This window comes from Vulpes vulpes, chromosome X (genome assembly GCF_048418805.1).
Source record: "Vulpes vulpes isolate BD-2025 chromosome X, VulVul3, whole genome shotgun sequence".
Lineage (NCBI taxonomy): Eukaryota > Metazoa > Chordata > Mammalia > Carnivora > Canidae > Vulpes > Vulpes vulpes.
The window spans coordinates 66,645,273-66,717,361 of NC_132796.1; positions in this window are offsets into that span (position 1 = coordinate 66,645,273).

A 72,089-nucleotide genomic window follows, 5' to 3' on the forward strand; every position below is an offset into this window, starting at 1 on the left:
CCTATGTGGGTTACACATGCCCTACTATTGTGGTTGAACCATGTTTGCATTCAGTCCAGTGGGCTGTAGTGGCCCACTTTTCTGTGGGCAAAGCTTGTTCCTTGTGCCATTAAGGGGCCCTTCTGGGTCACCTGTGAGCTTGTAGTTTGGAGGTGTCAGCAGTCAGACCAGATACCTGACCTCAGTTTGTCAGCTGGGGCTGTGGTTGCATGGAACTACATGGTGCTCTCCCTGTGTTGTTCCTGAAAAAGCTTTTATTGGTGGGTGGGGTATGCAGTCAAACCAGATGCTTGCCCCCAGTCTCTTAGCTGAGACATTAATCAAACTGGTATGTGTGTTTATCTTTCTCTCTCTTCAGAGCTGGAGTCACTGTGGAGTGGTCCTGTCCTTGCTGGGGCTGCTTGCAGGATATGTCACTGCAGCAGCTACTTAGGAGGGATACCTGATGAGTGGGACTGGTTGGACAGGGTGAATCTCCATGGGGGTGGGGTGCAAGGCTTTAGCAAAATATGTAGAGAGTGTTCATACTGGATCATGCAAGTGTCTGGCTATCTAGGGTATGGGGGTTAGGGGAGAAATGGCCTCCACCAGCAATTTCATTCTTCCAGAAGTCTCCTAAAGATCTATGGCCCTCCAGCACACATCCTGAGATTAGTCCATAAATCTTCATATATACCCCAGGCTTTTTTCAAACTGTTGCTTCTGTGCTCTATTTCAGTGGAGTTGTTTGTTATGCTGTCTCTTTAAGGGCAGAAACTCAATTTCTTATTGCCTTCAGGCTCTTCCAGGTCTAAACCAAATGATTTTTAAAGTAGTAGGAGTTTACCCCCAAAACACAAAAATACTAAGTCAAAGGGATACATGCACCCCTGTGTTTATAGGAGCATTATCTATAATAGCCAAACTGTGGAAACAGCCCAAATGTCCATTGACTGATGAATGATAAAGGAGATGTGGTATACATATACAATGGAATATTACTCAGCCATCAGAAAGGATGAAATCTTGCCATTTGCAGCTACATGGATGGAGCTAGAGATTATTATGCTAAGCAAAATAAGTCAGAAAGAGAAATACCACATGATTTCACTTATATGCAGAATTTAAGAAATCAAACAAGCAAAGTTGTAAGAGAGGGAGAGGCACAAACTAAGAAACAGGTTCTTAACTATACAGAACAGATATTTACCAAAGAGGAGAGGGGTCGGGGGATGGATGAAATAGGTGATGGGGATTAAGGAGTGCACTTGTGATGAGCACAGAGTGATGAATGAAAGTGTTTTATCACTATATTGTATATCTGAAACTAAAATATAACAGTGTATGTTAACTAACTGGAAATAAAATAACTAAAAAACAAAAAATACCTTTTATGTATCGTGAACACCCTGAAGAGAGTGAAAGGGCTATCCACATAATGGGAAGAAACATTTGCAAATCATATATCTGACAAGGGATTAATATCCAGAATATAGAAAGGACTCCTGAAACTCAACAACAAAAATAAAGAGCTCAAAAAAAAAAAATAAAGAGCTCAGTTCAAAAATGGGCAATGGACTGGAACACACATTTCTCTGAAAAAGAAACAAATGGCCAATGAGCCTATGAAAAAGATGTCCAACATCACTAATCTTTAAGAGAAATGCAAATAAAAAACAGAATTAAGTACTATTTCATACCTATTAGCATGGCTATTATTAAAAGAAACAGGAGGGAGGTGCGCGGGGGATGGGCCAAATGGGTGATGGGTCATAAGTAGTGCACTTATTGTGATGAGCACTGGATGTTATATGTAAGTGATGAATCACTAAATACTAACCTGAAACCAATTTTACCATATATGTTAAGTAACTTTAATTTAAATAAAAATTTGAAATAAAAAAAGAAACAGAAAATAAAAAGTGTTAGTAAGGATGTGGAGATACTGGTACCCTTATGTCTTGCTGATAAGAATGAATAATGATGCAGATGCTGTGAAACACAGTATAGCCACATCTCAAAAATATAAACAGAATTATTAGATGATCTAGCAATTCTATTTCTGGATATATTTCCAAGAGAATTGAAAGCAGAGGCTCCAAAAGATATCTGTACATTAATATTCATAGCAGCATTATTCACAATAGCCAAAAGGTTAAAACAATTCAAATGTTAATTGATGGATGAAAGAATGAGCAAAATGTAACATATTCAGACAATGGAATATTAGTCAACCTTAAAAATGAATACATTTTAATATATGCTATAACCTGAATGAACCTTGAAAACATTATGCTAAGTGGAATAAGCCAGATATAATGAACAAATATGTATTATTCTACGTATATAAGATACTTAAAGTATAACATTCATAGGGATAGAAAGCAGAATAGTGGTTACCAGTTACTGAAGGAAAATAGGTACACAGAGTTATTTAACAGAAGTTACTCTATAATGATTGGAAATTATTTTGTATATCTTTTTTATTAGAGGTGGATATGCCAACATATAGCATAACACCCATTGCTCATCCCGTCAAGTGCCTCCCACAGTGCCTGTCACCCAGTCACCCCAACCCTGTGCCCACCTCCCTTTCAAAGAATTGTGGTGTGAAAATATTCAGGGGACATTCCCAATCTTTTGGTATTGGTTGAGTCCTGATTTGTGTCCCAATATATTTTCTATTCTCAAGAAAGTTCCATGTGTTTTTGAGAAGAATGTGTATTCATTTTTGTTTTGATCAAATGTTCTGTATATACCTGTGAAATCTATTTGGTCCAGGGTAACATTCTTTCTTGGGTGATGTTCTACTTATGTATCTGTCATTTTCGAAAGTGCTGTGTTGAAGTCTCCTAATATTAGTGTACTATTATCTAATTATCTCCTTACTTTGGTTATTAATTGATTGCTGTACTTGGCAGCTCACAATTGTTAGGTCTTCTTGTTGGGTAGACCCTTTAAGTATGATATAGTGTCCCTCTTCATCTCTTACTACAGTCTTCGGGATAAATTTTACTTTATCTGATATGAGGATTGCTCTTCAGCTTTCTTTTGAAGACCATTTGAATGGTAAATGGTTCTCCACCCTTTCATTTTCAGGCTGGAGGTGTCCTTAAATGTAAAGTGAGTCTCTTGTAGACAACATACAGATGGGTCTTGCTTTTTTATGCAGTATGCCCTGCGTCTTTTGATGGGATCTTTTAGCTCATTCGTGGTCACAGTAACTACTGAAAGGTACGCATTTAGTGTCATCATATTACATATTCAGTCCCTGTTTTTTTGTAGATTGTTTCTTTGGGCTCTCTCTTTCTTTTACAGGGTCTCCCTTAATATTTCTTGTAGAGCCTGTTTTGTGGTCACACATTCTTTCAGTTTTTGCCTATCCTGGAAGCTCTTTATCTCTTTCTATTCTGAATGACAGCCTTGTTGTGTATAGTATTCTTGGCTGCATGTTTTTCTCCTTTAGTACCCTGAATTTATCCTGTCAGCCCTTTCTGGTTTGCCAGGTCTCTGTGGAGAGGTCTGCTGTTAATCTCATATTTTTCCCCATATAACTTATGTATCTCTTGTCTCCTGCAGCTTTAATAATTTTATCTTTATCTTTAAATTTGCAAGTTTCACTATTAAATGTCGAGGTGTTGAATGGTTTCTATTTACTTTTGGGGGATCCTCTCTGTCTCTTGGATCTGAATGCATGTTTCCTCCCCAGATTTTGGAAGTTATTAGCTATGATTTATTCAACTATACTTTTTGGTTCTCTCTCTCTCTCTCAGCCTCTTCTAGAGTCCCAATTGGACATACATTCTTCCTTCTCAAGCTATCATTTATTTCCCTAAGCCTTTCTTTATGACATCTTAATTGTTTTACTCTTTTTTCCTCAGCATCCTTCCTTGCCATCAACTTCTAGCATAGAGAACAAAATAAATTCAGAACCGAGAGAATCACCCTCTAGGACTCATCAGGTAGACTACATTATCTCTCCACTACCACTTCACCACCACCATCACCCCCCCTTTTTTTTTCTTTTTCTCACTTTTTCTTTATTTTTTTCTTTTTTCCTTTTTTCTTCTTCTTTGTTTTTAGTTTTTAGCTTTTTATTTTTACTACTTCGTTTTTGAATTTGTTTTTCCCTTTAGTGGTCCTTTTATTTTACTTTGTTTTGTTCTTTTCCTTTGATTTTCTGGTCTCTGTCCTCTTCAGAATCATCTAGGGTGAATTTTACTTAGGTCGTGGTTGATATTTTTGACTCACCCCACTCATACACCTGCTCTGCACTGGACAAAATGACTAGAAGGAAGAATTCACCACAAAAGAAAAAACTGGAAACTGTAGATTCTGCCAAAGAGTTACAGAATATGGATTTCAATACGATGTCAGAAATTCAATTCAGAAGTACAATTAAAAAGCTACTTGTGGCTCAGGAAAAAAAGCATAAAAGACTCTAGAGATTTTGTCACTGCATAATTGATACCCAATCAGGCCAAAATTAAAAATAGATTAAATGAAATGCAATCCAAACAGGATATTCTAACTGCTAGGGTTAATGAGGTGGAAGAGAGAGTGACATGACAGGATCTACAGTTTCCAGTTTTTTCTTTTGTGGTGAATTCTTCCTTCTAGTCATTTTGTCCAGTGCAGAGCAGGTGTATGAGTGGGGTGAGTCAAAAATATCAACCATGACCTAAGTAAAATTCACCCTAGATGATTCTGAAGAGGACAGAGACCAGAAAATCAAAGGAAAAGAACAAAACAAAGTAAAATAAAAGGACCACTAAAGGGAAAAACAAATTCAAAAACGAAGTAGTAAAAATAAAAAGCTAAAAACTAAAAACAAAGAAGAAGAAAAAAGGAAAAAAGAAAAAAATAAAGAAAAAGTGAGAAAAAGAAAAAAAAAGGGGGGGTGATGGTGGTGGTGAAGTGGTAGTGGAGAGATAATGTAGTCTACCTGATGAGTCCTAAAGGGTGATTCTCTCGGTTCTGAATTTATTTTGTTCTCTATGCTAGAAGATGCTGAATCCTAAATTTATATAACCCAACAATACTTAAAGAAAGCCCCCAAATTGACCACCAAACAGAAACAAGATAAAAGAGGGGGGCAGAATGGCAAGGTAAAGAGAATATAATTTCACAAAATGAACCAATAGGGTGTTCCACTTGGTTCTGGGTGTATGTTGGTCATTTTTTAGAAGGTACTAACTTCCACCACTGTAAAGTAGAATGAGGGAGAAAAAACAAAAACAAACAAAAAACCCCCCATATCTCATATATCTACCAAAATTAAGTTGAATATGTTGACGGGACTCCAGAAGTGAAAAATATATCTAAGACTTGTAATTGTAGATATATGAAAATCAAAAAGTTAAAAACTTAAAAATGAAAATTTTGTAAAATATTGTATTTACAGTGGGGAAAAGGAAAATATATTGGAAATTTTTAGTCTGATATAAAACAAGTCATAATGGAAAAAGAAAAAAATGAAAAGAAGGGAAAAAAAAGACTCTCTAGTTCTATATACTATTTTCTCTCACTCCTGGAGCTTTCCAGTGATGCTTCGTCCATAAACTTGCTCTTCCCTTGTTTTTCCATTTGGTCTTCTCAGGGAGGGGTCTTATGTGCTCATGCTCAGCTCTCCATGCCTGGGTGGAGATGCTCCACCCCTTCCCATGTGCTGGGCTCAGTGTGAGCTGTTTATCCTGTGAGGCCTTTGTTCCCATTGAGGCCCCACTTTTCCCAGATGTAATGTGAAACAAGGAGGAAAAATAACAATAACTTTGGCCAGATTTCCAGCTCTGGAGTGGAGCTCCCTGTGAGTAACTTCAATCTTCTAGGTCGCACTGGCCTATATGCTCCTGGGGGCTGGGGCGGATGCACTGATCTGCATAGCTTGCAGGGCGCCCAGTGGCAGAAGAATTCTTGATCTTCTGTGTTCTCCCCTTTTTTTCCTGTCCCAGGGGGGAGCAAAAGGCTTTGTCACTCTTGGGAGCCCTGGGTTCCATGTCTCTGTGCCACTGGACCTGCCCTCCCAGGGCACACCTCTCCTGAAGGGAATGGGGCTCAGCCACCTCTGTCCAAAGCCAGACCGCCTAACCGACTGGCTTCTCTCAAATGTCTTGGAGGGCTGTGCACTTCAGCCTTTTACTGATATTGGACCACGGTTTACGGTGAGCTTTCTCCTGGGTTCCCCTCCTCTTATAGTGACTACGGGAATCTTGAGGCTTCACTGGCCCTCCTGCGATTCTGCCTGACTTCCCTGCTAAGCATTTTTCCATCAGGGGAAACTCTGGTGTGGATTTTTAAAGTTCCCACTTCTCCAGGGCTGGGCTTTCCTGCCCTGGAGACTTTTGCTGCTCTGCTTTACCCAGGCTACTCACAGGTCCCCTCCCCCACTTTATTCTTTTTTATTTTTTTTCACCTTCCCATCTTGTTAGATGTGAAAACTTTTCTCTCTGTAGCATTATAGCTGCTCTCTCTTTAACTCTCAGGTCCGATTCCTCAGTGTTCAGGATGTTTTGAAAGTTATCTAGGTAAGTTTGTGGGGCCAGGTGAGTTGAGGACCCCTACTCTTCTGCCATCTTGCCTCTCGGGCCAGTATTATTTTGATACCAAAAGCTGATAAAGTCGCTCGTAAAAATAGAACTACAGGCAATTACCCTGATGAACACAGATGCAGAATTCCTCAAATATTAGTCAACCAAATTTAACAACATATTTAAAAAATCATTCACCATGATCAAGTAGAATTTATTCCTGTGATAAGAGGGTGGTTCAATATTTGCAAAACATTCAGTGTGACAATGAATTCATTCATCAGTAGGATGAAGGATAGTAACCATGTTATTATTTCAGATACGGAAAAAGCATTTGACAATGTATATGTCAACTAATGATTAAAACCGTCAGAAATGTAGATTTAGAGGGAATATACCTCAACATTATAGAGGCCATATATGAAAACCCCACAGCTAACATCATCCTCAATAGTGAAAAACTGAAAGCTTTTCCCCTAAGCTCAGGAATAAGACAAGGGTGCCCACTCTCACCACTTCTTTTCAACATAGTACTGGAAGTCCTAGCCACAGCAATCAGACAACAAAAAGGAATAAAAGGCATCCATGTTGGTAAAGAAGAAGTGAAACTTTCATTATTTAGCAAATGATACTCTATATAGAAAACCTGAAACACTTCACCAAAAGCTGCTAGAACTGATACAGAAAAACAGTAAAGTTGTAGTATGCAAAAGCTTCTAGAACTGATATAGAAAATCAGTAAAGTTGCAGGATGCAAAGTCAATGTATGCATTTCTATACACCAACAATTAAACCACAGAAAGAGAAATTAAATAAATAATCCCTTTTACAATTGCACCACAAATAACAAGATATGTGGAATTAAACCTAACCAAATAAGTGAAAGATCTTTACTCTGGAAACTAAAACAGAAATTGAAGATGACACAAAGAAAGGGAAAGATATCATGCTCATGGATTGGAAGAACCAATATTACTTTTTTAAAAAATATTTTATTAATTTTTTCATTTGATACACAGAGAGACAGAAGCAGAAACATAGGCAGGGTTAGAAGCAGGCTACTTGCAGGGAGCCCTATGTGGGAGTCAGTCCCCGTACCCTGAGATCACGCCCTGAGCTAAAGGCAGATGCTCAACTCCTGAGCCACCCAGGTGCACAGAAGAACCAATATTGTTGAAATGTATATACTACTCAAAGAAATCTACACATTTAATTCAATCCCTATGAAATACAACCACATTTTTGACAGAGCTAGAACAAACAATCTATGGAACCACAAGACTTTGAATAGCCAAAGCAATCTTGAAAGTGAACAGCAAAGCTGGAAGTATCACTCTTTTGGACTTCAAGTTATATTACAAATTTGTAGTAATTTAAACAATATGGTAATGGCATAAAAATAGACACATAAATCAATAGAGCAAAATAGAAAACCCAGATATGTTCAATTAATCCTCAACAAACCAGGAAAGAATAACCAATGGGACAAAGACACTCTCTTCAATAATGGCATTGGGAAAACTGACAGAAAAGGAAATACACTGGACTTCTTTCTTATACCATACACAAAATTAAATAAAAAATGAATTAAGGACTGAAACACGAAACCTGAAACCATAAAAATCCTGGAAGAAAATATATGCAGTAACATCTTCAACATCATCTGTCATCACTTTTTTCTAGATATATCTCCTAGGCAAGGGAAATAAAAATGAAAATAAACTATTGGGACTTCATCAAAATAACCAGCTTCTGGGATCCCTGGGTGGCGCAGCAGTTTAGTGCCTGCCTTTGGCCCAGGGCGCGATCCTGGAGACCCGGGATCAAATCCCACGTCGGGCTCCCGGTGCATGGAGCCTGCTTCTCCCTCTGCCTATGTCTTTGCCTCTCTCTGTGTGTGTGTGTGTGTGACTATCATAAATAAAAACAAAACAAATCAAAACAAAAAAACCCAGCTTCTGCACAGAAAGGAAACAATCAACAAAACTAAAAGACAACCTACTGAATGGGAGAACATATTTGCAAATGAAATATCCAATAAAGATTTGCTGTGTATAATATATAAAGAACTTATAAAACTCAAAACTCCAAAAACAATCCAATTAAACAGTTGGTAGAAGACATGAATAGACATTTCTCCAAGAAATACATCCAGATGGCCAACAGACTGATGAAAAAATTCTCATCATCAATTATAATCAAGGAAGCACAAATCAAAGTACAATGAGATATACCCTCACAGGTGTCAGAATGGCTAAAATTGAAAAGAAAATAAACAGGTGTTGGCACCTTTTCTTGCACCGTTGGTAGGAATGTAAACTATTGCAGCCACTCTGGAAGACCATATGTAGTTTCCTCAAAAAGTTAAAATAAAACTACCCTGTGATCTGGTAATTGCACTACTGGATATTTACACAAAAAATACAAGAACACTACAAATGGATACATGAACCCTTATGTTTATTGCAGCACTTATTTACAATAGCCAAATTATGAAGCAGTTCAAGTGTCCATTGATAGATTAATGGATACAAAAGAGGTAGTACATATATAAATGTACAACCATAAAAAAAGAATGAAATCTTGGCATTTTCACTGACATGGATGGAGCTAGATAATATAATAATATAATGCTAGGCAAAATAAATCTGTCAGAGGAAGACAAACGCCATATGATTTCACACATATGTGGAAGCACCATATGATTTCACCTATATGTGGAATTGAAGAAACAAAAGAAATGAAGAAAGGAAAAAAAGGGAGAGAGACAAACTTAAAAAAATAGACTCTTAATTATAGAGAACAAACTGATGGCTACCAGAGAGGAAGTGGATGGGAAATGGGTGAAATAAGTGATGGGAATTAAAGAGTACACTTATCATGAGGAGCACTGGGTAATGTATAGAATTGTTGAATCACTCTATTTTACCTGAAACTAATATAACACTGTATGTTAACTATATTGGAATTAAAATTTAAACGACTTAAAAAGGACATTTAGCAAAATTAACAATCATCAAAAACCATCTAAAAATCCCAATATGACAAATGAGTACTTGGGCAATACTATTAAAATCAACCCAAGTAAAAGAAAACCTGATTATAATTGAGACTTGTCATAGAAAACACCTTGTAGATAGCCATCTGACAAGACAGTTGCCTTGAAAGTTATTTCAAACACCCAAGTAACAAATTATAAAGAAAGAAAGAATGAAAACTTCTCAGAGCATTTTACAAAGCTAGTATAAATCTCTTGTTAAAATTTGACGGTAAAAAATATTAAAAAAAACAACAACAACTGTTCAACCCTAACTGGACATATTGGTGCAAAAATCCTAAATGTCAAACAATTAAACACAGTAATATATTCAAAGGATAAAACTTGATGATTAAATAAATATTATACCATTACTGCATAGATGGCTCCACATTAAAAAAACTAATAATAAGTCATAATAACAGGTCAAAGGAGAAAAATATTTGAACAGATGCTTAAATATCTTTGTGGAGGCCGAGAAAATTAAGGCCATTCCACCTCAAGTTTAGCGTTAGCGCAAGTATAGCCATCTCAGGCCCCTGTGAATAAGAGCTGAACTTTACAGGAAAAACCACAGAGCACCCTTGACAGAGAGACCCATAAGAGAATTAGAACAGAACTTAATGCCCTTGACAGAAAATCCCATATCAGAATAAAAACAGAGCTCAGAACGCCCTTGACAGAGACAGAAAGTCCCATATTGGAATGAAAACATAGCTTAAGAAATTCCTCCACCCCTTCTGAAAATTCCCTAGACCAGCCCATAAAAACCCAGCTGAAACCCCCCTCGGGGTCCAAGTCCCTGCTCTGCTATGTTGGGTATACTTGGACCCAAGCTGGGGCTTGCTAATAAGACCCACCTGTAACTCACTTCGGGGACCAAGTCTCTGCTCCGCTATGTCAGGTATACGTGGACCCAAGCTCGAGCTTGTTAATAAACCCTCATGTACTTGCTTCAGGGTCGGCTCCTTGGTGGTTTTCTCGGATTCGCAATCTTGGGCACAACAATCTTCTGGTGGGGGTTGGAAATCAACAGACATTTCTAAAGAAAATTCCTGATAAAATTGAAATAATTTCTTCACTAGATAAATAATACAAGTTCAAAGCCAGCATCAAGCTTAATGAAGAAATACCAGAAACATTCCGATTAAAATTCAGAAAAAACAGAATTGTTTACTATTATCTCTATTATTCAACATAATATGGAGATGTTTGTGAAAGAGTTAACAAAATTTTAATCTACAAATCAAATATAAATAAAAATAAGAAAATTTCATTGTAGATGGTGTTATTCTCTGTAATACCTTAGAGAATCAAGTCTCAAAACATAATATATTAAAATCAGTATTTTTTATATTTCAGCAGTTCAATTTGATAATAAAATGAAAAATCTTAACAATACTAAAACATATAATTATAAAATTAACAGAACTATATGCATGACCAAATTAAGATAACTACAAAACTTGATTAAAGACAAAAGAAGACTTCGATAAATAGAACATACTATAGGAAGTGCATCTTTAGGAAGAGATCTATCTATACATGCAACATACTTTCAATCAAAAACCATATCACAGTATCTTTTTTTAAAAAAGATTTTACTTATTTATTCATGAGGGACACAGAGAGAGAGAGGCAGAGACACAGGCAGAGAGAGAAGCAGGCTCCATGCAGGGAGCCTGACATAGGACTCGATCCCAGGACTCCAGGATCATGCCCTGGGCTGACAGCAGGTCCCCAACCGCTGAGCCACCCAGGCATCCCCATATAGCAGTATCTATCTATTATAATATCTATGTGTATGAGGAGAGAGAGATAAGGTGATCAGAACATTTTAAAGTTCATCTAAAAGAATAAACATGAGAAGATATCCAATTAAATTCTGATAAAAAAAGAGTAAAAGAATGGGGGAGATGACATGTCTATCAGATATAAAAAACATTATAGAGCTGCAGGATTGAAATAGGGTAATGCTGGTGCCAAAACTGAAGTATGAATGGAACGGATATATAAGGAATTTCAAACCAGTGGAGAAGGCGTGACTATTCAATAAACGACTCTAAACACCTGGATGACCATTTACACAAGAATAAATTCTAGATAAATTGAAGAATAAAATGCACCAAGTAATAAATCCCAGCATATGAGAAGTTAATATGTAACAAAGATGGCATTTCAAATTCAGTGGGAAAAGAAGAAATATGTCATACATGGCGCTGGGACAACTGAGTATTCATATGGAAAAATATTAAATTGATGCCTATCATACATCATATTTTTAAAACAGACACCAGATAAACAGATGGGTTAAATACAAACTATAAACACATAAAAATAAAAGTTCTGGAAAAAAAAATAAATCGACTACCTTTCCAGCTTAGGAACAGAGACATTGGTAAGGCTGGAGAACCTGAAGTTATAAAAAAATGTAAACTTATTTGACTATATAAAAATGATAATATTTGTCATGGGAAAATATCCAATGAGTGAATGCACAAATTATAGGTTTGGGAAAATTCTGAAGATGATAGAGTTAATATATATTATATATATATGAGAATTATTACAAAATGGCAAGTAAATGAAAATGCCTAAAAAGAAAAATGACAAAGGATGTATAAAAGTGAATCAAAGAAGAATAAATCTTCACCCCAAAATGTAGCTATGCTAAGTTTACTGGTAGTGAAGGATTTTAAAAAAAAATCAAAATAATGAGTCACCCTATTCTATTAGTTCAAAAACACATCCTTTCCGCTTTCCATTTTTAAAATTGGAATGTGCCTTAGTATTGATGACATTCTATAGACACTATAGGGCTAAGTAACAGTCGTGCTTTAGTTACCCCTGCTGCACATATCTGAATATGATTCTTGCCCCTGAAGTCATGGTTGGACAACTACAATCCCTGTGTTTCACTCAACGCAATCATTGCAGAAAAGGATGAGTCTTGGCTTTTTAAAAACTCTCTCTATATATCTCTCATGAATAAATAAATAAAAATATTTAAAACAAACACAAAACGCCTCACTACTGATGTTCTTGATGACACAGAAAATAATATTGTGTGCAAAAAACATGGAAAATGATGAGTCTGACTTGAAGATGTACTGAGTTGGACTCAATGTGAGAAAGCTTTTTTTTAGGATTACTGTAACCAATTTAGTTCTGTTATAGTTTTTTAAACAATATATGCACTAGAATAATACACCATGAAATTCTCTGTGTAAATATCTCTTCAAAGTTTTGTTAACTGTTCACGTAGGGCTCCCGGTGCATGGAGCCTGCTTCTCCCTCTGCCTCTGTCTCTGCCTCTCTCTCTCTCTGTGTGACTATCATAAATAAATAAAAAAATAAAAAATAAAAATAAATAAAAAGAAAAGAGAAAAGACTCAAATTAATAAAATCATGGATGAAAGATGAGGCATCACAACCAATACAAAGGAAATATAAAAGATTTTAAAATGTATTATGAGCAACTAAACGCTAACAAATTGGGCAATCTAGAAGAAATGAATACATTTCTGGAAACACACAAATCATGAAAACTGGAACAGGAAGAACTAGAAAATGTGAACAGGCCAATAACCTGAGAAGAAATTGAAGCAGTCATCAAAAACATCACAAGATACAGAAGTCCAGGGCCAGATGGATTCCCAGGGGAATTCTATCAAACATTTAAAGAAGAAACAATACCTATTCTACTAAAGCTGTTCAGAAAGATAGAAAGGGATGGAATACTTCCAAACTTGTTTCTGATGCCAGCATAACCAGACAAAGACCCCACGAAATGGAGCATTATAGACCAATATCCCTGATGAAAACAGATAAAAAAATTCTCAAAAACATAATAGCCAATACGATCCAACAGTACATTAAGAAGATTATTCACCTTGATCAAATGGGATTTACCCCGGGATGCAAAGCTGGTTTAACACTTGTAAAGCAAACAACATGATAGATCATATCAACAAGAGAAAAAACAAGAACCATATGATCCTCTCAATAGATGCAGAGAAATCATTTGGCAAAATATAGCATCCATTCCTGATCAAAACTCTCCAGCCTGTAGGGATAGAGGGAACATTCCTCAGCATCTAAAAAGCCATCTGTGAAAAGCCCACAACAAATATCATTCTCAATGGGGAAACACTGGGAGCCTTTCCCCTAAGATTAGGAACAAGACAGGGATGTCCACTCTCACCACTGCTATTCAACAGAGTACTAGAAGTCTAGCCTCAGCAAGCTGGCAACAAAAAGAAGTAAAAGGCATTCAAATGAGCAATAAAGAATTCAAACATTGCCTCTTCACAGATGACATGATACTGCACATAGAAAACCCAAAAACTCCACCCCAAGATTGCTAGAACTCATATAGCAATTTGGCGATGTGGCAGGAGACAAAACCAATGCCCAGAAATCAGTGGCATTTCTATCCCCAATGATACTGAAGAAAGAGAAATTAAGGAGTCAATCCCATTTCCAGTTGCACCCAAAAGCATAAAATATCTAGGAATAAACCTATCACAAGAGGTAAAAGGATCTATACCCTAAAAACTACAGAACCCTTCTAAAAGAAATGGAGGTAGACACAAAGAGACGGAAAAATATTCTATGCTCATGGATTAGAAGAATTAATAATGTGAAAATGTTAATACTACCCAGGGCAATTCACACTTTCAGTGCAATCCCTATCAAAATACCATGGACTTTCATCAGAGAGTTGGAACAAAGCATCCTAAGATTTGTGTGGAATCAGAAAAGACCCGGAACAGCAAGGGGAATACTGAAAAAGAAAATGAAAGCCTGAGGCATCACAAGGCCAGATTTCAAGTTACACTAGAAAGCTGTGATAATCAAGACAGTGTGGTACTGGCACAAAAAACAGACATATAAATCAATGGAACAGAATAGAAATCCCAGAAATGGGCTGTCAACTCTATGGTCAACAAATAATTGACAAAGAAGGAAAGACTATCCACTGGAAAAAGGATAGTCTCTTCAAAAAACGGTGCTGGGATAATTGGACAGCCACGTGCAGAAGAATGAAACTAGACCATTTTCTTACACCATACACCAAGATAAACTCAAAATGTATGAATGATCTAAATGTGAGACAAGATTCCATCAAAATCCTAGAGAAGAATACAGGCAACACCCTTTTTGAACGTGGCCACAGCAACTTCTTGCAAGATACATCTATGAAGTCGAGGGAAACAAAAGCAAAAATGAACTATTGGCACTTAATCAACATTAGAAGCTTCTGCACAGCAAAGGAAACAGTCAACAAAACTTTGAAGAACCTCCCCACAGTTTTCCAGACTGGCTGTACCAGTTCACATTCCCACCAAAACTGCAAGAGAGTTCCCGTTTCTCCATACGCTCTTCAACATTTGTTTTTTCCTGTCTTGTTAATACATATTTTACATTAATTTATAATTCTTATACAATTTTATTTTCCTACTTATCTAACATTCCTTTTTTAAATATTTATTTATTTATGAAGGTCACACAGAGAGAGAGAGAGAGAGAGGCAGAGACACAGGCAGAGGGAGAGGGGGAAGCAGGCTCCATGCACCGGGAGCCTGATGTGGGATTCCATCCTGGGTCTCCAGGATCGTGCCCTGGGCCAAAGCCAGGCGCCAAACCGCTGCACCACCCAGGGATCCCCTCTTTTCTTTTAAATAAAGGTGGCTAATCATTTGTCGATCTTATTAATTCTTTCAAAGAAGCAACTCCTGGGTTTGTTGATCTGTTCTATATTTCTTTTAGTCTGTATTTCATTGAGTTCTGCTCACATCTTGAATATATCTCTTCTTCTGCTTGGTGTAGGGTTTAGTTGCTCTTCTTTCTCAAGTTCCTTTAGGTGCGAGGGTAGCCTGTGTGGTTGAGTTTTTTTCCAATTTTTGAGGGATGGTTGTATTGCAATGTATTTCCCTCTTAGGACTGGTTTTGGTGTATACCAAAGATTTTGAATGGGTGTATCTTCATTTTCATTGGTTTCCATGAATCTTTTTAATTCTTCTCTAATTTCCTGGTTGACCCATTCATCTTTTAGCAGGATGCTCTTTTACCTCCATGTGTTTTAGTTCTTTCCAAATTTCTTCTTTTATTGAGTTCTAGTTTCAAAGCACTGTGGTCCGAAAATATGCAGGAGACAATCCCAATCTTTGCTATTGGTGGATTCCTGATTTATGACACAGTATGTCCTGTATTCTGCAGAAAGTTCCAGGTACACTTGAGAAGAATGCGTATTCATTTGCATTTAGATGGAATGCTCTGTATATATATCTGTGAAATCCATCTGGTCCAGTATATCATTTAAGGACCGTTTTCTTTGTTAATGTTGTGCTTAGAATATCTCTCATTTGCAGTAAGTGCCGTGTTGAAATCTTCTAGTATTAGGGTATTATTATCTAAGTATCTCTGTACTTCAATTATATTTTTTTTTTTTTGGTGACATGTATTTTATTTTATTTATTTTTTTAATGAATTAATTTTTATTGGTGTTCAATTTACCAACATACAGAAAAACACCCAGTGCTCATCCCGTCAAGTGTCTCCCTCAGTGCCCATCACCCATTCCCCCCCACCCCCTACCCTCCTCCCCTTCCACCACCCCTAGTTCGTTTCCCCGAGTTAGGAGTCTTTATGTTCTGTCCCCCTTCCTGATATTTCCCACACATTTCTTCTCCCTTCCCTTATATTCCCTTTCACACTTATTGATATTCCCCAAATGAATGAGAACATACACGGTTTGTCCTTCTCCGATTGATTTATTTCACTCAGCATAATACCCTCCAGTTCCATCAACGTCGAAGCAAATGGTGGTTATTTGTAGTTTCTAATGGCTGAGTACTATTCCATTGTATACATAAACCACATCTTCTTTATCCAATCATCTTTCGATGGACACTGAGGCTCCTTCCACAGTTTGGCTATTGTGGACATTGCTGCTATGAACATCGGGGTGCAGGTGTCCCGGCATTTCATTGCATCTGAATCTTTGGGGTAAATCCCCAACAGTGCAATTGCTGGGTCGTAGGGCAGGTCTATTTTTAACTCTTTGAGAAACCTCCAGACAATTTGCCAGTGTGGCTGCACCAGTTCACATTCCCACCAACAGTGTAAGAGGGTTCCCTTTCCTCCGCATCCTCTCCAACATTTGTGGTTTCCTGCCATGTTAATTTTCCCCATTCTCACTGGTGTGAGATGGTATCTCATTGTGGTTTTGATTTGTATTTCCCTGATGGCAAGTGATGCAGAGCATTTTCTCATGTGCATGTTGGCCATGTCCAAGTCTTCCTTTGTGAGATTTCTCTTCATGTCTTTTGCCCATTTCATGATTGGATTGTTTGTTTCTTTGGTGTTGATGTAATAAGTTCTTTATAGATCTTGGAAACTAGCCCTTTATCTGATATGTCATTTGCAAATATCTTCTCCCATTCTGTAGGTTGTCCTTTAGTTTTGTTGACTGTATCCTTTGCTGTGCAAAAGCTTCTTATCTTGATGAAGTCCCAATAGTTCATTTTTCCTTTTGTTTCTTTTGCCTTTGTGGATGTATCTTGCAAGAAGTTACTGTGGCCAAGTTCAAAAAGGGTGTTGCCTGTGTTCTCCTCTAGGATTTTGATGGAATCTTGTCTCACATTAAGATCTCTCATCCATTTTGAGTTTATCTTTGTGTATGGTGAAAGAGAGTGGTCTAGTTTCATTCTTCTGCATGTGGATGTCCAATTTTCCCAACACCATTTATTGAAGAAACTGTCTTTCTTCCAATGGATAGTCTTTCCTCCTTTATCGAATATTAGTCGACCATAAAGTTCAGGGTCCACTTCTGGGTTCTCTAATCTGTTCCATTGATCTATGTGTCTGTTTTTGTGCCAGTACCACACTGTCTTGATGACCACAGCTTTGTAGTACAACCTGAAATTTGGCATTATGATGCCCCCAGCTATAGTTTTCTTTTTTAAAATTCCCCTGGCTATTCGGGGTCATTTCTGATTCCACACAAATCTTTTTTTTTTTTTAAAGAATTTTTTTTTAATTTTTTTATTATTATTATTATTTATTTATGATAGTCACAGAGAGAGAGGGAGGCAGAGACATAGGCAGAGGGAGAAGCAGGCTCCATGCGCCGGGAGTCCGATGTGGGATTCGATCCCAGGTCTCCAGGATCGCGCCCTGGGCCAAAGGCAGGCGCCAAACTGCTGTGCCACCCAGGGATCCCCTGATTCCACACAACTCTTAAAATAATTTGTTCTAATTCTCTGAAGAAAGTCCATGGTATTTTAATAGGGATTGGATTAAACCTGTAAATTGCCCTGGGTAACATTGACATTTACACAATATTAATTCTGCCAATCCATGAGCATGGAATATTTTTCCATCTCTTTGTGTCTTCCTCAATTTCTTTCAGGAGTGTTCTATACTTTTTAGGGTATAGATCCTTTACCTCTTTGGTTAGGTTTATTCCTAGGTATCTTCTGCTTTTGGGTGCATTTGTAATTGGATTGACTCCTTAATTTCTCTTTCTACAGGCTCATTGTTAGTGTATAGAAATGCCATTGATTTCTGGGCATTGATTTTGTATCCTGCCATGCTACCAAATTGCTGTATGAGTTCTAGCAATCTGGGGGTGGACGCTTTTGGGTTTTCTATGTAGAGTATCATGTCATCGGTGAAGAGGGAGAGTTTGACTTCTTCTTTGCCAATTTGAATGCCTTTAATGTCTTTTTGTTGTCTGATTGCTGAGGCGAGGACTTCCAATACTATGTTGAATAGCAGTGGTGAGAGTGGACATCCCTGTCTTGTTCCTGATCTTAGGGGAAAGGCTCCCAGTGCTTCCCCATTGAGAATGATATTTGCTGTAGGCTTTTCGTAGATGGCTTTTAAGATGTCGAGGAAAGTTCCCTCTATCCCAACACTCTGAAGGGTTTTGATCAGGAATGGATGCTCTATTTTGTCAAATGCTTTCTCTGCATCTAATGAGAGGATCATATGGTTCTTGGTTTCTCTCTTGCTGATATGATGAATCACATTGATTGTTTTACGAGTGTTGAACCAGCCTTGTGTCCCGGGGATAAATCCTACTTGGTCATGGTGAATAATTTTCTTAATGTACTCTTGGATCCTATTGGCTAGTATCTTGTTGAGAATTTTTGCATCCCTGTTCAGCAGGGATATTGGTCTGTAATTTTCCTTTTTGGTGGGGTCTTTGTCTGGTTTCGGAATTAAGGTAATGTTGATGCTGGCCTCATAGAACGAATTTGGAAGTACTCCATCTCTTTCTATCTTTCCAAACAGCTTTAGTAGAATAGGTATGATTTCTTCTTTAAACGTTTGATAGAATTCCCCTGGGAAGCCATCTGGCCCTGGACTCTTGTGTCTTGGGAGGTTTTTGATGACTGCTTCAATTTCCTCTCTGGTTACTGGCCTGTTCAGGTTTTCTATTTCTTCCTGCTCCAGTTTTGGTAGTTTGTGGCTTTCAAGGAATGCGTCCATTTCTTCTAGATTTCCTAATTTATTGGTGTATGGCTGTTCATAATATGTTTATAAGATCATTTGTATTTCCTTAGTGTTGGTAGTGATCTCTCCTTTCTCATTCATGATTTTATTAATTTGAGTCTTCTCTTCTTTTTAATAAGGTTGGCTAATGGTTTATCTATCTTATTAATTCTTTCAAAGAACCAACTCCTGGTTCTGTTGATCTGTTCCACAGTTCTTTTGGGCTCGATTTCATTTAGTTCTGCTCTAATTTTAATTAACTCTCTTCTTCTGCTGGTGGTGGGGTCCATTTGCTGCCTTTTCTCTAGTTCCTTTATGTGCAAGGTGAGCTTTTGTATTTGAGTTCTTTCCAGTTTTTGAATGGATGCTTGTATTGGGATGTATTTCTCCCTCAGTACTGCTTTTGCTGCATCCCAAAGATTTTGAACGGTTGTATCTTCATTCTCATTAGTTTCCATGAATCTTTTTAATTCTTCCTTAATTTCCTGGTTGACCCTTTCACCCATTAGCAGGATGGTCCTTAACCTCCACGTGTTTGTGGTCCTTCCAAACTTCTTGTTGTGATTAAGTTCTAATTTCAAGGCATTATGGTCTGAGAATATACAGGGGACTATCCCGATCTTTTGGTATCGGTTCAGACCCAATTTGCGACCCAGTATGTGGTCTATTCTGGAGAAAGTTCCATGTGCACTAGAGAAGTATGTGTATTCAGTTGAGTTTGGATGTAAAGTTCTGTCCATATCTGTGAAATCCATCTGGTCCAGTGTATCATTTAAAGCTCTCGTTTCTTTGGAGATGTTGTGCTTAGAAGACCTATCTAGTATAGAAAGAGCTAGATTGAAGTCACCAAGTATAAGTGTATTATTATCAAAGTATTTCTTGAGTTTGGTTATTAATTGGTTTAAATATTTGGCAGCTCCCACATTCGGGGCATATATATTGAGGATTGTTAAGTCCTCTTGTTGGATAGATCCTTTGAGTATGAGATAGTGTCCCTCTTCATCTCTCACTATAGTCTTCGGGGTAAATTTTAATTTATCTGATATGAGGATGGCTACCCCTGCTTTCTTTTGAGGACCATTTGAATGGAAAATGGTTCTCCAATCTTTTATTTTCAGGTTGTAGGTGTCCTTCTGTCTAAAATGAGTCTCTTGTAGACAGCAAATAGATGGGTCCTGCTTTTTTATCCAGTCTGAAACCCTGCGCCTTTTGATGAGGTCATTAAGCCTGTTCACGTTCAGATTTACTATTGACAGATATGAGTTTAGTGTCATCATGATATCTATTCTTCCTTGTTTTTGTGGATTGTTCCACTGAAGTTCTTCTTAAAGGGGGAATTTTAAGAGTCCCCCTTAAAATTTCTTGCAGAGCTGGTTTGGAGTTCACATATTCTTTCAGTTCCTGCCTGTCTTGGAAGCTCTTTATCTCTCCTTCCATTTTGAATGAGAGCCTTGCTGGATAAGGTATTCTTGGTTGCATGTTCTTCTCATTTAGGACCCTGAATATATCCTGCCCGCCCTTTCTGGCCTGCCAGGTCTCTGTGGAGAGGTCTGCTGTTACCCTAATATTCCTCCCCATAAAAGTCAGGGACTCCTTGTCTCTTGATGCTTTAAGGATCTTCTCCTTATCTTTGGAATTTGCAAGCTTCACTATTAAATGTCGAGGTGTTGAACGGTTTTTGTTGATTTTAGGGGGGGATCTATTTCCTGGATCTGAATTCCTGTTTCCCTTCCCAGATTAGGAAAGTTTTCAGCTAGGATTTGTTCAAATACATATTCTGGCCCTCTGTCCCTTTCGGCGCCCTCGGGAACCCCAATTAAACGTAGGTTTTTCTTCCTCAGGCTGTCATTTATTTCCCTTAATCTATCCTCATGGTATGTTAATTGCCTGTCTCTTTTTTCCTCACTTTCCCTCTCTGCCATCAACTTGTCTTCTATGTCACTCACTCGTTCTTCCACCTCGTTAAGCCTCGTCCTTAGGACTTCTAGCTTGGATTGCATCTCATTTAATTGATTTTTAATTTCTGCCTGATTGGATCTAAATTCTGCAGTCATGAAGTCTCTTGAGTCCTTTATGGTTTTTTCTAGAGCCACCAGTAGCTGTATAATAGTGCTTCTGAATTGGCTTTCTGACATTGAATTGTAATCCAGATTTTGTAACTCTGTGGGAGAGAGGACTGTTTCTGATTCGTTTTTTTGAGGTGAGGTTTTCCTTCTATTCATTTTGCTCAGTGCAGAGTGGCCAAAAACAAGTTGTATTGGGAAAAGGAGAAACAGAGAGAGAAGGAAAGAAAAGAGAAAAAGAAAAATGAGAAAGAAGAAAAAAAAGGGAAAAGAGAGAAGAAAAAGAGAAAGAAAAAGAAAGGAGAAAAAAAAGGGGGTGGGGTGGGGGAAGCAATCAGAAATCAAAAGCAAGAAAGAAAAAAAACACAAAACAAAACAAACAAAAAAACAAAACAAAAAAACACTGGGGAGTATCTACTGATTCTGCGTACTTTGATTCCCTTGACTTCCTCTGGAACTGGTCTGTCTAGTTGGTCTTCTGGGGGAGGGGCCTGCTGTGCTGATTTTCAGGTGTTAGCACTTGGGGGAGCTGCTCTGCCCCCGCCTGGTGCAGGGCTCAGTGGGGGTTGTTTACCCCGTGAGGCCCCGGGAGGAAACCACAGTGGCGGGGGCAGCTCTGGAGCCCTGGAGTCAGCTCCCGCAGTAACTCGGGGCTCTCTGTCTGCAGGGCCTGGGGGCTCTGGAGCGGGGCCGCTGATCTGCTCAGCTCGGGCAGGAGCGTCCTTGCTGTCCTGGGCCCTCCTGGTCTCTGCCTGTCCCGGGGGGAGGCCGGATCCTGGGCTGTGTCCCAGCGCCCTGTGCTTTGGCGCCTGTACTGTTGGATTCGCGCTCCCACCCTGCAGCCCCCTCCGCGGAGCCACTGCCCGAGCCCCTCCAAGCTGCTCCGGGTCCCGCTGTGCGCGCTGCAGCCCTTAGGGAGCTCGGCGCACTCTCCTGAGCGCCGCAGGTGCCTGTTAGTGCCCCAGGGAGCCTGAGGGCATCCCCGCCCTCCTGGGTCCTGCTCTAACTCCCTCCGGGCGTCTTTCCGCCCGGGAAGGTTGGTGCAGCTCCTGCTTCTCCGGGATGGGGCTCTCCTGTCCTGGGGGCACTCGCCCCGGCCTCAGCCCGGCTCCTGGGGGGCCCTTGGAGGCCTTTTGTGTCTTTATTTCTTTTTCCCCGTCTTCCTACCTTGATAGAAGCGCGAACTCTTCTCACCTGTAGCATTCCAGCTGTTCTCTCTTTAAATCTCTGGCCAAATTCGTAGATTTTCAGGATGATTTGAAGGTTATCTAGGTCATTTGGTGGGGACAGGTGATTTGGGGACCCTACTCTTCCGCCATCTTGCCCCTCCTCTGGTCTCAATTATTAATTGATTGAAATACTTGTCAAGTCCCACACTAGGGGTATAAATATTCATGATTGTTAGGTATTCTTGTTGTATAGACCCTTTAAGTATGATATAGTGTCCCTCTTCATCACTTACTACAGTCTTTGGGATAAAATTTAATTTATCTGATATGAGGATTGCTAACCCAGATTCCTTTGAGGACCATTTGAATGGTAAACGGTTCTACAACATTTAATTTTCAGGCTGGAGATGTCCTTAGGTCTAAAATTAGTCTCTTGTAGACAGCAAATAGATGGGTCTTGCTTTTGTTTCCAGTCCAAATCCCTGCATCTTTTGATGGGGTTATTAAGCCCATTCACCTTCAGAGTAAATATGCAAGACCTGAATATAGTGTCTTTGTAATACCTACTCAGTCCCTGTTTTTGTGGATTATTTCTTTGGGCTTTCTCTTTCTTTTACAGGGTCCCCCTAAATATTTCTTGCAGAGAAGGTTTGGTGATCACAAATTCTTTCAGTTCCTGCCTGTCTTGGAAGCTCTTTATCTCTCCTTCCTTTTTTAATCAGAGCCTTGCTGGATAAAGTATTCTTGGCTACATGTTCTTCTCCTTCAGTGCCCTGAATATATCCTGCTAGCCCTTTCTGGCCGGCCAGGTCTCTGTGGAGAGGTCTGCTGTTAATCTGATATTTCTTCCTACATATGTTAAGAATCTCTTGTCTCTCACTGCATTAAGGATTTTCTATTTAATTTTGGAATTTTCAAATTTCATTATTAAATTTGAGGTTTTGAATGGTTTTCATTGATTTGGTTTTCATTGATTTCATTGATAAAGTGAACCCCTTTATCTCCTGGATCTGAATGCCTCTTTCCCTCCCAAAATTAGGGAGATTCTCAGCTATGAGCTGTTCAAATATATTTTCTGGCCCTCTCTCTATCTCACCATCTTCTGGAACCCCAATTATATGTAGAGAGTTCCTTCTCAGGCTATCATTTATTTTCCTTAGCATTTTCTTATGGTCTATTAATTGTTTTTCTCTTTTCCTCAGCTTATTTCCTTACCCTCAACTTGTCTTCTATGTTGCTCACTCTTTCTTTCTAGCCGTTAGGACATCCAGTTTGGAATGCATCTTATTTAATTTATTTTCTTTTTTAAATTTAATTTTTTTTCAATTTTGTCCTGATCAGATCCCAATTTTGCAGTAATGAAGTCTCTAGAATCCTTTACTCTTTTTTTCCAGACCCACTAGTAGCTTTTTAATTGTTCTCCTGTATTGGCTTTCTGACATCTAATTTTAAACCATATTCTGTAACCTGAGGCAGAGAGTACTGTTTCTGATTCTTTCTTTTGTGGTGAATTCTTCCTTGTAGTCATTTTGTTCAGTGCAGAGTGGCTGTATGAGCGGGCAGAGTCAAGAATATCAACCACGACCTAAGTAAATTTCACCCTAGAGGATTCTCATGAGGTCACAGACCGGAAAATGAAATTGAAAATCAGAACAAAATAAAATAAAAGGACCGCTAAAGTGAAAAATAAATTTGAAAATAAAGTAGTACAAATTAAAAAGCCAAAAATCCCGAAGATTACAAAATAGAAGAAAAAGAAAAAAAGGAGAAAAAATATCAAAAGTGAAGTACAAAAAGAGAAAAAGAAAAAAGGGGGGCACTAGGAGATGGCGGTGATGAAGACGTTGTAGTGGAGCGAGAATGTAGTCTACTTGAGGGGTCCTAGAGGGTGACCCTCTTGGTTCTGAGTGTATTAAGTTCTGAATGTTAGAATAGATGCTCAATAACAAATTTATATAAAGCAGTGATACGTGTAGAAAGCCCCAACATTGACCACCAAAACATAAACAAGATAAACAAGGGGGGCAGAATGGGAATGAAGAGAGAATATTATCTGACAGAGTGAACCAGCATGGTATTCCACTTCGTTCTGGGTGTATATTGGTCTTGTTTTAGAAGGTATTAACTTTCACCATTGTAAAACAAAATGAGGCAGAGAAAACAAAAAACAGAAAACAAAAACCCGTATCTCATATATCTCCCCAAATTAAATTGAGCATGTTGGAAGGAGTCCAGAAGTGAAAAATACATCAGATATGTAATTGTAGAAACATGAAAGTCAAAAAGGAATAAACTTAAAAATGATGAGGTGGTAAAATATTGTAGTTAAGGTTGGAAGAGAGAAAAAAATTGGAAATTTATAGTCTGATAGTAAAACAAGTTGTAATGGAAAAAGGAAAAAAAAGTAAAAAAAATTTTAAAAAGAGGGCGGACCCTCTAGTTCTATATACTATATTCCCTCAATATCCCCTTGTTCCTAGAGCTTTCCAGTGCTGCTTTATCAAGAACTTGCTCTTCCTGTGTTCTTCTACCTGGTCTTCTGGGGGAGGGGTTTGCTGTGCTGATTCTTAGGAGTCTTTTCCTGGGTAGAAATACCCTGCCCCCTGCCCAGTGCTGGGCTCAGTGTGAACTGTTTATCCTGAGAGGCCTTTGTTTACTGGTGGCCTGGCCTCTCCTAGGCATAGGTTCAAACAAGGAGGAAGAACAATGGTGGTGGCCATATTTCCAGCTCTGGATTCTGCTACCCACTAGTAACCAATGCAGAGTCCCAGTCCACACTGGCCTAGATACTCCCATGGTCCACATGGGTGCACTGATCTGCACATCTTGGGGATGCCCAGTGGCGGGAGAGTTCTTGGCTGTCCTGTGCCCTCCCGGCGTCTGTCTGTCCCACGGGGGACGCAGGATCGCTGTCTTTATCTGCTCGAGTACAGTGGGGTCTGAGGCCCTGTGCTTCTGGAACCATGCTTCCGGGGGCTGTGGCTCCCAAAGGGAATGGGACACAGCCACCTCCATCCAGAGCAGGCCCGCCTAACCAACTGGCTTCTCCCAAATGCCCCAAAGGCTGTGTGCTCTAGCCCTTTACTGGTATCGGTCCGGGGTTAGCAGTGTCCTTTTCCCGGGGCACACATCCTCTAAGTGACTGGGAATCTGGAGGCTTCACTGCCCCTCCTTAGATTCTGCATGATCTCCCTGATAAGCACTTTTCTGTCCAGGATAAATCCAGCACGGATTTTTAAGGTTCCTGCTTCTCCAGGGCTGGGCTCTCCTGTCCAGGAGGCTCTCAGGCCTCCTCTTTAGCCTGGCTCCTTGTGGTGCTTCTCCCCCAATTTATTCTTTTTTGTTTATTTATTTTTTTCCACCTTCCTACCTTGCTAGAAGCGAAAACTTTTCTCTCTGTAGTGTAACTCTCTTTACAATCTTTAAATCTCTCTTTAAATCTTTAAATCTCTCTCTCTCTTTAAATCTTCTCTCTTTAAATCTTCATGTTGAATTCATAGGTTTTCAGGATGGTTTGAAAGTTATCGAGGTAAGTTGGTGGCACCACGTGAGTTGAGGCCCCCTACTCTTCTACCATTTTGCTTCTCCTCCAAAAATTCTTAATATTTGTAGACTGCCTCTGTGAATTTAGCTAAGGAAAACAACTTTTAGATTGAAGGATGAGAAAATTTATTTATTCATTTAGCTTTGAATTTGTTATGATTTAACTTCATTTGTAAGTAGGGAAGTCTTTTTGTTCTAAGATGAAATTCCCCTATTAAACAGTTGAATCATGGTTCATTTAGCCTTGGAAGGTATTTTAAATGAGCCTTGAGTTTGTTTTTTAACCTGTGAAATGGTGAAATGCTTACCTGACAAGGCTATTGGGAGAATTAAATAAGATGTTGGGTGGATAAGTACTTTATAATCCATGGAATAGTGTACAAATAATTATTTTATAAAAGATTAACTGTTGGTTCAATTTGTTCATGGATAAATATGCCTTGCTTTGTATTTTAGCCTATTCATTTCTAAGACATTGAAATAACTTTACACACAATGCTACATTAGTTTCAGGTGTACAGCATAGAGATTTGACAAGTTTGTACATTCTGTGGTTACTATCTGTCACCATACAATACTATTACATCATTGACTGTATTCTCTAACTATGCCTTTTATTCCCATGACTTATTCATTATATCTCTTACTTCTCTTCACCCATTTGGCTCATTCCCTACAGCCTCCCCTTTGGCAACCAGCAGTACACTCTCTGCATTTATGGCTCTGATTCTGCTTTTTGCTTGTTTATTGATTTGTGGGTTTTATTTTAGATTCCACATATGAGTGAATTCATATGGTATTTTTCTTTCTCAGTCTGACTTATTTCACTTAACATTTCAAATGACATTATATCATCCTTTTTATGATTGCATTACATATATATTATACATGTTATATATATATCACATCTTTTTATCCATTTGCAGATGACCTCTGTTTAATATATAAAAAGAATAGAATAATCTTGTGATTTTAAGCTTAATGTTTTTTAATTTTCACAATTCATTTCTATATTTTCTTTTGGTTCATCTTTGATAATTTAGAGAAGCTTTAAGTTCACATTAGAAAGCATATGAATATCTAAATTGTGTATTTACTGAATGTGGTTTTGTTTTTCCTCTGTAACATCTAAAGTACCGGTTTTACCATTATCTTTCCCTCAAAGATGTGTGACTGGTGTCACCAATTTGTCCTTTTTGAATCAAATTCATTTTTTTGGCTTGTTAAGCACTGAGCCATGAATGGAAGAGTAATGAAAAAGTTACAAAATCACAAATATGGACCAAGCTTTTCCACTTATCCATGGCCAGTGTCAGGAATCTGTCTTCACTGTCACAAACACATGTTGGAGTGCTAAAGTATCAGAGCATGAAAGAAGAGGCTGGTAATGCTGTCTCTATAGTCTGAATCAAAACCACCTGTCCCTAATTTGAAGAGGCAGAACTTGCCACTACAGGCAGCTCAGGACCAGGCAAGGGTAGCTGGGAAATCATCTAAAAGTGGTTTTCCTTTTACGGTTATTTTTTCAAGGCAAGGATGTAATTTATTGGCCAACCAATTGAAGTTACACATTGAAGAAAGAACAAGTAGTGTCAAGCAAATGGGCTTGTCACTTTCATAATGTTAATGGACTATTCATCAAAAGTCTCATACCTTTTTTCCCTAAAAGTCTACACTAAATTAGTCTTCCATATAGCTACTAATCGCTTAAAACAAAAAAAAACTTGTGAGAAAGCTACATTCTCTTGATCTTTTTGCACTGTAAAATTCCTAAAGGCAAATATCACAGTCTTTAAATGAAAATATATAATTTTATATAATAAAAATGTATTAGCTATTTCTACAGAGACAGGTTAGGTAGTGGGTTATTCAGATCAAATCATCTGGCTGAAAACAATTCTGGATAAATCACCTTAAAGCACTGAGGAGTTGAAAAGAGAGTGCAGCCATGTCAGGCCAATTTTGGGAGGGAAGCTTGAATCCAAAGAGACTAGAGGATTACTTGAGTGTAAAAGTTGCTTTTCCCTTAAAACCATCAAAGAGGTAAGGGTGAAAGAAATGAAGGCACAGAGCACAGTCATTGTAAAAACTCTTACAGGATACCTTGTCCTGCATTGAGCTGGGCCCCAAAGGGCTACACTCTTGAGTTAAAATGACCCAGAACTAACCTGTCATCTCCTGATCCTCCATAGAGAATACTGCTCTGAACCTAAGCACAGCAGAGGAAGGAAAAGGAAGTGGGACAAAATAGCCAAGAAGTTGTGCCCATGAACCTGCCCTCATATAGATTTATACCCTGAGAACATATAGCATAGATGGACAATGAATTTGGTTTTAAGTGGTGTCCTAAAGGCAGCCAGAAGAAGGAGGAGAGTGCCCTTATTACAACCTCAGGGAATCACCACAATTAGTTTTTTAAGGGCAATAACCAGTGAAACAGTTGAAGAAAATCAAATGTCTTGGGAAATTTTTTAAAAAATCAGACATGGACAATTTATATTACATTTATTGGTAATTTTTGTGAATATTGTGACAAAATCAGCAATCCAATATGGAGTCCTCTCTTCTAATGCACAGATTATCCTGACCATCATCTTTATATTTTTTAATATGGCAAATATAAATGTTCTTTAATAAGTATTACAGAAGCAGTTGCATGTTGTATGCTTTTCAGTGGAGTGTTGAAGATTAGTTACTAGTACTCATATTTAATTATACAGAACAGTTATCTGTTTTAGTGCAATGTCTGATGTTTCCAAAATAGACATTGATGATTGGTATTTAAACAGATATTTCCGGGGGAGGGGCAAGATGGCAGAAGAGTAGGGTCCCCAAGTCACCTGTCCCCACCAAATGACCTAGATAACCTTCAAATCATCCTGAAACTCTACGAATTCGGCCTGAGATTTAAAGAAAGAAGAGCTGGAATGCTACAGTGAGAAGAGTTCGCGCTTCTATCAAGGTAGGAAGACGGGGGGGGGGGGGGGGGGGAGGTGGGGGGGGTGGGAATAAAGACACAAAAGGCATCCAAGGGGGAGGGGCCCCGCGAGGAGATGGGCTAAGGCCTGGGCGAGTGCCCCCAGGACAGGAAACCTCCATCCCAGAGAAGCAGGAGCTTCAGCAATCTTCCCGAGCGGAAAGGCGCTTGCAGTGAGTTAGAGGAAGACCCCAGGAGGAAGGGGATGCCCTCAGGCTCCCTGGGACACTAACAGACACCTGCACCCCGGGGAGAGCGCGCCACACCCCGCGTCCGAGCTCCCTAAAGGGCTGCAGCGCTTGCAGGGCTGGACCCGGGAGCAGCTCTGAGGGGCTGGGGGTGGAGGCTCTGCGGAGGGGGCTGCGCAGCCCCGGGAGCAGCTCCGGGGCTGCTCCCGCAGAGGAAGAGGCTCCGTGTGGAGGGGGCTGTGCGGCTCTGGGAGCAGCTCGGAGGGGGCTCGGGCGGCGGTTCCGCAGAGAGGCAGCTGCGCGGCCGGGAGTGCGAATCCAACAGTGCAGGCCCCGGAGCACAGATGGCCGGGGACACAACCCAGGATCCGGCCTCCCCCCGGGACAGGCAGAGGCCAGGAGGGCACAGGACCACAAGGCTGCTCCTGCTCCGAGCTGAGCAGATCAGCAGTCCCGCCCCTGGAGCATCCAGGCCCCTGGAGCGTGAGAGCTCTGTAGTTACTGCCAGAGCTGAATCCAGGGCTTCAGTGCTGGCCACTGCCACTGTGGTTGTTCCTCCTGGGGCTTCACGGGGTAAACAACCCCACTGAGCCCTGCACCAGGCAGGGGGCAGAGCAGCTCCCCCAAGTGCTAACACCAGAAAATCAGCACAACAGGTCCCTCCCCCAGAAGACCAGCTACACGGACAAGTTCCAGGGGAAGTCAAAGGATTTAAGTATACAGAATCAGAAGATACTCCACCGTGGGTTTTGTTTTGTTTGTTTGTTTGATTGATTTCTTTCTTTTTCTTGTTGATTTCTGTTTGCTTCCCCACCTTTTTTCCTCTTTCTTTATCTTTCTCTTTTTCTTCTCTTTTTTCTTTTTTCTTTCTTCTTTTTCTCTTTTCTTTCCTTCGTTCTGTCCTCTCTGTTTCTCCTTTTCCCAATATAACTTGTTTTTGGCCACTCTGCACTGAGCAAAATGACTAGAAGGAAAACCTCACCTCAAAATAAAGAATCAGAAACAGTCCTCTCTCCAAAAGAGTTACAAAATCTGGATTACAATTCAATATCAGAAAGCCAATTCAGAAGCACTATTATACAGCTACTGGTGGCTCTAGAAAAAAGCATAAAGGATTCAAGAGACTTCATGACTGCAGAATTTAGAGCTAATCAGGCAGAAATTATATCATTCTCAATGGGGAAGCACTGGGAGCCTTACCACTAAGATCAGGAACAAGACAGGGATGTCCACTCTCACCACTGCTATTCAACATAGTATCGGAAGTCCTCGCCTCAGCAATCAGACAACAAAAAGACATTAAAGGCATTCAAATTGGCAAAGAAGAAGTCAAACTCTCCCTCTTCGCCGATGACATGATACTCTACATAGAAAACCCAAAAGCCTCCACCTCAAGATTGCTAGAACTCATACAACAATTTGGTAGGGTGGCAGGATACAAAATCAATGCCCAGAAATCAGTGGCATTTCTATACACTAACAATGAGACTGAAGAAAGAGAAATTAAGGAGTCAATCCCATTGACAATTGCACCCAAAAGCATAAGATACCTAGGAATAAACCTAACCAAAGAGGTCAAGGATCTATACCCTGAAAACTATAGAACACTTCTGAAAGAAATTGAGGAAGACACAAAGAGATGGAAAAATATGCCATGGTCATGGATTGGCAGAATTAATATTGTGAAAATGTCAATGTTACCCAGGGCAATTTACATGTTTAATGCAATCCCTATCAAAATACCATGGACTTTCTTCAGAGAGTTAGAACAAATTATTTTAAGATTTGTGTGGAATCAGAAAAGGCCCCAAATGGCCAGGGGAATTTTAAAAAAGAAAACCATAGCTGGGGGCATCACAATGCCAGATTTCAGGTTGTACTACAAAGCTGTGGTCATCAAGACAGTGTGGTACTGGCACAAAAACAGACACATAGATCAATGGAACAGAATAGAGAACCCAGAAGTGGACCCTGAACTTTATGGTAGACTAACATTAGATAAAGGAGGAAAGACTATCCATTGGAAGAAAGACAGTCTCTTCAATAAATGGTGCTGGGAAAATTGGACATCCACATGCAGAAGAATGAAACTAAACCACTCTATTTCACCATACACAAATATAAACTCAAAATGGATGAAAGATCTAAATGTGAGACAAGATTCCATCAAAATCCTAGAGGAGAACACAGGCAACACCCGTTTTGAACTCGGCCACAGTAACTTCTTGCAAGATACATCCATGAAGGCAAAAGAAACAAAAGTAAAAATGAACTATTGGGACTTCAATCAAGATAAGAAGCTTTTGCACAGCAAAGGATACAGTCAACAAAACTAAAAGACAACCTACAGAATGGGGGAAGATATTTGCAAATGACGTATCAGATAAAGGGCTAGTTTCCAAGATCTATAAAGAACTTATTAAACTCAACAGCAAAGAAACAAACAATCCAATCATGAAATGGGCAAAAGACATGAACAGAAATCTCAGAGAGGAAGACATAGACATTGCCAATAAGCACGTGAGAAAATGCTCTGCATCACTTGCCATCAGGGAAATACAAATCAAAACCACAATGAGATACCACCTCACACCAGTGAGAATGGGGAAAATTAACAAGGCAGGAAACCACAAATGTTGGAGAGGATGCGGAGAAAAGGGAACCCTCTTACACTGTTGCTGGGAATGTGAACTGGTGCAGCCACTCTGGAAAACTGTGTGGAGGTTCCTCAAAGAGTTAAAAATAGACCTGCCCTACGACCCAGCAATTGCACTGTTGGGGATTTACCCCAAAGATTCAGTTGCAATGAAACGTCGGGACACCTGCACCCCGATGTTTCTAGCAGCAATGGCCACAATAGCCAAACTGTGGAAGGATCCTCGGTGTCCATCGAAAGATGAATGGATAAAGAAGATGTGGTTTATGTATACAATGGAATATTACTCAGCAATTAGAAACGACAAATACCCACCAGTTGCTTCAACGTGGATGGAACTGGAGGGTATTATGCTGAGTGAAATAAGTCAATCGGAGAAGGACAAACAGTGTATGTTCTCATTCATTTGGGGAATATGAATAATAGTGAAAGGGAATATAAAGGAAGGGAAAAGAAATGTTGGGCAATATCAGGAAGGGAGACAGAACATAAAGACTCCTAACTCGGGGAAACGAACTAGGGGTGGTAGAAGGGGAGGAGGGCGGGTGTTGGAGGGGAATGGGTGATGGGCACTGAGGTGGACACTTGACGGGATGAGCACTGGGTGTTTTTCTGTATGTTGGTAAATTGAACACCAATAAAAATTAATTAAAAAAATTTTAAAAAATAAAAATAAAAATGGGCAGAAGACATGAATAGACATTTTTCCCAAGAGGACATACAGATTGCCAAAACACACAAGAAAAAATGCTCAACATCATTCGTCTTCAGGGAAATATATATCTAGACTACAATGAGATATTTACTCACACCAGTCAGAATAGGTAGAATCAACAACAGAAATCAACAGGTGTTGGGAAAGATATGAAGACCACGAACACTCTTAACACTCTTGGTGGAAATACAAACTGGTGCAGCCCCTCTGGAAAACAGTACGGAAGTTCCTCAAAAAGTTAAAAATAGAACTACCCTATGATCCAGCAATTGTCTTGTAGATAATTACTCAGAATATGCAAAAATACTGTTTTTTAAGATTATTTATTTATTCATGAGAGATAGCGAGAGAGAGAGAGAGAGAGAGAGAGAGAGAGAGAGAGAGAAGTAGAGATACAGGCAGAAGAAGTAGGCTCCATGCAGGGACCCTGATGCAGGACTCAATCCCAGGACTCCAGGATCATGCCCTGGGCCAAAGGCAGGTGCCATACCACTGATCCACCGAGGAATCCCTCCAAAAATACTGTTTTAAAAGGATACACCCACCCTGATGTTTATAGCAGCACTAACAATAATAGCCAAATTATGAAAAGAGCCCAAATGTCCATTGACTGATGAATGGATAAAGAAGTAGTGGTACATATATATAATGGAATATTACTCATCAAAATGAATGAAACCTTGCCATTTGCAATGACATGGATGGAGCTAGAGAGTGTTATGCTAAGCAAAACAATTCAGTCAAAGAAAAATATCATATTATTTCACTCATATGTGTCATTTAAGAAACAAAACAAAGAACCTAGGGGAAAAAAGAGACAGAGGCACCTGGGTGGCTCAGTCAGTTAAACATCTGCCTTCAGCTCAGGTCATGACCTCGGAGTCCTGGGATTAAGCCCTGCATCGGGCTCTCTGCCTGCTTCTCCCTCTCCTTCTGCCTCTCCCCTCTGCTCTTGCTCTCTCTCTCTCTCTCAAATAAATAAATCCTCTTAAAAAAGAAAGGGAGGGACAAATCAGGAAAGAGACTCTTAACTACAGAAAACAAACAGGATTACTGGAGAGGAGGTGGATGGGGAGATGAAATGGATGAGGGATATTAAGAAGGGCTCTTGTGATGATCACTAAATGTTGTATGTAAGTGATGAAATTCTACACTTGAAACTGATATTACACTCTATGTTAACTAAGTGGAATTTAAATGAAAACTTGACAAAAAATACTGGCAAATAATTAAATAAAAAATAATACACTGTAAAAAGTAATGTGATAAGGATAAATGCAGAGTGCTACGGGAACCCATTCTGAAGAATCATGAAGACTTTCTCAAAAGCCCCAGCAGAAACAGGAAGAATGGTAAGAGTAGTAAAGGTAATGCACTGGAGTAAGAATTATGCAAATATCTGAAAGTAAGAGCCATCATGATGAATGGGAAAAATGCCAAGTGGTTCTCAACTCAGAAAAATTTTACCTCTCACAGGACATTTGGCAATGTCTTAGACATGGTTGGTTGTAAAATAGGAAAGGAATGTTACTGATGGGTAGAGGTCAGGAATGCTACTAAACTTCCTATAAGGCACAGGACTGCCCCCCATATCAAAGAATTATCCTCTCCAAAATGTCAATAGTGCTAAGGTTGAGAAACTCTGTGTTAGGTAATTAGAATAGGAGATTTTAGGGACTCCTGTGTGGCTCAGCGGTTGAGCATCTGCCTTTGGCTCAGGGTGTGATCCCGGAGTCCGGGATCCAGTCCTGCATTGGCTCCCTGCATGAAGCCAGCTTGTCCCTCTGCCTGTGTCTCTGCCTCTCTCCCCCTCTGTGTCTCTCATGAATAAATAAATAAAATGTTTAAAAAAAATATGGGATTTTAAATTTTTGGTCTTTGTCAATTTGATAAGCAACCATAACCAAATGTGTTGCTTAAATTTACATTTTCTTGAATTCTAATGAGCTTAAACATTTAAATATATCAACTATGCATTTCTTCTTTAGTATTTTGTTTGTGTCCTTTGGAGCAACTGGTTTTTGGTCTGTTGCTTAGTGACCTGAAAGAACTTTATATATTACAGATAGAAAAGTCGTGTGATATATTTTGCAAAACTTTTTCTTACTTTATCATTTTCCTTGAAGATTCAGTTTCCTTTCTCTGTGGTTTCTAAGTATCATGTAGTCAAATCTATTATTATCTTTTCACATTTTCTGCCTTTATATGATAAAAGCTGTTTTCAACCCAAACTGCATAAACTGATTATTTTAGTACACTGTGATAAATGGTGTAATAGAATAGTATGTCCCATACCAACAGTGGGGAGATACAAAAAAGTGGTCAAATAAAATGAGGAAATGGGGCAGGATTAATTAATTAATTTTTGTCCTTTATATCCTAAGTGCATAGAAAAGATTGTGGCACACAGTAGGCTGTCAATAAATATTCATTAAAGGATGAATGAATAAATAAGTCACAATTTATTGTTCATACAATTTCAGTTTATAAAATAATGTATATATACACTTTCAAACATTCTTTGTGAAATTAGGTAATGAGTAGAAGAGATCATACACTTTTGCATTATTCCTAGTTTACCCCCTTCAAAGCTACGTCTGAATCTAGGGTTTCCAGGCTCTCAAGCCATCCTCGGAATAAACATCAGGCTTAGGGCTGCTCCAGATGAACTTGGAGATTGCCATGCATCTCCATATCCTCTTCTCAAACAAAAATGATTTTTATTTTGAAAGGAAAAGATTATTCTTCCTTCCCCCAGATACACACACATGTACACACACATTTTAAAGTATATTTTCAGGAGGGGAGGGGGCAAGATGGTAGAGAAGTTTGCACTTCGATCAAGGTAGGAAGATGGAAAAAAAATAATAAAGAAATAAAAAGGCATCCAAGAGGAAGGGGCCCTCACGAGGAGCTGGAAAAAGACCCAGAGGCAAGAGCCCTCAGGACAGGAAAGCCTCGTCCAGGAGAAGCAGGAGCTTCACCAATCTTCCCGGAAGGAAAGGCCCTGGCAGGGAGTTGAAGCAGGATCCCAGGAGGGGCAGGGATGTCCACAGGCTCCCAGTACCACTTAAAGAGGAACTGCACCCTGTGGAAAGCGTGCCACACCCCGCTGCCGAGCTCCCTAAAGGACTACATCACTCGCCCGGGTGGGCCCCGGGAGCAGCTGGGCGGCTCCGTGCAAAAAGGGCTGCCCGGCATGGGGAGCACAATTCCCAAGGTGCAAGGCCCGCAACTCAGGGCTCCGGGGGACACTGCTCAAGATCCAGGGCTCCCCCCAAGACAGGCAGAGGCCGGGAGGGCCTAGGACACCAAGGACTCTCCTGCAGCTGGGTGGCCCTGAGCTGTGCATATCGGCGCACGAGCCCCCGAAGCATTGAGACCCCTGCAGACAGGGAGCTGTGGTAGTTACTGCGGAAGCTGACTCCAGGGCTGGAGAGCTGGCCGCCGCCACTGTTGGTATTCCTCCTGGGGCCTCACAGGATAAACAACCCCACTGAATCTCACAGTGGCCTCACAGGATAAACAGGATAAACAACTCCCACTGAGCCCTACACCAGGCAGGGGGCTGAGCAGCTCCCCCAGGTGCACACACCTAAGAATCAGCACAGCAGGCCCCTCCCCCAGAAAACCAGCTAGAAGGACAGGGGAAAAGCAAGTTATTGACCAAGCTGCACTGGCCCCTTCCCCTTGGATGCTTTCTTATTTATTTTTTTTTTCCGTTATCCTACCTTGAGAGAAGTGCAAATTCTTCTCACTATAGCATTCCAGCTGTTCTCTCTTTAAATCTCAGACCGAATTTGTAGGTTTTCAGGATGATTTGAAAGTTATCTAGGTAAGTTGGTGGAGACAGGTGACTTGGGGACTCTACATTTCTGCCATCTTGCCCCGACTCCCCATCAGATAAAGGGCTAGTATCCAAGATCTATAAAGAACCTATTAAACTCTACACCTAAGAAACAAACAATCCAATCATGAAATGGGCAAATGACATGAACAGAAATGTCACCAAAGAAGACATACACATGGCCAACAAGCACATGAGAAAATGCTCTGCATCACTGGTCATCAGGGAAATACAAATCAAATCCACAATGAGATACCCCCTCCCACCAGTCAGAATGGGGAACATTAACAAGGCAGGAAACCACAAATGTTGGAGAGGATGTGGAGAAAAGGGAGTCCTCTTGCACTGTTGGTGGGAATGTAAACTGGTGCAGCCACTCTGGAAAACTGTGTGCAGGTTCCTCAAAGAGTTAAAAATAGATCTGCCCTATGACCCAGCAATTGTACTGCTGGGGATTTACCCAAAAACTACAGATGCAGTGAAAAGCCGGGACACCTGCACCCCGATGTTTATAGCAGCAATGTCCACAATAGCCAAACTGTGGAAGGAGCCTCGGTGTCCATCGAAAGGTGAATAGATAAAGAAGATGTGGTCTATGTATACAATGGAATATTACTCAGCCATTAGGAACGACAAATACCCACCATTTTCTTCGACATGGAAAGACCTGAGGGTATTATGCTGAGTGAATTAAGTCAATTGGAAAAGGACAAACATTATATGTTCTCATTCATTTGGGGAATATAAAAATTAGTGGAAGGGAATAGAGGGAAAGGAGAGAAAATGAGTGAAAATATCAGTGAGGGTGACAAAACATAAGAGACACCTAACTCTTGGAAATGAACAAGGGGTAGTGGAAGGAGAAGTGGGCGGAGCATTGGGGTGACTGGTTGATGAGTACTGAGGGGGGCACTTGGCGGGATGAGCACTGGGTGTTATGCTATATGGTGGCAAATTAAACTCCAATAAAAAAAATTTTAAAAATAAAATATTAAAAAGCAAAAGGCTTGTTATTCTTTGAGGGGTATGTTTTGAAACCATTGGTAACTGTGCCTAGAAAAAAATACACTGTGAAAGAAATATGCTTTTTTATTCTCTATATGCCAATTTTCCACTGAACATACTAGACTGTATTCAAGTTCTTTTTAACATCACTTTGTTAAATATCATCAAGTAGAGCCAAAAATATAAATCCCAGAGGATGGCAGCACATTCAGTAACTGAAAGGTATGGGTGGCAAATTAGAAATATTAGAAACATAGAGGATTCTTTTTTTAAGATTTTATTTATTCATGAGACACAGAGAGAGAGAGGGAGAGAGAGAGAGGCAGAGACACAGGCAGAGGGAGAAGCAGACTCCATGCAGAGAGACTGATGCAGGACTCGATCCTGGGTCTCCAGGATCACGGCTTGGTCTGAAGGCAGCGCTAAAATGCTGAGCCACCCGGGCTACCCAACATAGAGAATACTTATTCACTCCTTTGGATCAATGGATCATAGAATTGAAAGGAATTTGAGAATAAACCACCTTCATTTAAAAAAAAAATTGCAACTCAGAAAAATTGTGAAATGCTTGAGGATATTTAACTAAAACATGGTAGAGTTCCGTCTGAAATAAAGTTCTGACTTCCAGTCCAATGCTCATTCTACTGCACCATACTGTTTATACTAATCCCCATAACTTGATTAAATGAATGAACCCAAAAGTAATTATTGAGTTCCTCCTATGTGCTAACTAATGTGATATGTGTTGAAGGCGAAGCTAAAGGTTTTTTAAGAAAGGATTTTTAAAAGTTAAGACATTTGCCTTTTGCTAGGAGCTTTGAAATTTATGTGAAGTCAAAAATACAAGAAACAGTTAAGTAGTATCAAAATTAATTTAAAATCAACTGTTCAATAGCAGTAGAGTGTTGACTAGGGAAGATAAAATGGAATGGAATTGGATAGGACAGGAATAGAAAAGCATCTATTAAACTTCAAAGCTACTAGACAAGCTCTGAGAAAACATTGTTTTTGACAAGGCTATGTGTCACCACCACTATACCAAGAATTAAAAAGTCATTTTCTGTTTACCTTCATCACAGGGAAAATATGAAAAGCTGATGAGAGTTAAAGGTTGCTGAAGAATTTGCTCCCCCCAAAATAAGATATATTCACTCCTACAGTGAGATTATTAAAATTCCTGCCTAAATATTAAAAGGTACTTTCCTCAAATATAAGATATTAGATCTCACTAACATATGATACATATTGTAGTTTTCTTTCTATGGAAAACAGCATATAACTACAGAAAAATGTAGCATAAGTTTTGAGCAGAAGTCCTCTTTGAGGTAAAAAGATTCAGTACAAAAGATTGTTTTAAATTAATGGTCACTACAAAAAGGCAAAACTGTATACTTAGGAAATGATCTGAGGCAACCAAAACAGAAATTGGGAAAATGGGCAAGAAATATTACTATTTATATTACTCAATTAAAATAAAATTATTATCCTGCAGATATTAAACCCACAAATGTGTATAACCTGTTTCAAGGAAAAATTAAATAATCTATTGGGGAATTTTAAAATGCATTTTTCATTGTGACTGACAAAATCAGTTTTTTGTATAAATATACCTTGTATTTTGCTTTTATTGTATGTTTTATTCACTATTGTGTTTCCACAAGGCCTATAACTATGCTTGGTACATACTAGGCACTCAATAAATATTTGTTGAATTTTTTTAGATTCGGGCCCTTTCTTTCTCTAAATGCACAAACAATTATTCTTGGTTGCTGCTTAAGCCATAAGAGTTACAAAAACTAAGGCAATTTGAAAACATTCTTTCAAAGTCACTGCATAAACAATGCTAAAATTAGATATAGTCCTGTAACAAAAACCTATTTCTCTTCTTCTCATGAAAAATTTAGGAATTAAAACTGGCAAGAACTTTCAGACCTTCAGGATGACTGAGAATAACAACAAAAAAAAGAGAAAGAAGAAATAAAGAAAGAAAGAAAGAAAGAAAAGAAAGAAAGAAAGAGAAAGAAGAAGAAAGAAAGAAGAAAGAAAGAAAGAAAGAAAGAAAGAAAGAAAGAAAGAAAGAAAGAAAGAAAGAAAGAAGGAAAAGAAAGAAAGGAAAAAAGACAGCATGACATAGAAGAAAAAAAATCAAGAACTGCATTTATAACTAACCAGCACCCCCCACCAAAAAAAAGTGAATAAACGGAGCAAAATAGGATAAAAACTATTCCCCAAGAACAAAAAAATAAAATTGTATGAGGCTACTGCCAGCTGCTATTCCTTACCAACTTGGCTTAAAACAAATTAAAAGCAAAGAAATTGAGTTAAGAGTGCTAGTTTTGGGGCCAATTAAACGAGGATATGCATTCCAGTATTGTACTTTAACAGATGTGAGACTTTCAGGGTTGTTCTAGGGGTTTTCTCCCCTAGAATTTTGATGGAATCTTGTCTCACATTTGGATCTTTCATCCATTTAGGTTTATCTTTGTGTATGGTGTAATAGAATGGAATAGTTTCATTCTTCTGCATGCGGATGTCCAATTATACCAGCACCATTTAATGAAGAGACTGTCTTTTTTCCAGTCGATAGTGTTTCTTCCTTTGTCAAATATTAGTTTACCATAAAGTTGAGGGTTCACTTCTGGAATCTCTATTCTGTTCCATTGATCTATGTGTCTGTTTCTGTGCCAGTACCACACTGTCTTGATGCCCAGAGCTTTGTAGTACAACCTGATATCTGGCATTGTGATGCCCCCAGCTATGGTTTTCTTTTTTAAAATTCCCCTGGCTATTCGGGGTCTTTTCTGATTCCACACAAATCTTAAAATAATTTGTTCCAACTCTCTGAAGAAAGTCCATGGTATTTTGATAGGGATTGCATTAAATGTGTAAATTGCCCTGGGTAACAATGACATTTTCACAATATTAATTCTCCCAATCTATGAGCATGGAATATTTTTCCATCTCTTTGTGTCTTCCTCAATTTCTTTCAGAAGTGTTCTGTAGTTTTTAGGGTATAGATCCTTTACCTCTTTGGTTTGGTTTATTCTTATCTTATGCTTTTGGGTGCAATTGTGAATGGGATTGACACTTTAATTCCTCTTTCTTCAGTGTCATTATTATTGTATAGAAATGCCACTGATTTCTGGGCATTGATTTTGTATCCTGCACACCGCTGAATTGCTGTATGAGTTCTAGGAATCTTGGGGTGGAGTGTTTTGGGTTTTCTATATAGAGTATCATGTCATCTGCAGAGAGGGATAGTTTGACTTCTTCTTTGCCAATTTGAATGCCTTTTATTTCTTTTTGTTGCCTGATTGTTGAGGCTAGGACTTCTAGTACTATGTTGAAGAGCAGCGGTGAGAGTGGCCATCCCTGTCGTGTTCCTGATCCTAGGGAAAAGGCTCCCAGTGTTTCCCCATGGAGAAAGATATTTGCTGTGGGCTTTTTGTAGATGGCTTTTAAGATGCTGAGGAATGTTTCCCTGTATCCCTACACTCTCAATAGTTTTGATCAGGAATGGATGCTGTATTCTATCAAATGCTTTCTCTGCATCTTTTGAGAAGATAAGGTGGTACTTGATTTTTCTCTTGCTCATATGATCAATCACAGTGATTGCTTTACGCGTGTTGAACCAGCCTTGCATCCCAGGGATAAGTCCCACTTGGTCATGGTGAATAATCTTCTTAATGTAGTGTTGGATCCTATTGGATAGTATCTTGTTGAGAATTTTTACATCCGCGTTCATCAGGGATATTGGTCTATAATTTTCCTTTTTTGGTGGGGTCTTTGGTTTTGGAATTAAGGTGATGCTGGCCTCATAGAACGAGTTTGGAAGTATTGCATCTCTTTCTATCTATCCTACAAGCTTTAGTAGAATAGGTATGGTTTCTTCCTTTAACGCTTGATAGAATTCCCCTGGGAAGCAATCTGTCCCTGGACTTTTGTGTTTTGGGAGGTTTTTGATGACTGTTTCAATTTCCTCCCTGGTTATCAGCCTGTTCAGGTTTTCTATTTCTTCCTGTTCCAGTTTTGGTAGTTTGTGATTTCCCAGAAATGCGTCCATTTCTTGTAGATAGTCTAATTTATTGGCGTAAGCCTGCTTATAATAAATTTTTAAGATCGTCTGTATATCCTTGGTATTGGTGGTGATCTCTCCTTTCTCATTCATGTTTTTATTATTTTGAATCTTTTGTCAGTTCTTTTTAATAAGGCTGGATAATGGTTTATCTATCTTGTTAATTCTTTGAAAGAACCAACTCCTGGTGTTGTTGATCTGTTCCACAGTTCTTCTGGTCTCGATTTCATTGACTTCTGTTCGAATCTTTATTAACTCTCTTCTTCTGCTGGGTGTAGGATCTATTTGCTGTTTTTTCTCTAGCTCCTTGAGGTGCAAGGTTGGCTTTTGTATTTGAGTTCTTTCCAGTTTTTGGATGGATGCTTGTATTGCGATGTATTTCCCCCTCAGGACTGCTTTTGGTGTATGCCAAAGATTTTGCACAGTTGTATCCTCATTCTCATTAGTTTCCATGAATCTTTTAAATTCTTCCTTAATTTCCTGGTTGACCCTTTCATCTTTTAGCAGGATGGTCCTTAACCTCCACGTGTTTGAAATCCTTCCAAACTTCTTCTTGTGATTTAGTTCTAATTTCAAGGCATTATGGTCTGAGAATATGCAGGGGACGATCCCAATCTTTTAGTATCGGTTCAGACCCGATTTGTGACCCAGTATGTGGTCTCTTCTGGAGAAAGTTCCATGTGCACTTGAGAAGAATGTGTATTCAGTTGAGTTTGGATCTAATGGTTTGTAGATATCTGTGAAATCCATCATTTAAAGTTCTCATTTCTTTGGAGATGTTGTGTTTAGAAGACCTATCGAGTGTAGAAAGCGCTCGATTGAAGTCACCAAGTATTAAGTGTATTATTATCGAAGTATATCTTAACTTTGGTTATTAATTGATTGATATACTTGGCAGCTCCCACATTCGGGGCATAAATATTGATGATTGTTAGGTCCTCTTGTTGGATAGATCCTTGAAGTATGATATAGTGTCCCTCTTCATCTCTTACTACAGTCTTTGGGACAAACTTTCATTTATCTGATATATGGATGTCTACCCCTGCTTTCTTTTGAGGACCATTTGAATGGTAAATGGTTCTCCAACCTTTTATTTTCAGGCTGTAGGTGTTTATGTCTATAATGAGTCTCTTGTAGACAGCAAATAGATGGGTCCTGCTTTTTTATCCAGTCTGAAACCCTGCGCCTTTTGATGGGGTCATTTAAAAGTTATATGTCCCGATTTCTTATAGATAGGATTGCAGCCATTATGCAACCATGAGGATGAGAATCACATGCTGTAGTGATGGCCAATGAAAACAATAAGGGAGACTAATATTCTGATGACATTTAAAGCTGGCATTTAACCCCTGGCATAAAAGTCTACAAATTTTTAATTACACAAAAGGGAAAGAAAACTCATATAAACTAATATTTCTTTTTAGTTTTCTAGTACTAATAGTAGGGCATAATTTCTAATTCGTATATTTCTAATGTTATATTTCCCATATTTTCAGGAATCCTATCCATTATCACCCATTGGCTCTTCCTGACACTACCTGTCCATCTATCTGCATTACCTTCTATGGCTTGATACTTGGATATCTGTTATTTACTTGTGAATCATTCTTGTCTCCTGATCCTAGGTCATCTCCAGTTGATATGTCTTGCCTTGAATAGTAATCTCTCACATTTGATCAAAGTTAGAGTGAGTATATGGCAATCAATTCAAGGCAGACTCTAAAATGCTTCCCAACTAATGTGAACGCAACAGCTTGAATCTCTCAACATGTTTTCTATGTTCACTTATCTTAAAATCAAATTTAGATGGTCTTGCCAGCTCCATTTTTAGGTGAAAATGTCAAGCAATAGATTCAGAATTTCAGTTTGTTCTACATGGAGCTAAAGATCGATTTGAAGTAAAACTGAAGACTTTTATAGTCAGCTAAAGGTTGACACCATCCATACCTATAGTAGAAATTTTAGGATTTAAAACATTAATACTTTTAGATTTAGACAAAGGGTCTTTTTGTTTTGGGAGTTTTATCTGGTAGTATCATAACTTTTATGGCTTCCACCACTACATTTGTTGATCCTTTTTTGTGAGTCATTGGGAAAAGAAAGAAAAAGATGATAGTATTTCAAGAATATTTGAACTGGATAAAATGTAATAAACTAAACCTATCCAATTAAAGAATAGTTTTTAAAATGACAAAATATTTGAATGTCACTAAAACAAACAGGAAATATAAGATAAACACATTAAATGAAAACAAAATTCCATTTCAAAGAGGTCATTGGCTATCATATTAGGCAACAAGAAAAAAATTAAAATATTTAATTTTGGTTATCAACTTAAGATAAAATAATATTTATGGTAACAGAACTTGTGGAGGAAGTTGTGGAGCAAGAAGGAATGGGCACACTTGAACCAAAGCATGAACCAACCCCAGGTTTCCCTCATTTACCCTTCTGCTGGGTGTCCCTTCAGTCACCTTTCTCTTCCTTTATTCCAGCCCCCAACTGGAGGAGTTCAAATGGGAACTTCCCTTGTGGTCCTGACAGGTACACTTCTCCTTTGTCACCCTTTGGTATAGAAGGCCCTTGGTACTCTGGCAATCCCAGAGGTCCAGGGCAGCCAGACTCCATAAATGCATTGCTATCATATACAGGAATCCTGGAAGGGCCTGGGCCTTAGAGGCCTTGAGGGACCAGGTGGACCTCTCATACCAAAGCAAAGCATACAGACATGCCCATCATTAATATGAACCATGTTCATGCATTCATGGATGAGGTGCTCTTTCTTAGCTGAGAGGACTTGTTCTTGGGCTCTGAGGGCCACCTAAAACCCAGGCCACATCTTCTTTTTCTATGGCAGAGATGTTCTGCACCACCTCACCTGGGCCCAGAAGAGCATATGGCATGGCTCAGACTCCAGCAGACATCAGCTGATCAATAGCTACTATAAGATGTGGCAGATGGAGGCTGCAACAGCCACTGGCCAGGACTCTTCTCTTGCTGGCAGGCAGGTTGCTGGGACAGAAAGCTGCAAGCTGCCACAATGCCTTCATTGTACTTTGCATCAAGAACAGCTTCATGACCTCCTCCTATAAGCTACAAGTAGGGTCTCTGCCAGCGGGGATAGACAGATGGACAGGTTGACAAATGACCAGAGTGGGGCCAGGAGACAGCAGAGCAGAGTAGGAGCATTTGCCCAAACCCCCCATGGTAGGGAACTTTCCTGTATGGCTCACATTTCATGTAATCCTCAAGAATTAAAGGAAGCATCAAAGAGTGTTTTTAATTTTTTTTTTTAATTTGAGAGGATTTGCTTCATTCTGCTGTGATAATTATGCACACTTTTGTGCACAAATTTGAATACAGGGGCTCGTATTTGAAGGGGAGAGTCTCAGTTTGAGTCACTATTAATCTGATATGAAGGTCTGTTGACTTGGTGATGAGCAGAGGGCAGGGAATACACACTGATCCAGGTAGGAGAGGGGCTGGGCTGTGGATTTCGGACTGACAGGCCAATGGTACCATGTGCAATGGGAAAGTGACTGATTTTACTCCTGGTGGTCACGAATGCCTTTAACTTATTTTAGTCTGGAAAATTATCTCTTCTATTCTGAATCTTAGCCTTGCTGGATAGAGTATTCTTGACTGCAGACTTTTACCTTTTAGCACTTTGAATATTTGAAGTTTCAGACAAAAACAAATATTTCATTTTTTAAAAGATTATTTATTTATTCATGAGAGACAGAGAGAGAGAGAGAGCGCCAGAGACACAGGCAGAAGAAGAAGCAGGCTCCATGCAGGGAGTCCGATGCAGGACTCAACCCTAGAACCCCCGGACCATGCCCCAAGCTGAAAGCAGACCCCCCAACTGCCAAGCCACCCAGGCATCCCCCAAAAATATTTTAAAAGGTCACTTAAATAGATTTTACATTGATTAATCAAAGATAATAAAATAGAGTCTACAGAATTGGCACATCATCAGATCTTTGAATATATCATGGCACTCCCTTCTGGCCTGTAAAGTTTCTGCTGAAAAATCAACTGGTTAGCTTTATGGGATTTCCCATATATGTTACTGCATTCTTCTGTTGCTTTTAAAATTCTCTTTTTTTCACTACTTTTGCTATTTTAATTACTGTATGTCTTGGTGTGGACCTCCTTGGGTTGATTTTGTTGGAGAATCTCTGTGCCTCCTGGATCTGGATTTCTCTTTCCTTTCCCAGATTAGGGAAGTTTTCAGCTCTTATTTCTTCAAATGAATTTTCTGCCCCTGTTTTCTCTCTTCTTCTGTGAGATCTCTATAATCCAACAGTTATTACACTTGATGTTGTTGCTGAACTCTCTAGGTCTATTCTCATTTTGAATAATGATTTTTCTCTTACCTGCTGAGCTTGATTGCTTTCTCAATTATTCCATCCTCTAGGTTGCTGATCTGTTCTGCTTTCTTTTGTCTACTATTTATTCCATGTAGTGTATTTTTCATTTCATTTATTGTGGTGTTCACCTCCGATACATTCTTGTTTATTTCTATGTTAAAGGTCTCACTGATGTCGTTCAATCTTTTGTCAAGTCCAATGAGTATCTTTATGACCATTACTGTAAATTCTCTATCAGGCATATCACTTATCTCCATTTTGTTTAGCTCTCTTTCTGTGATTTTGTTCTGTTCTTTCATTTGGGACTTACTCCTCTGTCTCCCCATTTTATCTACTGCTATGTCTGTTTCCATCTGTTTGGAAAGTCAGGTATGTCTTTTGCTTTTGAAAGTAGTGGCCTTATGAAAAAGAGGTCCTAAAGAGCCCCCACAGTGCAATGTCTCCTTTTCACCAGAAAAGGGCACTTCAGGGTTGTCTCCTATGTGTATTATCTGTGCCCTACTGTTGTGGCTGAGCAGATTTGCCTTCAGCCCAGCTGTCTACAATGGCTTTCGTTGCCTGTTGTGGACAGGGTCTACTCCCTGTGTTGTTAGTGGGCCATTTGGTGGCTGCCTGAAGCTTGAGTTGAATCTGATCAGGCATATACTGGAGATGAAGTACTACCAAACTGTAGGGCACTTTCCCTGTGTTGTCCCCTGAGAAGCTTTTGCTGATGAGTAGGGCCTGTAGTCAGACCAGCTGTCTGCCCCCAGCCCACTATTGGGTCCACAGTGACACTAATGTATGTGGTCATCTTCCCCTCTCCCTGGGGCAGAAGTCCCTTTGGAATGGTGCTGGTCCCTGTCTAGGCTGCTTGCACCCTGCCAGGTGTGTGGTACTGCTTTGGATGGGCTTGGGCCAAGAGCGTATTGGAGGGGGTGGATCTGCAAAGAGCACAGGGGCTGGAGGAGAGGGTAACAAAGCTTGTGGCCTGGTAGTCCCTTACAGGAGGGGCCCTGCAGCACCAGGACTGAGGCAGGTCAGTCCTTAGAGGTGGATCCACAGAAGCACAGCACAGGGATGGGATATGGCAAGGTGGTGGTGCAAGCAAGTTAGGTGGTGATTGCTGGCATTGGTTTACGCAGGAAGCTGCGTATCTGGGCTGGGGGAGGGGGAAAGGAAGTGGTGCCTGCCAGCTCTTTTGTTCCTGGAGGAGTCCCCCACCAATCTCTGTTCCTCTAGGACACACTCTAAAATAAATAAAAAACTCTCCTTCCCATATACCCCAAGCATTTTTCAAATTGCCCGTTCTACGTTGTATCTCTGCAGGCTTATTGTCCTGCTATCTCTTTAATGGTGGGGACTCAGTGTCTCACCTTTCAGCTTAGCAGAAGACAAGCTGCTTATTTTTTAGATTCCAGGTTTTAAGTCCTGCTGGTTGTAAGAACTCAGGAAATTCAGCCCCTCTGGTCTTCAACGCCAAATGTAATGGAGATTTATCTTTCCTTTGTGGACTCCCCTGGTGTGAGGGTCTGTTTCTTTCCCTTGTTCTTGCCCACAGCACCCTCCCTCCCAAGGACAGCTCCATGAATCTATCTTGCACCCAAAGGCTTCTCCTTCTCTGCCCTTCCTACCCTCTTCTAGATGGCCTCTTGTCTATGTTTAGCTGTGGAGAGTGTTCTGCCAGTCTTTGGGTCATTTCCTTAAGAGTGTATTTTTTTTTTTAAATTAGACAAAAACAAAAGATAGAACTGATTTCCTCATGAATTAAAATATAGAATTTTAATGATCAGTTTTAAATATTGTGTCTCAGAAATTAAACTCTACTCATAAGCTGATCAATATATAGCCCCATGTTCATTCAAGGACTAGATTTATAAATGTACTATATCAAACACTTTATTATTCAATATAAATGTCACAAAATGAAACATTTGTAATGTGGGCTAAATACATCTTCATTCTAAGTATCACATTGCCAATATTAAAATTATGGTATTGAGTTAAGATGTTATCATTATCAAAATTAGTCATAGTGCGGGCACTGAGGTGGACACTTGACGGGATGAGCACTGGGTGTTTTTCTGTATGTTGGTAAATTGAACACCAATAAAAATTAATTAAAAAAAAATTAGTCATAGTGCATTTAATTATTTAAAAGAATTACAATATCATCAAGGGTAATTAGATAGGGAGGAAAACCAATTAAATAAGATCCCCATGTAAAGTTTTAAAATGAGAAGAGCGGTTAATATATATCCAGTATAAGTGTACCTGGTTCTGAGCCAAGACAAAAGCGTCAAGGTGATTCCTGTCAAGATTTATGTAAAATAAAATTACATGATACCTAGTTGTATTGTAATGGTGACATAATAAATGGAGTTTAATCTGTTGGAGTAAAAGGCAAAAACATTTAAAAGCATGTAGCATTTTATGTGGGTACCTTATGACCTACAATATGAAGATAATCAGACTGAAAATCTCATGGAAAAGATTACTTAAATGAATAGCCTCTATTACCTCTATTACCATACCCAAAAACCAGCAGAGCAAAAAGTCCTCTTTTATGTTGATATATTTTGCATTTGAATGAAAATTCTTTACTAGAGATATAATAATTATATATAACAAAATTATAGACGCTCTGAGTTGAAAGGAACCTGATTGAAATCTTTAGTTTGTTGAGGCAAAGCAGGAACTCTGTTTGACTTTCCCAAGGCCACAAGGCAGATCTGGGACTGGAATCAAGAATTTTTTTTCTCTCTCCTGTTCCAAAACTCATTCCTCTGTAGCATATTGCTTCACATTTGAGAAAAAAGCTCAACTTTACAAAGCACTCAAGATTTTTAGAAGTCAAATTAAACATAAAGATGACAATTTCCAGAATGCCAAACATATTAGTGCTCCCCTTACACTGATGGGCAATGAAGCATGGTTATAAAAAAAAAAAAAAAAAAAAAACTCTATCCTTCATACGACTGTTGCATCAATTCACCTTTATTTCCCAAAATCAACTGAAGCAAACTCTGTCCTTATTTTGATCTGGATGATCTGATAGGAAACAAGACACATGTTTAATGAAACTTCTTTTTTTAAAAGATTTTATTTTTTTGACTGAGAGAGCACAAGCCAGGGAAACAGCAAGCAGAGCAAGAGGGAAAAGCAGGCTCCCTGCTGTGCAGCAAGCTCAGACATGGGGCTCGATCCCAGGACCCTGAGATCATGAGCTGAGCAGAAGGTAGCCACTTAACCGACTGAGCCACCCAGCCGCCCCTAATGAAACCTTTTCAATTTAGTCAGTGAAATACTTTGCTAGTTTTAAGAAAGCAATTGTTTTAACCATTTTAAAGATTAATATTTGGATCAATTCATCTGCATTGTGAAGATGACTGAAATGATTGAAATTACTACATTTTGATTCATATAATCATGACTGAAGCTATATTTTGTCCTATGTTCAGAGGGTCTTTGATATTCCTCTGAAATTCAACTACTTGCACCTATTCATGAACATGATTTCATGTTTTCACAGTCCTCCACATTTCTCTTCAATCATATTTCAATTTCTTTGACGTGTCCTCATATACAGGCTTTTCAAAATTCATTAGAATTTTATCCTAGATTGATGGCCATCCCTCCTGTCCTTCCCCTCCAACATACCAAACATTCTCAAGAATAGTTAATAACAAAGTCAGTTAAAATACAGATGCTTGTAGATAGCTAGTTACCCTCACCAGTCCTCACTCTATTATGCGCATTTCAAGGTTATTTGAGAAGAGTCAAAACATCATAAAATGTTAATTCAGCAAATGTCAAGTATTTCCCTCTATATGCAATAGTAAGAAATCAAAAGGGATAGGTTATGCTCATAAGCCTTAAAGGTAATTACTTAGAAGATGCTGTTTGGGGTTGAATTATGATCCCTCAATAATTCATGTGTTGAAGTTTTAACCCCTAGTATCTAAGAATATGACCTTACTTGGAAATAGGATCACGGCAGTTAGGGTTATGTAAGATGAGATCATTATAGTAGGTCCTAATCTAATGACTAGTATCCTTATGAGAAAGGTAAATTTAGACTTAAAGATAGGTATGCATAGAGGGAAGACAATGTGGACCTATAGAGGGAGAAGACAGTAATCTTTGAGCCAAGGAGAGAGGCCTGGAACAGATCCTTCACTCATAGCCCTCAGAAGAAACCATCCCTGCTGACATCCTGATCCTGAATTTCTAGCCTCCAGAACTGTGATACAATACATTTCTGTTTTTCAAGCTTCTCAGTTTATGGTACAACAGCTCTACCAAATTAATATAGTTACTATATATTTGAAGTTTCAGACAAAAACAAATATTTCATTTTTTTTAAAGATCATTTATTTATTCATGAGAGACAGAGAGAGAGAGAATCAGAGACACAGGCAGAAGAAGAAGCAGGCTCCATGCAGGGAGTCCAATGCAGGACTCAACCCTAGAACCCCAGGACCATGCCCCAAGCTGAAAGCAGACCCCCCAACTGCCGAGCCACCCAGGCATCCCCCAAAAATATTTTAAAAGGTCACTTAAATAGATTTTACATAGATTAATCAAAGATCATAAAATAGAGTCTACAGAATTGACACATCATCAGATCTTTAGAGTATATGATAGGTTTTTTAGTTTAACTAAGATCTCTAAACTGAGAAATTTAGTTAAACAAAACCTCAACTTCTTAACTAATCTGGTTTTATAGTTCAAACTATATTTGAGGATCCCCTAGAAAAGATACAATAGGGATAGAGTGGTAGTCAAAAATCAGCTTGATCTCTGCTGTCATGAAGCTTACAGTCATGTTGAATATAACTCTGTGTGTGTGTATGTGTGTGCCTCTGTGTGTGTATGTGTCTGTATTTTTTAATTGAAGAGACAAAGGCATGGAAAGGAACAGAAATGGAACCAAAATTTAAATACTCACATAAAATTATTTCATTTAATTATCACACAATTCTATGGGATACTTTTTATTTTCTACATTTTAGAGATGAAGAACCTGAGGCACAGAGAAAGTAAGAAACTGAGTAGTGGAACTGAGATTCAAACCTGGATCTGTCTAAATAAAATTCTGTTTGTTCCATTAATTTACATTTTATAAAGAAAGGGAGAAGGAGAAAAGGAGAAAGGGAGACTGTGTATGCACCTACATAATCCATATGGTGCACAGAAGGTTATTTGGGATTACACTATTACTACATCTATATCTGAGGTAAAGTACTATATCTGGAGATTGGATTCAGACCAAAGATATAATTAATAGCTGAACACCATTTTTATTTTAACTTACTATCTGAAACCATTCTCACTTTTTAGCACCACATTTCTGTCAATGGCACACACAGATTCCATTAGTCATCCAGACTTTTCATGTGGACCATATAGCAATTATTAAGGCATTGATTATGTACACCTCATCCTCTTCAAGTGTGAGTAAAAGGCACTTTCCAAGATTGGTGTTGAGAATTAAGAAGGTAGCCTCAGAAATTTGGTTTGTCTACACTTAAAGTTGAGCTCTGTGAGCAAGATAAAATCATATTGCCTAAATTCACAAGCAACAATCCAGAATGCTGAAAAATTGATTGACAACAAAAAAAAATACAACTTTCATAGTGGATAGAATGCTCATGCTGACATAATCAAAGTGTTCTCGGACGAGCACTGGGTGTTATGCTATATGTTATGCTATATGTTGGCAAATCGAACTCCAATAAAAAATATACCAAAAAAAGTGTTCTCTCCTGATTGGAAGCCCTAGCAAACAAAGATTGCTTGAGTAGCAAGTAAAGACTGTTAGTGGGATGAAATTAATGACAACTAACTCTGAAGGACCAATGTATCCATTTGTGGAATAAGTATATATCTGCTAAGGGACCTAAAGTGCCCTATGGCCCTGAATACTCTCTCCCCTTAGCAGTGCTAACATGAGTTAGTTAGCACTCTATCGCCAAGGCCTTTGCCCTTCTCTTCTTAAATTCTGTCTTCCAGAACCCCATTCTCAGGTTCCCATTCTCTCTTTAGATATGTGAATATATTTTGTTAGTCTTGCTCTAGCCTTGGATTCATTCTTTTCCTTTAGCTTGTCCTTGCCTATCTATGACACATACCCAGCATCATTAAAGAAGTCATCTCCTGCATCAAACTATGAACAATTTCTTCTATTAATTAATTCTTCGAATATGTAACCACAAGGTTCAGACTTTTTTTCGTCCTGCACCCAATGATTAGGCCTTGATTTTACAGTTTTAACTCTTAAAGGGTAAAACAGTTTTCAAGTTACTGGGAAGTACATTACTATTGCCTATACACATTCCCCCCTTTCTTCCATTGACTTTCTACAGCATCTCCTTATTTTTCAGACACAAGTTTTCTCTTTAGTAGTTTTTGCCTTCAGAAACCCCCCTGGCTGTTTCTAAGAGTATATTGTGTCACTTTAATAGAAATTTGAAGGTCAAGAGGGAGGCAAGATGGCAGAAGTGTAGGGGTCCCCAACTCATCTGGTCCCACACACTTACATAGATAACTTTAAAAAACATCTTAAATACCTACAAATTCAACCTGAGATGTAAAGAGAGAACAGCTGGAATGCTACAGAGAGAAAACTGTTCACTTCTGACAAGGTAGAAAGGTGAAGGAAAAAAAAGTTGGGGGAGGGGAACCACAAGAAGCCAGGCTGAAAGCCCAGCCCCAGAAAACCCAGGCATGAAATCTGAGCCCTAGAAAAGCAGGACCTTTAAAAATCCATGCCTGAATCTTCCCTGATTGAGAAAGTGCTCAGTAGGGAAATAGAACAGAATCACAGGAGTGGCAGTGAAGCCTCAGGATTCCTAGAGACACGATAAGAGTAGGGGCACCTGGGAGAAAGCTCACCACAAACTGTGGTCCCATCTCCGTAAAGGACTGGAGCACTGCAACCCTCTGGGGCATTTGGGAGAAGCCTGCTGGTTATGCTGGTCGACACCAGAGCTCGCTTTACCCTAGAGCCCAGCAATGAACTGAAGTGGATGTCCTCCATTCCCTTTGGGAGATGAGAACCCTGGGAGGGTACAGAACAGTGAGAACTCTCTTGCAGCTGGGTGCCCTTCAATTTGTGCAGATCAGTGCACCCATGCCTGCCCCCAGAAGTATCTAGTCCAGTATGGACTGGGAGACTATGGTTCAGTATTCACTGGGAGCTCTTGGCTCCAGAGCTAGAGATCTGGCCGCTACCATTTTTTTCCTCTTCTTTTCACCTTTCAAGTGGGAGAGGCGGGGCCTCTAGGGAACAAAGGCCTCATGGGATAAACAGCTCACACTGAGCCCAGCAACTGGCAAGGGGCGGGGCATCTCCTCCCAGGCACAGACAACTGAGAATCAGTGCAACAGACCCCTATCCCATAAAACTGCTAGAAGAACAAGTGAAAAGCAAATTTACTGAACAAGAAGCACTGGAAAGCTCTAGGACTGAGGGAAAATACTATACAGGTCTAGAAGGTTGATTATTTTTTCATTAATAGTCATTTTTATTTCAGGCTAAAAATTACCACTATCTTTTCTCTTTTCCTGCCTTAATTACAAAATTTTACCAACTCTTCTTTTTTAAGCTTTTTCCTTTTTGACTTCCATATTTCTACAATTACATGTCTTAGATATATTTTTCACGCTGGTTCCCTTCAACCTTCAACATACTCAATTTAATTTTGGTAGATATATGAGATAGAGTTTTTGTTTCTTTTGTTTTTTTTCTGTCTCATTTTGTTTTACAATGATGGAAGTTAGTACCTTCTAACACACGGACCAAATACACCAAGAACCAAGTGGAATACCAAGTTGGTTCATTCTCTGAGAATGTATTCTCTCTTTCTTCCCATTCTACCACCCTCTTTTATCTTGTTTACATTTTTGTAGAAGGTTGGGACTTTAAGTATTCCTGGTTAATATAAAACTGGGATTCATCCACTTCTAACATAAGGAACAAAATACACTCAGAATCAAGAGGATCACCCATTAGGTCCCCAGGGGACATTATTTCTCTCTCCACCACCACTTCCACAACACCACCATCCGCTTTTTCTTCTTATTTTCTTCTTTGTTTTTCATTTTGTATTCTTACTATATTGTTTTAAAATTTGTTTTTCATTAGTGGTCCTTAGTTATATTTGTTCGGTTCTTCTCTTTCTTTTATTTTCTGGTCTCTGACCTCTTCAGAATCTTCTAAGGTATATTTTACTTAGGTCATGGTTGATATTTTTGACTCTGCTCACTCATGCAGCCACTCTGCATTGGACAAAATGGCTATGAAGGAAGAATTCAACACAAAAGAAAGAACTGGAAGCAATACTCTCTGCCACATAATTGCTGAACGTGGACTTAAATACAGTGTCAGAAATTCAATTCAGAAGTATGATTATAAACTTACTGATGGCTCTGGAAAAAAGCATCAAGGACTCTAGAGACTCTGCTACTGAAGAATTGAGATTTATTCAGGCCAAAATTAAAAATACTTTAACCGAGATGCAGTCCAAACTGGATGCTCTAACTGCTAGGGTTACTGAGGGGGAAGAGAGAGTGAGTGACACAGAAGACAAGTTGATGGAAAGGAAGGAAGCTGAGGAAAAAAGAGAAAAACAGCTAAGAACACACAAGGAAAGGCTTAGGGAAATAAATGATAGCTTGAGAAGGAAGAATATACGTCTAATTGGGATTCCAGAAGAGGCTGACAGAGAGACAGAGAACCACAAAGTATATTTGAACAAATCATAGCTGAGAACTTCCCAAATCTGGGGAAGGAAACAGGCATTCAGATCAAAGAGATAGAGAAGACTACCCCCCCAAAATCAATAACAACCATTGAACACATCGACATTTAATAGTGAAACTTGCAAATTTCAAAGATAAAGAGAAAATTGTTAAAGCAGTATGAGACAAGAGATTCTTTACTTATAAGAGACGAAATACCAGATTAACAGAAAACCTCTCCACAGAGACCTGGCAGACCAGAAAGGACTGGCAGGATATATACAGGACACTAAATGAGACAAACATGCAGCCAAGAATACATTATTCAGCAAGACAGTGACTCAGAATAGAAGGAGAGATAAAGAGCTTCCAGGATAGGCAGAAACTGATAAAATATGTGACCACCAAGCTGGCTGTGGAAGAAATATTAAAGGGAATCCTGTAAAAGAAAGAGGGAGCCCAAAGAAACAATCCACAAAAACAGGGACTGAATAGGTATTACGATGGCACAAAATTCATATCTTTCAATAGTAACTCTGAACGTGAATGGGCTTAATGATCCCATCAAAAGACGCAGGGTTTCAGACTGGATAAAAAAAGCAAGACCCAAACAGATTTGCTGTCTACAAGAGACTCATTTTAGACCTAAGGACACCTCCAGCCTGAAAATGAAAGGGTGGAGAACCATTTACCATTCAAATGGTCGTCCAAAGAAAGCTGGGGTAGCAATCCTCATATCAGATAAATTAAAGTTTATCCCAAAGACTGTAGTAAGAGATGATGAGGGACACTATATCATACTTAAAGGGTCTATCCAACAAGAAGACCTAACAATCATGAATATTTATGCTCCTCATGTGGGAGCCACCAAGTACAGCAATCAATTAATAACCAAACTAAAGACATACCTAGAAAATAATACACTAATAGTAGGAGACTTCAACACAGCACTCTCAGCAAAAGACAGATCAACAAAGAAACAAGGACCTTGAATGATATACTGAACCAAATAGATTTCACAGATATATACAGAACATTCCATCCTAATGCAACTGAATACACATTCTTCTCAAGGGATCATGGAACGTTCCCGAAAATAGACCATATATTGGGTCACAAATCAGGTCTCAACCGATACCAAAAGGTTGAGATTGTCCCCTGCATATTTTCAGACCACAATGCTTTGAAACTAGAACACAGTCACAAGAAGAAATATGGAAGGAACTCAAACACTTGGAGGTTAAAGAGCATCCTACTGAACGATGAATGGGTCAACCTAGATATTAGAGAAGAATTGAAAAATATTCAGCAAACTAAGGAAAGTGAACATACAACCATTCAAAATCTTTGGGATACAACAAAAGTGGTCCTAGGAGGTAAATACATCACAAGACAAGCCTCCCTCAAAAAATTGGAAAAGATTCGAATATACAAGCTAAACTCACGCATAAGAGAATTGGAGAAAGAACAGCAAATAAAGCCTACACCAAGCAGAAGAAGACAGAAAATGAAGATTACAGCAGAATTCAATGAAATAGAGACCAGAAGAATTGTAGAACAGATCAAAAAGCCCAGGAGCTGGTTCTTTGAAAGAATTAATAAGATAGATACACCCCTAGTCAGCCTTATTAAAAGAAAAACGACTCAAATTAATAAAATCACGAATGAAAGAGGAGAGATCACAACCAATACAAGGAAATACAAATGATTTTAGAAATGTATTATGAGCAGGTATATGCCAACAAATTAGGCAATCTAGAAGAAATGGATGCATTCCTGAAAACCCACAAATTACCAAAACTGAAACAGGAAGAAATAGAAAACCTGAACAGGCCAATCACCAGCGAGGAAATTGAAGCAATCATCCCAAACCTCCCCCCACCCCCTCAAAAAAAAATTCCAGGACCGGGTGCCTTCCCAGGGGAATTTTACCAAACGTTTAAAGAAGAAATAATACCTGTTCTACTAAAGCTGTTTCAAAGGATAAAAGGTGAAGGAATACTTCCAAACTTGTTTTATGAGGCCAGCATTACCTTCATCCCAAGACCAGACAATGACCCCACTGAAAAGGAGAATTATAGACCAATATCCCTGATGAACATGGATGCAAAAATCCTCACCAAGCCACTAGCCAATAGGATCCAACAGTACATTAAGAGGATTATTCACCATGACCAAGTGGGATTTTTCCATGGGACGCATGGGTGTTTCAACACTCATAAAACAATCAACGTGATAGATCACATCAATAAAAGAAAAATCAGGATGTCTGGGTGGCTCAACGGTTGAGCATCTGCCTTCAGCCCAGTGCATGAAACTGCAGTTCCCGGATAGAGTCCCACATCGGGCTCCCTGAATGGAACCTGCTTCCCCCTTTACCAATGTCTCTGCCTTTCTCTCTCTCTCTCTCTCTCTCTCTCTCTCTCTCTCTCTCTCTCATAAATAAATTTAAAAATAAATTTAAAAATCTTAAAAAAATAAGAGAAAAAATAAGAACCATATGATCCTCTCAATAGATGCAGAGAAAGCAGTTGGCATAACATAGCATCTATTCCCGATAAAATTCTTCAAAGTGTAGGGATAGAGGGAATATTATTCAATATCTTAAAAGCCATTTATGAAAATCCCACAGCGAATATCATTCTCAATGGGAAAAAATTGACAGCCTTTCCCCTAAGATCAGGAACATGCCAGGGATGTCACTCTCACCACTGTTATCCTACATAGTACTAGAAGTCCTAGCCTCAGCAATCAGACAACAAAAAAATAAAAGGCATTCAAATGGGCAAAGAAGAAGTCAAAATCTCCCCCTTCTCAGATGACATGGTACTGTAAATAGAAACCCAAAAGGTGCCACCCCAAGATTGGTAGAACTCACACAGCAATTCAGCAATGTGGCAAGATACAAAATCAATGCACAGCAATCAGTGGAATTCTGTACCTTAACAGTGAGACTGAAGAAAAAGAAATTAAGGATTCAGTCCCATTTGCAACTGCACCCAACAGCATAAGATACCTAGGAATAAACCTAACCAAAGAGGTAAAGGATCTATACCCTAAAAACTACAGAGCACTTCTGAAAGAAATTGAAGAAGACACAAAGAGTTGGAAAAATATTCCATGCTCATGGATTGGAAGAATTAATATTGTGAAAATGTCAATGTTACCCAGGGCAATGTACACATTTAATGCAATTCCTATCAAAATACCCTGGACTTTCTTCAGAGAGTTGGAACGAATCATCTTAAGATTTGTATGGGATCAGAAAAGACCCCGAATAGCCAGAGGAATTTTGAAAAAGAAATCCAATGCTGGGGGCATCGTAATGCCTCACTTGAAGCTGTATTACAAAGCTGTGATCATCGGGATAGCATGGTACTGGAACAAAAAACAGACATATAAATCAGTGGAACACAATAGAGAATCCAGGAATAGGCCCTCAACTCTATGGTCTACTAATATTCAACTAAGCAGGAAAGAATACCACTGGAAAAAGAACCGTCTATTCAATAAGTCGTGTAAAAAAATTGAACAGCCACATGCAGAGTAATGAAACCAATACATTCTCTTATACCATACACAAAGATAAACTCAAAATGATTGAAATATCTAAATAGGAGACAAGAATCCCTCAAAATCCTAGAGGAAATAACAGGCAACAACCTTTTTCAACTCATCCACAGCAACTTCTTGCAAGACAGACTCTTGAAGGCAAAGGAAACAAAAGCAAAAATGAACTATTGGGACTTAAGATTAAAAGATTCTACACAGCAAAAATCAGTCCAAACAAAAGTAAAAGACAACCTTCAGTATGGGAGAAGATAATTTGCAAATGCCATATCAGATAAAGGGCTAGTACCCAAAATCTATAAAGAACTTATTAAACTCAATACCCATGACGCAAAAAATCCAGTCATGAAATGCTCAGAAGACATGACCAGATATTTTTCCAAAGAAGACATACACATAGCCAACAAGTACATGAAATAATGCTCGTCATCACCTGCCATCAGGGAAATACATATCAAAACCACAATGAGATACCACCTCACACCAGTGAGAATGGTGAAAATTAACAAAACAGGAAACAACAAATGTTGGAGAGGAGATGTAGAAAAAGGAACCTTCTTGCACTGTTAGTGGGAATGCAAACTGGTACAGCCACTCTGGAATACAGTGTGGAGGTTCCTCAATAAGTTAAAAATAGAGTATCCTATATCTGAATTGCACTACTGGGTAGTTACTGCAAAGATAGTGATGTAGTGAAACACTGGGACACCTGCACCCCAATGTCCATAGCAGCAATGTTCACAGTAGCTAAACTGTGGATGGGTCCACAATGTCCTTCAACAGATGAATGGATATACATGAGGTGTATATATACAATGGAATATTGCTCAGCTATCAGAAAGGACAAATACCCACCATTTGCTTCCAGGTGGATGGAACTGGAATGTATTATGCTGAGTGGACTACGTCAATTGGAGACGGACAATCATCATATGGCTTCACTCATATATGGAATGTAAGAAATAATGAAATGGATTATAAGGGAAAGGAGGGGAACTGACTGGGGAAAAGTTAGAGAGGGAGACAAATCATGAGAGACTTGTAACTCTTGGAAACAAACAAAGGTTTGCAGAATGGGAGGTGTGTGGCCAGATGGTCTTACTGTGATGGGTACTGAGGAAGGCACTTGATGGGATGAACACTGGGTGTTATACTATATGTTGGCAGATTGAATTTAAATAAAAAATAAAGAGAAAATAATTTTAAGGTACTTTAATGCTTCCATCTTATTTCAGTCCATCATTACATATTATCTGGATTATTATAAATCCCCACTCTGTTCACCCTCTTTCACTTGTTTCTAATCCATCTTCCATAACCCTGGAGAGTAATCTGAAACATTCTTCTGGTTATTCCCTATTCAGGGTCCTTATTGCCCACTAGATAGAATATAGTTCAACAAGGCTTTTCATGATTTGACTCTAACCAGCTTCACATTTCACTAGTTTACTGCAAATATGTTTTGGTCATACTAAACTACTTATAATTCCTCTAATCTGTCATGCTGTCTTTTGCTTACATATGTTGTTCTCTCTTAGAATAATCTGAATGTCCCTTATTTATCCATTTTTTTCTGCCCTGCTAACTCCTATCTGGCCTTTAAAATAGGTTATCTCCTCCTCCAGGAAGCCATCTTTAATATGTTTGTGTTTGCATGGCTTTGTGTATGCATGACTCCTTTAACACAATTTTTTTAAAAGACTTTTTTTGTTTATTCATGAGAGACACACAGAGAGAGGTATAGATGTAGGCAGAGGGAGAAGCAGGCTCCTTGCATGGAGCCTGATGCAGGACTCAATTGCAGGACCTTGGGATCATGATCTGAGCCAATGGCAGATGCTCAATCACTGAGCCACCCAGGCATCCCAACATAATACTTTTATAACACATTATATTACTATTGTTGATTAGTTCATCTATATCCTTCACTAGACTGCAATCTCCTTGATGACAAAGATTGTCTCATTCATCTTTGTATCACATAACATAAGAGCATGCTTTGCACATTTAAATAAACAAATGGATATAAACTTTATCATTAAGAATCTAACCAGTATACCATAGGGCAGAAATTGGAACATATGTAACTCAAACACTGATATTTAGGTTAGGGAAGCATAGTAATTTTCTAGGATCAATGTATCAGGAAGACAAAGCAGAGAAGAATATAATATGGTCACGATTAAGGCCCAGGTGATAGGATTAATATATTAGGGACATAGAACTCAAAAGCCAAAATCGTTAACCAGAGTAAAAATGTAATCTGGGCAAGATCGAGATTGTGAGTACCAAAACACAGAGACAAGGCAAGGAGGCTATTCATGAATCAGGTAAGGCTCTCTGCTTTAGGTGAGAATTCTTAAGTAATAGACTTGCTCTTAAGTGGGAATATGTCAAAAAATGTACTATGCCTGGCTTCTGGGTTTCTCATGACAAGCATTAAGTTAGACATAAAATCTTAGTGACTCTGAGTTAGATCCAGTGATCTGGCAGTTGCAAATGTACACTAACCACATTTTCATTCAGCATTGCTATGTAAGGATCAGACTGAAGTGCTCCTATTTGTGAAAGGATATGTCATGATACAACATGTGGTTAAAAAAATCAAAATTATCATATTAGATTGTCCTTTAAAAGTTTCTTTTAATGACAATTTTCATGGTTAATAAAGCCATTAAGTACCCACAAAGAGTGACTTTATGTACCTTACATTTTAGCTATAATGTGTAAATCAACGTACAATTGATTTAATTAAGGAAGCTACAGATAGGTTTTTCACAATTCTCATTTGTAAATATTTCAACTCCAAAGACTTTTGCAATGAATAGTGTGACTTATGAATCTTAAGCAATTTTTTTAAATAACTGTGGACTGTTTCTATATTAGTATAAATCAGAACATGTTGGAATGTGTTCTTAGGTCTGAAACTATTTTATTTTGCTCTCTGTTTTTTCCTTCACTAGACCTGCTTTTTAAGGCAATCATGGTAGCCCAATTAGCTTACTGTTGCTTCCAAAAAGCCTCTTTTTTTTTTTTTCTGTGGCAAACACAACAATTCTTTTACCACGGGGAGATATAGTAACAATAAAATGTGTAAACAAAGTTACTTGAGTAATTTTTGAAAGACACATTTGATAGCTTTTGGAAAACACCAATATAGTCTGTCATATTGCAGTGAAGAAACCCGCCCCCCTGGTGAGTAAAACCAGGCCTGACCCGGAGACAGCCCATCCAGGCACCTTCTTGGAATCTAAACAACGGAAAACATTCTGTTTTTCCGAGATAAGAAACCCACCCCCGCCCACATCCTGACTAGAAAGTCCCTGAACCTTCAAATGGATCAATCATGTCATAAAACCCAAATGCTATGCGACCCCCCGCGTTTTCTTTGGACCTTCAAAGGGATCAATCATGTCATAAAACCCAAATGCTATGCTACTCCCGCGTTTTCTTTACCTTTAAAAGATGCCTGTAATTGCTAATCAGGGCTCTCCTCCACCACTGAGGCGGAGAGCCCATTTGCGCAAACGTTCAATAAACCCTCTTGCTAATTGCATCTGCCTGTCTGGGGCCTGAGTCTCTGGGGCGTCCACCGGGACATGTTGGCACCCCTGAGCCAGGGTCCAACAGCAGTAAAATTTGACTTATCTGTTGTAGTATTTAATTTACCGTTTTTGCACTCTTCCTAAAGTACAAATAAGCTCCTTGAATACAGAAGTTATGTTTAGTTCATCCTGTGCATCATAATTCTTGGCACCTGACTGGTACTCAGTAAATATCTACTAAATGAATGTGGCTTTACATGGCAGTTTTGCTACTATAATGAAGACTGGCAATTCACTTATTTAACATTCTTCATATTCCATCTCTGCAATATTTATAATCAATTCTCCTTCCTCTAACTCTTTAAGTATTAATGCCCAAATGGAAATTTATATGACTGAAGCCTAAAATCATCAAATTTGGATTAAATCTTAGTCATCTATTACGGTGAATAATTTTTTGAAAATCTTTATTTTAGGCGATATGCTTTTACTGGGCACAAAACTATATAATTAGTATATGTGATATAATTTAAAATACCAATAAGCTTTACACAAAGCATTATGCTTCCTTTTTAGAACTTCTTTTTTAGGGGCATGGAGCCTCTAGGGGGGGAAATGGGTCATTTGCTGAATTGATAGGCTTGAAAATAAAAATAATCTTGAGGAATTATCCAGAACATTTCTTGGACATCGACAATAATTTCTTCTAATATTTCAGGACAATTTGTATTAATATTACTTTTAGATATTTCTCCTGCTGAGCAGGTTTCTTTAGTAACCCAGTCTAAAGTTTATTAAAAGTTCTGGTTTATGTGACAACTAAAACCTTTCTGAGAAAATGCCAACTTGTTTTCTATTTTCTATCTTCAGTGAAATTCAGAAAAGAAATTGGCCAGGAATTTTTTTTAAACAGTGCTTTATGTCATTGATGAAAGCATTGAAATTATTCTCAGTCTTCTTGGCTTTGGTTATCTTCTCTTGTATTCCTAACTCTATGTCTTTGCTTTTTCTGTCTCCACCATCTGGAATACTCTCTTCCATCCTTCCAGTTTGTTACTCACCATTTATTCATTCATTCTAAAAGTGGTTATTGGAATTTGAAGTCATTACTTGAAATGAGAAAAAGAGATAAGCCCCAGGTCTGCTCCTGGTGAAGAGTTTGTAATATGAAAAAAATAAGTGATAATATAAGGGAGGGATTGGCAAACTACAGTCCATGGATCAAATCAGCCTATCTCCAGTTATCATAATAAAGTTTCATTAGGACACAGCCAAACTCATTCATCTACATATTGTCTATGGCTACTTTTGGCCTACAAAAACAGAAGAGCTGTGACAAATTGTATGGCTTGCAGGGCCAAAACTATTTAGTTTCTGACCCCTATGGGAAAAGCTTGCTAATCCATGACTAAGATAGTAAATAATTAAGGGCTAACTGAGTGGTCAGGATTTAGTAGGTACAAGCAGGAAGCATGCACTAGAATAGTGCTTCTCAATCTATGTGAGGAAGGACCAGTTTTTCCCCCAATCTAATCTATTATGAACCAATACCTTTTAAATATACAATAAAAATAAATCAATAGAAAATGAAACCAAGACATGCAAAATACAAGCCCAAAGATTTTAAGTATTAGATTAAATCAATATAAAATTAATCTGTCAAATTGCAATAAAAGTTTCTAATTTCTTACCTCTTAATTTTGTTACCTCTTTTATCATGGCCCCAATACAAACAGTTTGCATATGGGCACCAGTTCAAGGATCATAGTTTGAGTAACACTTGTCTAAAAAGTGTCTGACTAAACCAATCTCTGTTTTGCTTTACACACTAGGTTAATGCAAAATTTACGGTCAGATTATGGTCAACAAGACTTGCAGGCCTATGATATAGTCTGTCTCTTTAAGGTATCTTTTTGTAATTCTGATCTGATACATTGTGCTGATGCAATTTAGATTTGAGAGGATAATTTTGTTTCTTACTTTCAGGAGTTTGTCAGTATATTAAGAATGGACTCATTCTAGCCAAGCTAAGTGTCTGTCAAAACTCACAGAACTATACCTCTAAAGGGGGTTAAGTTTACACTATGTAGGTTATTCTGGAATAAAGGTAACTTTAAAAAATGCACGTCATAAGTCACACTCTTCTGGAGTTTTTTGTTCAGTGGGAAGGGCATGTTGGTACCAGTGAAGTTATATATGTGACGTCTATGGACTGGAAGCACCTGCACTCTTTTCACATGATGTATGCTTTGCCTTAGGGAATAGAAATATTTAAGTCCAGCACCCAAGCATCTCTCTCCTCAGGAGGATACTGTTTGGATAAGGCCAGCTATAGCTTTTGAGATTTATTATCCCTTTATTGCTCAATCCTTGAGACATAGGCCAATTCAATTAGGATGTAGTTGAGTGTTGGAGGCCTGTAAATCATTCTATGTAAGGTGACTTTGCATGTTTCTGTTCTGATCTATTTTGTAAAATTTCCTCATTTATGATCAAGTTCTTGTGGTAGAGGTGTATGTTGCCAAGAGATATCAGACTATAGACTTTAGATAAATGGTAAGAGTATTCAGTGGGGGAAGAGGACATTAGGTGCTGTATCTATGAAAGTTTCATGGAAGAGATGGGATTAATATGGCTACTCTTGCTTAGGATTTTTACAAAGTATTCCAGACAGCAATCTAGAGGCATACTGCTTAAGCCATTCTAGGTGGACTGGAGGATTGTCACTGAGATACAGTGTGTGGGATAAGGTGAGAAACATAGGTTTATCCAGTTGATAAGGAGAAGCCATTACAAATTTTTCATAAGGGATGTATTATCCTTATTTAAAATCTGGCTAAAATATTTTGCATGTTACTGCCAGTTTTCCCATTACCATTTGTTGAAGAGATTGTCTTTTTCCTTTGGATATTCTGTCCTGTTTTTTGAAGATTAGTTGACCATATAGTTGCAGGTCCATTTCTGGGTCTTCTGTTCCATTGATCTCTGTGCCTGCTTTTGTGCCAGTACCATACTCTCTTGATCACTACAGCTTTGTATTATAACTTGAAGTCTAGAATTGTGATGCCTCCAGCTTTGCTTTGCTTTTGCAAGGAGTGCTTTGGCTATTTAGTGTCTTTTGTGGTTTCATACAAATTTTAAGATTGCTTGTTCTACCTCTGTGAAAAAAATCTATTCGTATTTTGATAGAGATTGTATAAATGTATAGATTGCTTTGGGTAGTATAGGCATTTTAACAATATTTATTCTTCCATGAGCATGGAATGTTTTTCCATTTCTTTGTGTCATGTACAATTTTTTTCATTAGTGTTTTATAGTTTTCTTTTTTTAAAGATTTTATTTATTTGTTCATGAGAAACACACAGAGAGAGAGGCAGAGACTTAGGCAGAGGGAGAAGCAGGATCCCCACAGGAGCCCAATGCAGGACTTGATCTTGAGACCTCGGGATCATGACCTGAGCTAAAGGCAGACGCTCAACCACTGAGCCACCCAAGTGTCCCTATAGTTTTCAAAGTATAGGTCTTTTACCTCTTTTGGCTAGATTTCCCACTTATTCAATATTTTTTTAAAAACCATTTGTTTATTTATTCATGAGAGACACAGAAAGAGAGGCAGAGACATAGAGGGAGAAGCAGGCTCCATTCAGAGAGCCTGATGTGGGACTCAATCCTGGGACTCCAGGATCATGCCCTGAGCCAGAGGCAGATGCTCAACCACCGAGCCACCCAGGCATCCCCCTACTTAATCAATTTTATACTTAAGGTTCATATTGTAAAAGATTTGATACTATTCTATTTTCTGTGTGTGTGCTCTGTTTTTCTGACTAGACCATGAGCTCTATGGGCAGGAAATCTCTTACTTTTGTTTGTCCCAGAATGGGCAGTTCTTACTGACTTAGTTGGTTAGCATTTTTTTTATCCCTTTAACTCTGCAGATTTATAGGTTGGTCTTTTAATCAACATTGGATTCTTTTATCCCTTTATGAATATTTAGTCTGAATCTTATAAAACTGTGACCTATGGCTGGAAAGTTGCCTAATATTTCCTAGATAATATACTCTCATTAATACAAGCCATTGTCATGTCTTTTTTTTTGAAATAGAGATATGGCCCTGACTCATGTTTATTTTCAGTTTATACAATCTTAAGTCTTTGGCAAGGGATTTGAATATTTGCTGTGAAACACAATCTTTGGAAATGTACCATAAAGTGTTCTCTGAATGTGGAAACTATGTTATGAAAGGCTGGTACCCTGTGAAATAAAGTAGATAACCAATGAAGTTTGCAACACAATTTGTAGTTGTTTCCCAACTTGTCCTGTGGAATGACCCTGTTATATCTTAATGTTACTCTCAGTTGCCAAGCCTGAGTGGTAATCAGAAAATCTTGTGCCAATATAAATTTTGATGGGTCATTTTTAGGTTTGGAAAGGCATAAATAACCTACCAAGGACTTTCTCCCCTTTAATGAGAAAAAGGAATGAAGAGAAAGTTGTTACTAGAGTTTTCCATTTCAAAAGTGTCCCACTCTCACATCCTTTCCTCCCCAATCTTGTGCTGAGTGGGCCTCCTTTGTATACTCAGAGCAACCTGCAATTATTCCTTCAAAGTGCTTGCCATTGTACTGTGGTCCGATATAGCTAATTTTCCACATTGTGTAAGCATTTTCAATGGCAAAGACTGATCATGGTCATCTCTGTATCACCAATGGCTAGTGAACTGCCTAATGCATGGTGGCTAGTTAATGAATATTTGTTGACTTGAACTAAAACTAATAATGGCTAATTTTGAGTACAATTATTTTTACTAGGCACTGCTTTAAGGACTTTACAAGTATTAATCCATTTAAGCCTCCCTACATACTTATTCAAATTACATACACCAGAAAAGTATCAATGAAGTTAAGTATCAGGTGTGTTCAAGACTATAAAGCTGATGAGTGGTAAAAATATGTGCTTTTGTTTTGTATATTTGTATGTGTACCTTATATAAGAATACATATTCTGTAACATGTATTTTGTTTAACAATATGTCCTAGTTATTGCCTCATGCCAAAACATGAAGATTTACCTCATTCTATTTAATTGTTGCATAGTATTCAGAAGTATGGATGGCAATATATTCTTTACTCATTTTCCAGTTGATGGACATTTGGGTTATTTCCTTTATTTTTCTGCTAGAGAATACTATATGGTATATTTGAGTATGGATATTTCCAGATTTGATGTGAAGGGATTGCTGGGTCAAAAAATTTATGTATTTATACAGTAATAGACAGCCAAATAATCCTCCCAAATATCTGTGACAGTGACATTAATAGTTTCCCCACACAAAAGCCAACTTGAATAAATGGAGAGATATCCCATGTTCCTAGATGGAAAGTCTCAATTCTCTAAACATGCACATGATCATCAAATTAATCTGTAAATACTATGTGGTTCTACTTAAAGCTCAACAGAATTTTATGAAGTTTGACAGGCTGATTCTAACTTTAAGAGGGAGATAAAATAAGAAGAGTTGATAAATTTGGAAAAAATACCAAAAAGAGGAGTAGTAATGTTATCATGAATAGAGAAGGGAGGGTTTGCGAGGGAAGGAGAAAAGATAGGGGAAGGTAAGAAATAAAGAAAGCTACCAATTAGAGCAATTCCTATGATATACAGTTAGCCTATAGAATATAGTTACTATATTTTTAATTTTTTTTTAGCTTGAGTGAGTTATCTTTTTATTTCTGTTTATTTATTTTTTGCATATTTTTATTGGAATTTGATTTGCCAACATATAGCATATAACACCCAGTATTCATCCCATCAAGTGCCCCCCTCATTGCCCCAGACCCAATCACCCCAACCCCACCCACCCATCTCCATTTCTACCACCCCTTGTTCATTTCCCAGAGTTAGGAGTCTCTCATGTTCTGTCACTGTCTCTGATATTTCCCACTCATTTTCTCTCCTTTCCCCGTTATTCCCTTTCACAATTTTTTATATTCCCCAAATGAATGAGACCATATCATGTTTGTCCTTCTCTGATTGATGTACTAAACACAGCATAATACCCTCCAGTTCCATTCACAATGAAACAAATGGTGGGTATTTGTCATTTCGAATGGCTGAGTAATATTCCATTGTATACATAGACCACATCTTCTTTATCCATTCATCTTTCGATGGACACCGAGGCTCCTTCCACAGTTTGGCTATTGTGGACATTGCTGCTATAAACATCGGGGTGCAGGTGTCCTGCCATTTTACTGCATCTGTATCTTTGGGGTAAATCCCCAGCAGTGCAATCGCTGGGTCGTAGGGCAGATCTATTTTTAACTCTTTGAGGAACCTCCACACAGTTTTCCAGAGTGGCTGCACCAGTTCACATTCCCACCAACAGTGCAAGAGGGTTCCCCTTTCTCCCCATCCTTCCCAGCATTTGTTGTTTCCTGTCTTGTTAATTTTCCCCATTCTCACTGGTGTGAGGTGGTATCTCATTGTGGTTTTGATTTGTATTTCCTTGATGGCATGTGATGTGGAGCATTTTCTCATGTGCTTGTTGGACATGTCTATGTCTTCTGTGAAATTACTGTTCCTGTCTTTTGCCCATTTCATGATTGGATTGTTTCTTTCCTGTTGAGTTTCATAAGTTCCTTATAGATCTTGGATACTAGCTTTTTATCTGATATGTCATTTGCAAATATCTTCTCCCATTCTGTAGGTTGTCTTTTAGTTTTGTTGACTGTCTCTTTTGCTGTGCAGAAGCTTCGTATCTTGATGAAGTCCCAATAGTTCATTTTTGCTTTTGTTTCCTTTGCCTTCATAGATGTATCTTGCAAGAAAATGCAGTGGGCAAATTCAAAAAGGGTGTTGCCTGTGTTCTCCTCAGAGATTTTGATGGATTCTTGTCTCACATTTAGATCTTTCATCTATTTAGGGTTTATCTTTGTGTATGGTATAAGCAAATGGTCTAGTTTCATTCCTCTAAACTTGGTTGTCCAATTTTCCCAGCACCATTTATTGAAGAGACTGTCCTTTTTCCAGTGGATTGTCTTTCCTGCTTTGTCAAATATTAGTTAAACATAGACTTCAGGGACCAATTCTGGCCTCTCTATTTAGTTCCACTTATATACGTGTCTCTTTTTTGCCAGTACCACACTGTCTTGACGATCAAAGCTTTGTGGTATCAATTGAAATCTGACATTGTGATGCTACAGGCTCTGGTTTTCTTTTACAATATTCCCCTGTTTTTTTTTTCGGGGTCTTTTCTGATTCCAAACAAATCTTTTTTTTAATTTATTTTTTATTAGTGTTCAATATGCCAACATATAAATAACACCCAGTGCTCATCCCATCAAGTGCACCCCTCACTGCCCATCACCCAGTCACCCCCACCCCCTGCCCACCTCACTTTCTACCACCCCTTGCTCGTTTCCCAGAGTTAGGAGTCTCTCATGTTCTGTCTCACTCTCTGATACTTCGCACTCACATTTTCTCCTTTCTCCTTTATTCCCTTTGACTATTTTTTTATATTTCCCAAATGAATGAGGCCATATAATGTTTATCCTTTTCCAATTGACTTATTTCACTCAGCATAATACCCTCCAGTTCCATCCACGTTGAAGCAAATGGGTATTTGTCATTTCTAATGGCTGAGTACTATTCCATTGTATACATAGACCAAATCTTCTTTATCCATTCATCTATTGATGGACCCCGAGGCTCCTTCCACAGTTTGGCTACTGTGCACATTGCTGCTATAAACATCGGGGTGCAGGTGTCCCGGCGTTTCAGTGCATCTGTATCTTTGTGGTAAATACCCAGCAGTATAATTGCTGGGTCATAGGGCAAATCTATTTTTAACTCTTTGAGGAACCTCCACACAGTTTTTCAGAGCGGCTGCACCAGTTCACATTCCCACCAACAGTGCAGGAGTGTTCCACTTTCTCCACATCCTCTCCAACATTTGTTCTTTCCTGCCTTGCTAATGTTCCCTATTCTCACTGATGTGAGGGGAACCTCATTGTGGTTTTGCTTTCTATTTCCCTGATGGCCAGTGATGCGGAGCATTTTCTCACGTGCTTGTTGGTCATGTCTATGTCTTCCTCTGTGAGATTTCTGTTCATGTCTTTTGCCAATTTCATGATTGGATTGTTTGTTTCTTTGCTGTTGAGGTTAACAAGTTCTTTATAGATCTTGGATACTAGCCCTTTATCTGTTACATCATTTACAAATATCTTCTCCCATTCTGTAAGTTGTCTCTTAGTTTTGTTGACTGTTTCTTTTGCTGTGCAGAAGCTTCGTATCTTGATGAAGTCCCAATAGTTCATTTTTGCTTTTGTTTCTCTTGCTTTAATGGATATATCTTACAAGAAGTTACTGTGGCCAAGATCAAGAAGGGTGTTGCCTGTGTTCTCCTCTAGGATTTTCATGGAATCTTGTCTCACATTTAGATCTTTCATCCATTTTGAGTTTATCTTTGTGTATGGTATACGAGAGTGGTCTGGTTTCATTATTCTGCATGTGGATGTCTAATTTTCCCAGCACCATTTATTGAAGAGACTGTCTTTTTTCCAGTGGATAGTTTTTCCTCCTTTGACGAATATTAGTTGACCATAAAGTTGAGGGTCCACTTCTGGATTCTCCATTATGTTCCATTGATCTATGTGTCTGTTTTTGGTGCCAGTACCACACTGTCTTGGTGCCACAGCTTTGTAGTACAACCTGAAATCTGGCATTGTGATGCTCCAGCTATGGTTTTCTTTTAATACTCCCCTGGCTATTCATGGTCTTTTCTGCTCCCACACAAATCTTAGGATGATTTGTTCCAACTCTCTGAAGAAAGCCCATGGTATTTTGATAGGCCTTGCATTAAATGTCAATCTCATTGTTAGTGTGTAGAAATGTCAGTAACTTCACAGCATTGATCCTGTATCCTACCACACTGCCGAATTGCTGTATGATTTCTATCAATTTTGGGGTTGAGTCTTTTGGGTTTTCTATGGACAGTATCATGTCATCTGTGAAGAGGGAGAGTTTGACTTCTTCTTTGTCTACTTGAACGCTTTTATTTCTTTTTGTTGTCTGTTGAGGCAAGGACTTCTAGTACTGTGTTGAATAGCAGTGGTGAGAGTGGACATCCCTGTCTTGTTCCTAATCTGAAGGGAAAGGCTCCCAGTGTTTTCCCATTGAGAATGATATTTGCTGTGGGCTTTTCGTAGATGGCTTTTAAGATGCTGAGGAATGTTCCCCATCCAACAGGGTGGAGAGTTTTGATCAGGAATGGATTTTGTAAAAAAAAAAAAAAAAAAAAAGAATGGATGCTCTATTTTGTCAAATGCTCTCTCTGCATTAATTGAGAGGATGATATGGTTCTTGTTTTTTCTCTTGTTGACATGATCTATATCATTGATTGTTTTTCGAGTGTTGAACCAGCCTTGAATCCTAGGGGTAAATCACACTTGGTCATGGTAAATAATCTTCTTAATGTATTGTTGGATCCTATTGGCTAGTATCTTGTTGAGGATATTTGCGTCCGTGTTCATCAGGGATATTGGTCTATAATTCTCCTTTTTAGTGGGGTCTTTGTCTGGTTTTGGAATTAAGGTGATGCTGGCTTCAAAAAATGAGTTGGAAGTATTCTGTCATTTCTATCTTTTGGAACAGCTTTAGAATAATATGTATTGTTTCTTCTTTAAACGTTTGATAGAATTTCCCTGGGAAGCCATCTGGCTCTGGACTTTTGTGTCTTGGGAGGTTTTTGATGACTCTTTCAATTTCCTCACTAGTTATTGGCCTGTTCAGGCTTTCTATTCCTTCCTCTTCCAGTTTTGGTAATTTGTGGGTTTCCAGAAAAGCATCCATTTCTTCTAAATTGCCTCATTTGCTGGCTTATATATGCTCATAATACATTTGTGAAATCATTTGTATTTCCTTGGTATTGGTTGTGATCTCTCCTCTTTGAGGTTTTTCCAATTTTGGGGGGGATGCTTGTGTTTCGATGTATTTCCCTCTTAGGACTGCTTTTGCTGTACCTCAACGATTTTGAACAGTTGTATATTAATTCTCATCATATTGTTTGAATCTTTCTAATTCTTCTCTAATTTCCTGGTTGATCCTTTCATCTTTTAGCAGGTTGATCTTTAACCTCCACGTGTTGAGTTTCTTCCAAATTTCTTCTTGTGATTGAGTTCTAGTTTCAAAGCATTGTGGTCTGAAAATGTGCAGGGGACAATTTCAATCTTTTGGTATCAGTTCAGACCTTATTTGTGACCCAGTATGTGGTCTATTGTGGAGAAAGTTCCATGTGCACTTGAGAGGAATGTGTATTCAGTTGCATTTGGATGTAAATTTCTGTAAATATCTGTGAAATCCTTCTGGTCCAGTGTGTCATTTAAAGCTCTTGTGTTTTTGGAGATGTTGTTCTTAGAATATCTGTCATTTGCAGAAAGTTCTGTGTTAAAGTCTCCCAGTATTAGTGCATTATTATCTAAGTATGTCTTAACTTTGATTATTAATTGATATACTGGGCAGCTCCCACATTCGGGGCATAAATCTTCATAATTGTTGGGTCCTCTTGTTGTATAGATGCTTTAAGTATGATATA